Genomic DNA, 72,089 nt, shown 5'->3' on the forward strand with positions numbered 1-72,089 from the left:
TCCTCTATCTGAAGAATTCTAAGTTACTACGTCATGGGCTTTTAGAGTCACTTATAAAGAGCTCCAACTGTAAAATTTAAGGATGTACTTTATATGTTAAAAGGCATAAATCATAAGCAAACACATGTCCCTGTTGAAGGCCATGGAAGTAATGGGTGCTCTCTGCAGAGGCCCCAGTTACTGCTTGGCTCAGCTTTCAACCCCAGAACACTTTTGGCTTTTCCTGATCATTTAAGCTTTTGGTCTTCCTTCCCCTTTAAGCTGATGAGAGGGAAGATTTCCTGGCTCAGTTTCATGATTTCAACCGGTTTGAAGCTTGGTGACTTCTTGCACTTCACTGAAGGGCTGAGGACTCAGGGTAGGAACCTTGGGAAGGATGCCAGGACTATAACCCACTGGAGCATGCAGAATTGAGGTAGGAGCCTCCAGGGAGCCCGGGAAACACAAAGAGAAAGAGGCAGGGAGTGAAGAAGAGAAGTGAGAGAAGATAATAAGGTAACAGAAATATCTCAGGGCTCCTGGGTGGCTCAGTCAGTTAGGCGTCCAGCTTTGGCTCAGGTCATGATCTCACCGTCAGCACAGAGCCCACTTCGGATCCTCTGTGCCCCTCTCTCTCTGCCCCTCCCCCACTCATTCTCTCTTCCCTTCTCTCTCTCTTTTAAAATAAAAAACTGAAAAAAAAAAAGTGACAGGGGCACATGGGTAGCTCAGTCAGTTGAGCATCCGACTTTGGCTCAGGTCATGATCTTGTGGTTCGAATTTGAGCCCCACGTGAGGCTCTGTGCTGACGGCTTAGAACCTGGAGCCTGCTTCTGATTATGTGTTCCCTCTCTCTGCCCTCTCCTGCTCATTCTCTCTCTCTCAAAAATAAATAAACATAAAAAATAAGGTGACAGAAATATCTAAAGCTAATAATGCGTACAGTATTTTTTAGTGTTTACTTTTCCCATTGAATTTTTCTTTTTTAAATGCTAGCTTCTCCCAGATTCTACAGATCTATTTCCCTAGAGATCTGAATTCCTTCTCTATCAAAAAGCACTTCTGTGGACCAAATAAAACCATGCTACATTGTTGGAATTTGAGAATTAGCGTTTGAGAAGGCGTTATTCCCCCTTCCCCCCTTACAAACCAAGTTGCAGCGATATATTCAGAAGGTCTACAATTCAGGAATACGGTATTTGTGCTCAGTATTTAAAAATACTTCCTATTCTTTTTCCTCCAATTTCTTCTCCATCCTTCTCTCTTCACTCTTTTGCACCTCCCTCCACACCCTCCTTGCCCACACACCCCACTCCTTACATGCGTGTCCGTGGTCATGAATAAAGCACATTGACAAGCTTCAACAGAAAGTGACTGAAGGTGCCATTTGCCACTTGGAAAGGCTGGGGGCCAAAGGAATGTCAGTAACACAAGAAGCTTATTTTTTTAAGGATTCCATTTCTCTTCCCATCTCTGGATTTTATTTCTCTACCCTATGCGTGTATGTGTGGGGGAGGGGTGGGGGGGACGCAGTCTACTGGCACAGACAGGGGAGAAAGGTTTTCTTTGTTGTAGAGAGTGTTTTATTTTGGCATGTGTCCCTTGCCACTGTGGAGCATTCCAGTTTATACAAGTCAAGCAGAACAGTGGGTCACTCTGGCCACCATGCTTTAGTGAGTGCCCTTGGCTGGGAGGAGGTTAAAGTTCAGGAAAGGCAGTGGACAGGTGGCTGTTTTTCTGGGATGGCATTTTTCCAGTTCTCTCAGGTGCCCACAGTTGCTGCCTGGGGAAGAGGATGTGGAGGCAGGGGAAGGATGGGCAAGGGAGACGGAGGTCACAAGGACTGTCACATATGCTCAACAGCTGAGTCAGGCAGGCTCAGGCGGTAACAAGGACATCACTGTGAGTTTAGGTCACTGGGTAGAACTCTTCTGACGAGTAGTCTTTCTCTGCAAAACCTAAAACATAAAGGAAAAAAAAAAACTGTGCAAATTCTCTTCAAGGACCCACTATGCAGACTTCAGCTGCTGCCAGACAACACTGGGACTTCCCCCTTCAGGTACCTTCTGGGGCCCTGGGCCCTAATCCCACTATTGGGTGTGTTGACTGAAGGAATATTTTTAAGAAGCATTGTGATATGGCCACTGATCTATTCCTATGAGAAGAGAAAAAGGAGCCATGAACATTTACCTTTTATTTTTTAACATAAAAAATAAGTTACCAAGTAACATGCCTACATCACCTACATTGCATCATCCCCCTTCCCTGAATGACTCCATGCGGTGAACAGAGGCCTGGAATTGGAGAAAGTTTGGGCATGGGATGGGATCTGGGGTGGGATAAGGCTCCGGGAGAGGTGAGTCTTATACATGTATATGTATAGTCATATACATGTGTATGGCTATACAGGTAACTTGGAAATAAGGAAAAGTTGAATGTATTGTTTTTAAAGAGTTAGAAAATAGAGATTAAGTATCCAAACACGACTGGGATCAAAACAGCTGCTCCAAAATGACCATAGTAAAATATGAGGAAGTCAGGCTAACATGAGAAATTTAAAAAAATTTTTTAATGTTTATTTTTAAGGGAGAGAGACAGAGTGTGAGGGGAGTGGGGGTGAGGGGGGGCAGAGAGAGAGGGAGACACAGAATCCAAAGTAGGCTCTGGGTTCTGAGCTGTCAGCACAGAAACCAATGCAGAACTGGGAGATGATGGCCTGAGCTTAAGTTGGATGCCTATCCAGGTAGCCCTTAAAGGCAACATTCAAGATATATAAAGTTATTTCCCTCATATTGATCTTTTGTTTTTTCAAGAATTATAAGAAAACAGAAATTACTTTGCATCTTTACTAACTGAAAGAAAAAGGCTATAGAAGGATTTAAATCCCTGGGTGAAGAAACTACTTGTGCATGGCCCCCTGAGACAAGCCATGGAATATCAGGAAAGGTACACAAATGCTTTTGTATTTTTATAAGTGTGCTTTCATTAGTAAACTCTTTATATGCTTTTCTATGATGAGAACAAGAACTTCTGATATTTTAGTTGAAAATTATGTAAGTATGTGAGACCTACTTATAGCCGTCTATGAAGAAAGAACTTAGGGATGCCTGGGTGCCTCGGTTGAGCGTCTGACTCTTGGTTTTGGCTCAGGTTGTGATCTCATGGTTTGTGGGATCAAGCCCTGCATCAGCCTCTATGCTGAAGATTCTCTCTTCTCTCTCTGCCTTTCCCCCTGCTCATGCTGTAAATAAATAAATAAATAAATAAATAAATAAATAAATAAATAAAAGAACTGAAAATTTTGGTGGTGTAGACTAGATGAAAATGCAGCTATTATTGGTTTCCCTTGAGGAAAACTAAAGAGAAAATGGGTTTACATAGTAGAGGGGATTTATGTGGGGCATGAAGAAGAGTTTTCAGCCGCAATTTTCTGTGAAGAATGTGTATGAAGCTTCTTTCCTTGGGATGTAGGATGGTCACAGCAGAGTCCATACTGGTCCTTGGACAGAGAGGCCTCTTCAATGCCCCCAACCACCCTTCTGTAGTTCCCTCTGCCTACAGAGATTCAAGGGGTACCTCACAGGGGTGGAGTCAATGTCTGAATTCAGCCCTATGTTTTGAGGAGCCATCAGGTTTTACCCTAAGTGATGGTTATGTTCAGAGCAAGGATGGCCTCATCTGACTCACAGAACATCCCCAAACTTCATTTCCAAACCTACATTTTTCTCCAAACAATATGTTTTATTGTTCATAGATGTAGATGCCAATGTTGGAGTAGAAACTGGGGATGGGATAGAGGACTATTTTTCATTAAAAGCTTTAAATATCTAAACTCTGCACATATGTACATTTGAGAAAAATGTAAAAATCTATAAAAATCTAAATCTGTGCTTTTCACTTTTTGTTATACAAGTAAACGTGCTCATTGGGCAAAATTTAGAAAATTCAGAGAACTGTTCCTGAAATGGGCCATCTAGACATAGTTACTATTGAAATTTCATTCTAGATGGTTTTACATTTTTCTCAATCCATACATAGAGTATGTTTTTAAAATAAAATTGAATCATGGTACTTTGCTTTTGTCACTAAACAGTCTGTTTTGTTTCTAGTGACAGCATTTCAGTAGTAAGTGCATTAAAAGGGGTATAGGATATTGGAACTGGGTCTTGGGAATAAGTGGGTCCAGGACATAAATGCCCCCAGGACTCTGTATCTCTTCTCATTTGTTGTTGCTGTTGTTGTTGTCATTGTTGACTTTTGTTTCTTTGTTTTGTTTTTGTTTTGATGTAATTGGCTTATTCTTCTCTCTTAGTGAACACTGGGGCACATCCTAGGATTAGTTGTGGAGCTTTTCATCCTTGCAGTTAGCTCTCCAAGGAAATATATCCCTTTTTTAATAGACTGCAGCACAAATTCCCACAGGAGGGCTCACTGGGATTACTTAGTAGTGTGTGGTCACGAAAGGTTTTCGCAGAAACCTGGTAAGTGGAGTGGAAGAAGAATGTAAAGGAGAGGGAAGAATGTTCATGGAAGAGGGACAGAGCTGGTAGCAGAGGAGGCGAGGATTCAGGACAGAGAAAACAATAGCATCCTCAATAGGCATGTGTTGCTAGATTGTGCTCCAGAGAGTAAATACCAAGACTCTTTCTCTACAGCAGTGTAAGAGCTGCCGGCTCGGAGCAGTCTTGCAGCACTGGGAATTCCCATCTGAAAAAAACCCTTGATGAACCTCCTCTAATGGGATCTTCCTGTTTGTTCTGAACTTCTGTGAGATCGATCACCCCAGCACTTTATTTTCCATCACCTCCTGTGGGAAAGAGCTCCTTCAGCACATCTTGTGATATCATTTTTTCCCTCTTAGAGACCATGCCTGCCGGATGTGGGGGTGGGATCCACGTTGAAGGTGACCCAGAGTTGTTAGTTTTGACCACCATGATGTCATGTGCTGCCTCTTCCTGGCACAGGAATGATGATTATACAGGAACATTCATGAAGGGACACAGCAGCGGCAGCAAAACCACATGCCCCGCTGGGTGGCCTAACCTAGATTTCTGCCCTGAAAAGGGGCTGTGGCAAGATGAGCAGGAACGAGCCTAGGGCACGATGCCCCAGCTCACGCTGAGCTGGGTCCCTTACTGAAATGCAGTTTGGTCTTGTGGGGCCTTTAGAAAAAGTTACCAGGAACCTCCACACTTAGCAGAAAATACACATTTTCTTAAAGGGTCTGCCTTCTCTTTGGCAGAGGCTGGCAGAAGCAGAGGAACATTTGCTCCTCTTCTAGTTTTATGAAGACCAGACAGGAACTTGCATTGCAGTTGTATTCTTGGGGCTGGCGTTTGAATGCAGGCTGCGGCCAGGGCTGCTATCATCCCGTGGCCCTCAAAGATGGGGCGGTCCAGAGCCAGGAGGTGGGAACTTGGATGATAATATTTACCCTGAGTTCTCTGACCCTTGTCATAAGTCCTCTGACCTGTCACAGGTACTGAGTTTCTTCTAAAATCACCCAGAGTTGATGGGGTTGCCTAGGGGTTTTTCAAGTCAAACTTCCTAACATAGAGGAAGGCATTATTTATCTTAGACTTACAGGGTCCTGTCCAGGTTCATCAGGCATTTTAGCCATAACATCCCTGATTTGAAAGTGTTTGTTCTCTTATACCTGCACCTGTCATGGTTCCTCTATCTAATCATTACCTACGTGACCTCTGCTCTCCCACAGGGAAAGGCTCATTTCTTGTTAAGTACGTCTGGTCTTTGACTATGTCATACTTGCTTTCATGTCATTGAACCCTCTGTTCTTCGGGTGTCTGCTTCAGAGCTCCATCACTGAGTTTTAGGGGCCGCCGCTGCTGCCCCCAGAGGATGCGTCTAGCCCTTGGGGAGGGAAGCTCCCTCACACTGCGGAACTGGGGAGACAGAGCTGGCCAGTAACCCACCCCTCCCTACTGGTTTGCACCAGTGTGCTATGTTTATCTCTTTATTTTTAAAAGTTTATTTATTTTGAGAGAGAGAGAGAAAGAGAAGGAGCTAGAGCATGTGAGAGTGAGCAGGAGAGAGGGGCAGAGAGAGAGAGGAGAGAGAGTCCCAAGCAGGCTTCACACTGTCAGCACAGAGCCTGACTTGAGGTTTGATCTCACAAATCGTGAAATCATGAACTAAGCCCAAATCAAGAGTTGGATGCTCAACCGGCTGAGTCCCCAGGTGACCCCAGTGTGCTACGCTTAAAGAATTAAGCAGAAATAGTTGAATCGGAAATTACATGATCCTATAGTTTGTGATGAGAATTTTAAAAAAAAGGTGATTTATTAAATAAGTGTTTATTGAACACCAATTTAGTTTCGGGAACATTTCAGGTACATTGTCAAAGATAAAAACCCTTAAGAGCTTATTATGTACCAAGCACTAGTTTTATACACTTGCATGTATTTTTATTTCATTCTCACAAAAACCCTGTGAGATTGATACTATTTTTATCTCCATTCTACATATGAGGCAATGGAGGTCCAGAGAGGTCAAGAAACTTTCCCAAAGTGGCACAGCTGGTGGGGGGTAGGAATGCTGGGATTTGAGCCTGGGCACTCTGGCTCCTGTGCTTATGTCTGAACTGCGCACCTTTGGAATGCATGCTCTGTGGACTTCATGTACTCAGGAAGACAGGTGGTTACAGACTAGCATCTCAGCACGACCCACAAAGGAAGGCTTTCCAGGGGATATTTCTTTAAGACGATACTATCAGTCTCATGTAGGAAGCTTTTTTTTTTTTTTTTAAGTAAAACTTACTACATCCTAGTAACTCATGTAAGGATGGGTGCATGCTACATGATAGTAGAATTAATAGTTGGAAAAGAAAAAGATCCTATAATGAGGTTTTATTTATTTTCTGAGTTATTTTTTATCATATTTTCTAAAATCTCATCTTCCTCTTGTCGGGCCTATGAACACGAGATTGTCCTTGAGCTGTTGCCACTTAAAATAGCAAAACAACAACAGCTGCCATTTCATGAGGCCTTAGATTAGGCTCTTTGTAAACATTACCCTTTTGCTTTATTTATTTTATTAAATTAAAAAAAATAAATTTATTTATTTTTGAGAGAGAGAGTCAGAGCATGCACGGGGGAGGGGCAGAGAAAGAGGGAGACACAGAATCTGAAGCAGGCTCCAGGCTCTGAGCTGTCAGCACAGAGCCTGACGTGGGGCTTCAACTCAAGAACTGTGGGATCCTGACCTGAGCTGAAGTCAGCCACTTAACCAGCTGAGCCCCACAAGAGTCCCAACATTACCATTTTAAATCCTTAAATCAGTTCGAAGTTAAGTATCATTGTCCCCATTTTACAGATGAGGAAACTGAGGTTTATGTAGTGTTAACTAAAGTTCAGAGAGGCTATAGCAGAGCAAATAAATGAGAGGGCAAGATTCAAACCCAGGGGTCTTGGATCCAAGGTACGTGCAGAAAAGCCCCACGTCCCCCAATAGAAGACGTGGTGGGTTCCGGGCATCATGAGCCTGCCCTGTGTGAGAGTGCAGCATATGAATCACACATGTTTCTGGAATTCAAACAACAAATGTTACTGAGCTCTAGCTAAGTTCTGGCCACACTCCTAGGTGCACAGTCAGAGATACACATTTTGAAATTTCTAACTCCTTTACACGTATTCTCACTTCATTCCACATAAAACCATGTGTGGTAGGTGTTATGATTATTATCTCCATTCTACAGATGAGGAAACTGAGTCATGTGTATATTGCTTAGTAAACAAGTATCTTGGGCTGAATGGGTGGAGATTTGACGGTATACCATGCGCTGTGGGCTTTGTAAGAATTGTGTCTTAGAACTAGCCATGCATTGACTTGCAATTCAATTAAATCATGCCATGTTCATATTTCTGATTTATTTACTCAGACTGTTAGCCCCATGTGAACAGGAGCCCTGTCTTCTAGGGTCCATGCTTTTCTCCTGGCTAGTACAAATTCCATCCTCAAAATCGTTACTGACTTTGTGTGTATCAAGAGCCTGTGAGTAGGTCTAGTTGTAGTTGTAAATCACAGAGCTCTTTGTGTTGAGCATGAAAATCTTGTCCATTTTTGAACGCAGGGCTCCTCTCTTCTCCTTTCACGGGAGCATGAGAGTATATGACAAAATCCGAGTCATTTCCTTAAGGGAAGCATTAGTAGGTAATTTTAGCTTCAGGTGAATCTCTTCCGTTTCTCCGAGAACTGGTCATGGCCAGCCCTGCTGTAGCTGGTTGAAGGGGACCAAACCTCTCAGGAAGACGGACTTGGTTCCGTTTGACCAGCCAGAGCAGGGGGCAGCTCCCTTGGGAGGTGACTGTGGCCTCTAGGGTGAGGATTCCTTGGTATAGCCAAGCATCGCTTTGCCACGCCTGCAACACAGAGAGAACCATCATTAGCATGAATCACATCCCACTAACTTGCCCAGGGCGCCCTCTCACAGGGCTTGTGAAAGCTACACGTCACTTGTCCTTTGCATTGCATGACTCTATCTTCTTTCTTCGATCTTTATTCTATTTTCAAATACAAACACTGTGAGGAGCTAAAATGATAATGAATTGTACAATAAGGAAAACGAAAGTCTTCCATAATTTTCTCTCCTTCCGTCTTCCAAAATCAGTTAACATTTTGGTCTTTATTCCTTGAATGCCTTACATTTTAATTTTTAAAATAAATTAAAAGTTTTAATTTTTAATTCAAATATGTACTTACAAAAGAATACATGTAATACATATTTAAGCTATGACACATGATAAAACCAATACCCACAAATAGCCATGTACCTTAGGAAGAGAACTTTACCAATACTGTTGAGGCTTCCTGAATGCATTTCCCAATTAATCTCCTTAGTTTCCCTTCAGAGGCAACTATTATTCTGGATTCCTTTTTAAAAAAGAATTCAAATGTTATTTTTTATAGTTTTTATCATTTATGCATTTATTCCTAAACAATATATTGCTTAGTTTTTTTTATATAATGGTGCCATACCATAAGTATCCCTCTATAATTTGGTATTTTCACTTAAAATGATATTTGTAAAATTCATCCATATTGATGTGGTAGCTGTAGTTTATTAATTTTCATTGTTTATGGTTTTCTACCATGTGACTATATTAGAATTTATCTAGTCATTCTCCTAGTGATAGACACTGAGATTGTTTTTTTGTTTTTTTTTTGACAAATGAATAGAATTGACTAACCAGTTTCTCAAGGGAGGTGAGGATTTTTTTTTTTTTTTTTTTTTTTTTTTTTTTTTACAAATAGTTTATTGTCAAATTAGTTTCCACATAACACTCAGTGCTCATCCCCACAAGTGTGGTGAGGATATCTTTGATCTTTGCAGTTTCTAAAGGAGAAGTCTGGATTCCAGTGTGTAAGTACTTGTAGGCTGACTTTGACTTTGCAGAGGAAGGTCAACTTACCAGCCCAAAGCACTGGGGGTGGGCCCAGGCATTTGCGTAACCTGCCAGACAGGTGATGCTGATGCGGCTGAAGTTTGAGAAGTACTGGATAAGCAGAGGGACCCACTAGTTTTTACCTATCTCTAGGGAAGTGGGATCAAGGGAGCAAGAAGCTAATCAAGGAGACATGTCCCAGACATGCAGCCTGGCTATCGTCATGATGTATTTGAGCAGGTAGAAGAAGAGGCAGGCAGAAAGGAGAGTTTGAAGAATGCCAGAAGGCTGTCTTCTTCCCTTGAGGAGTATTCTGGCGTGTTCTTTTAATTTCTGCTTCCCGATGAAGAGAAGTGTCATCGAGTGGAAAGCATGTGGCCATGGAGTCACACTTATCTGGGTTCCAATCCCACTGATGCTTCCTGGCTCTTTTGCTTTGGGGAAGTGACACAAATTCTATAAACTTCAGTGTCCACATCTGTACAGCGGGGGAACATACCTACCTTATCTCCTCAGTGTCAGACCTAATGATAACAAAGGAAAGGTGCTCAACACTAAGTCCCTAGTGGGCGAAGCAGCCACGTTCAAGTATGGAGGGAAAATCCAGGAGACAATTGTGTCTGCTTTTGAGGCCAAAGATTTCATGCTCAGCTTCAGCCTATTCTTCACCCCTCCCCTTGGCTGCAAGTATTTTCATTTCGTCTCTGAAGTTGTGAAAACCACTGATCAGGAAAAGGAGAGTTGGTTTACCCTGTTGAGCAGACTTCTGCCAAATGGACTGACTGAAATAAGTCAGATATTCCAGAAGCCCGTGCAGGTAACAGGGCACTGTAGATGTGCTAGGAAAAGCACACTGTGATGGTGGATGGGGTGGGAGCAAGGGACAGATCACCTAGATGGTTTGCGTGAGGCCATGTTGAAGCTTCCTTCTTGTACTGCGTCCCCTTTGCCTTGGCATGCATCCTCCTGGCTCCGCAGTTAGGCATCTTACCTTCTCTCCCCACTTCCTATCAGTGACATAGGGGTCTTGGGGCTGCTGCCCACCACCCTTCCTCTGGCTAACCTTGTCCTCAGCTCCTCCAGGGGAACAAGGGAGGAGGCAGCAGTGGGGGCAGAGGTCAGTCAGGCAGTGAAATCACAATGGAAAAAGTATATGCGTCCTGCTCATCAAGTCAGAACAAATCTCTCACAGGGCGATTTCTTCAACTCTGGACAGTAGTCTTCATTACCTCTCTCCTTTCTTAACTCATATCCTGCCCCACCTGTACGGTGCGCCCCCCCCCCTCCCCGACCCCATGTCTGAGTAGACAACATGAAACCAACCTCAGGACAGGAAAAGGAGAACTATCTTTGGAGCATGTATGATTTAGAAAAAAAAAAAGCACTGTCACTGGGAAGAAGTACAACTGTGAGTTATCTGCCTATTTCACAGATGTGAAGACTGACCACCGTCTGTGTAAAAGAAGGGCAGTACATTTCTTTGGGAGATTGAGTGTGCCGTAATATGCCCACATCAGAGAGCTTATTCATTCAAAGCACCACTGTCTAGACCAGGGTCTCTCAATCTCAGCATATGGACATTTGGGGCCAGGTAAGCCTTTGCTCAGAAGGGCTCTTCTGCACATCGTAGGGTATTTAGCAGCATCTCCGGGATGGACCCGCTAAATGCCGGTAGAATTCTAGTTGTGACAACTGGGAATGATCCCAGGCATCACCCAATGTTCTCTGAGGGGTACCCTTTCCTGCAGCTGATCTAAAACTGTAAGTCTCTGCGTTCAGTCCTGCAGCTGCCCCATTTCCAGTAATTCCCCCATGTTCTCCTAAATTCCTTTCAAACTCCAAGGTGTACAGGTTGGCATCCCCTTGAAGGCCATTAACCCATTGCCTGGTGTCTGGAATAAGTAGTGCAGCGGCAGCGCTTGGAGGGGCATGGCCCGGTGCACTCTGGCGTAGTCCCTCTGAGGGGTGGTCCCCTTCACCTCCAGCCACTCTGCATTCCCCTTCCCTTTCCTCCTCTTCCCATGCACTCCTTTTTGCTGCTTCTGAGTTCTCTTTTGCATCTCGGCTCGTGTCTGTCAAATCCTGTGGTTCTGCTTCAGAACTTACAGTAGAAACTGAGTGGGCACAGCTGTCATCTCAAACACATGTACTCTGACAGCAGGAAGCAGAGCTGTGGAACCCACAGGGCCATCCGCAGTGGGGGTTTAAGCGAGGGAGGGAGATTCTTTCAGCCTCTTCTCTCATTCTGAAATGGGGGGGAGGGGTGATGGCTGTCTAAGTGCAACTCCTTAGGGACACAGGAGTTCAGGGAAGAGTGGAGAAAGGAACTTCGCTGGGATGCCTGAGTGGCTCAGTTGGTTGAGCATCTGACCCACTCAGGTCATGAGCTCATGGTTCCTGGGTTCAAGCCCCAGGTGGAGCTCTGTGCTGACAGCTCAGAGCCTGGAGCCTGCTTCAGATTCGGTATCTCCCTCTCTCTATGCCCCTCCCCTGCTTGAGCTCGCTCTCTCTCTCTCTCAAAAATAAACAATAAAATTTTTTTTCATAAAAAGGAACTTAGCCAATTAGGTGAGTGGATCACTATTTGAGTATTCAGACCTCTTCAGCAAGCAGCTTCACACAGCACTGCTTTGCCACCTGGCTGTGATTTGATGTGGAAAAAGTGGCAGAGCAGGGCCAGGGGACATCCAAGGACCCAGACTGTAGTCTCTCGGGCCTCACGGCTCCTGCCTGCCTGCAGGGAAAGCCCTTGAATTGCGCCAAGTGCCATAGATGGTTCTACAGGAAAGTGATACAGGTGGATATGAAGGAATCACAATTCCTTTCGTTAGTAGAAACTTCCCATTTCAGAAGCAGAATGACTGGAGGGAAGAACTTGGAGGGTGAGGGCCTACGGTGTGAAAAATCTTTAGGTGTCGTGGCCTCTCTCTGCTGGTGGGCACGGGGAGTGGGGTCTGCGAGGCTGGGGACCGCCCTCAGCATGCCTGAAACTGGGCTGAGCCACACAGCCTCAGGAGGGAGAGAAGGGCGCGTGGGAGAGGGGCCCAGCAGAATTCAGAGGCTCCTGCTTGGTTGAGGGGGAAACACCCGGGGGTTGGGGGGGGCACAAAGCCGTGGTGAGGAAGGGGGTCAAACCTCCGCTGGGGGTGGTGTGGGCCTGCGAAGAGGCACTTGCCGAAACCACACACTTCCTTACATTCCATAGCCACGTAATCCGTATGGGGATATAAAGAAGCATGTGGCCTCGGGAAGCAGTCTTGGCCCTGACCTGGCCTCTCCCTTTGTCTAGCCGGGCACTTTCCTCCCCCGCGAAGTGCAAACGCTTAGAAGCAAGACTTCTCTCCACCATCCTATCCTTGCCCTCAGACCATACTGGAACCGTGTGGTATGGAATGGCAGCGCTTTGGAGGCCCGATTTCTTCCCGTACTGTTTGCTCAGAAATAAACAGCTTGCAAGTTTCACTGGCTCATTTTGGTGCGGTTATAATCTTTGTTATTACTGGTAATTATTTTAATAGCTGCTGCTTTATATATCTCAATATGACTTTTATAGTATTTGAAATCCCACGAAAGAGTTTTTTAATTAAAAAAATTATTTTTTTTAATTAAAAAAATTATTTTTTTAATTAAAAAAATTAATTTTTTTTTTAAAGAGAGAATTCAGCGGTGGACTGCTCTGCGTGTGCGCAGAGAGCGTCTCCCACATGGAAACACACCCGCGACCCCTGCGTTTCCTACTGTACATTTGTTGTGGGCACGTGTTGATGGGCCGCAGCTGCCGGCACAGCATTCCAGGCGCGATTGTTCCTTGTGGGAAGGATCTTTTTGTTTGGCTTCTGCTCCTCCTAGCCCTTCACCTGCCCTGCAGTCTGTGAGGCCTGAGTCACAGAGCAGTGAGGGACCCTCGCAGCTGTCTTGCCACTCTGGGCCTGGACAGGCCACCCTGGCTGGAAGGAGATAGGGTTTTCAGCTTTATATCATCTGATTTTCTGCTAGGAAGGGGAGCATGCCAAAAGAAGAATTGTATCCCAAAGAAGTTGTGAAGCTCAAGGCACTGACAAGAACAGTTAATGAAATCTACTAATAAAAGTTCTAAAACTAAGAACAGTTTCTTTTTCAAGCATACTCTATGATGGGGATAATTTTCTGTGGTTTGCAAATATGATCTCTTAAATCCTCACTACTCTATGAAGTGGCTATTATTTTTATCTGGTTTTATAAATAAGGGTCAGGGGCGCCTGGGTGGCTCAGTTAGTTAAGCATCCGACTTCAGGTCAGGTCATGATCTCACAGTCCATGGGTTCTAGCCCTGTATCGCGCACTGTGCTGACAGCTCAGAGCCTGGATCTTGCTTCAGATTCTGTGTCTCCCTTGCTCTCTGCCCCTCCCCCTCTCACACTCTGTCTCTCTCAAAAATAAACATTAGAAAATTTTTTTAAAAAACTATAAATAAGGGTCATAGAAACAAGTGGGTTTGCATATATGTACATGATAATCCTCTAAAATAAACTGATTGGGTTGGAGGGTCAGTCTTGATCAACCCATGGAGACAGGCTGGGAAGGCAGGAGTTGAGAAGGAAGGGAGGGCACACTATGGGTTCGCTCTGAGCACACCTATTCCTCTTCAGCTGTCTACCTGGGATGCTGCGCCTGCTGGTGGCAGCTTAGAAACCATAATATTTCAGGAAAAGAGGAAAATGTCCTAGGCAACCCAGTCAAAATCTTTACTGGTTGGTCTTGGGAATCATCCATTTAATTCAACCCAGTGGCTTCACAGAAGAATAAGCTTCTTCTGTGAAAACATGGCTCTCCCCTATAGTCAAATGCAAGCATCACATGAGTGAAAATGTGGGGCTGCCCTTCCTCCACCAGGTCTGGGGGTGGTGGTCAGTCAACAGCGGGGGCTGATGGGAAGGGAGACCGTGGGAATGGAGGAGAAGATGTGTCTGTACCTCTGAGGAGAGGAGAATGTCTCATCTCTTCCAGTGAACCCGGGAACTTACGAGCGGAGTAAAGTTTCAGTTTAACTGGTGAAATCTGTCAGATCGAGATCCTACAAAGCATGTCAGTTGGAGGAGTGAGGGTTTGCACAGGAGATAAAGACCACTGTGTTTTTTGGTCCAAAGCACTAGAAAGATTCAGGTTTAAAAGACTTGCCATTCCTTGATCCATTCGTCTGTTGATGGACACTTATCATAGAATACTACATGGCAATGAGAAACAATGACATCTGGCCATGTGTAGCAACATGGATGGACCTTGAGGGTGTTATGCTGAGCGAAATAAGTCAGGCAGAGAAGGACAGCTACCGTATGTTTGCACATATAGGAGGATTAGGAGGAACTTAACGGAGGAACAAGGGGGAGAAGAAGGGGGAAATGGTGGGGGAAAGGGAGAGAGGCAAACCATGAGAGACTCTTGAATGCTGACAAAAACTGAGGACTGATGGATGTGGGGGGGAGGGGGGGATGGGCATGGAGGAGGGCACTTGTGGGGATGAGCACTGGGTGTTATGTGGAAACTAATTTGACAATAAACTATTGGTAAAAAAAAAAAAAAAGAAGAATTTAAAACAAAAAACAAAAAAAATAAAAGACTTGCCATTCCTGAGTAAAGTGACATCCGGAAGGTGATTAATTCATGTAACAATACAAAAGAAATAGATTTCCAGGGAAATGATGGGAGATAACAAAGATAGTGATAGGTGTGAATATCTGTCTTTAACAAGCCCAACCTTATGTGGTCAAATGGTTACTTAAAAGTTCACTTTAGGGGTGTGTGGGTGGTGCAGTCAGTTAAGTGTCCAACTTTGGCTCAGGTCATGATCTCACGGTTAGTGAGTTTGAGCCCTTGGTTGGGCCCTATGCTGACAGCTCAGAGACTGGATCCTGCCTTGGATTCTGTGTCTCCCTCTCTTTCTGCCCCTCTCCCACTGTACTCTGTCTCTTTCTCTCCCTCAAAAGTAAATGAACATGAAAATTTTTTTAAAATTCACTTCAAAATCCGCAGGAAAAATGACAAAGCTTTTAATAACCAATTACTCAATTGTACTTGAGTCCAGGAAACTACATTCTTTTTTAAAATTCTTTTTTATTTTTTATTTTAGAAAGAGAAAGAGAGCACAAGCAGGAGAGCCACAACCCTGGGATCATGACCTGAGCCAAAATCAGGAGCTGGATGCTTGACCAATGGAGCCACCCAGGTGCCCCCTACATTCTTTTAACTTAGAACCTACAGAGAATTTTGAACCTGAAGGGAAAGTGTGAAATGGGAACATCTACAAAACACGAAAGTGTTGTCTAAACCCTCATGACACTGTCCTTGATCACCTGACTTAACATGCAAGGGAAGAAATTCGTGGAACAGATTAGAAAATGGCACACAAGGTAGACTGTAAAGACAAAACGAAGCAAAGAACTGCAACCAACAGAATTAAAATATTTCAGACCAGGCTCAACCAGAAGGAAGAAATCTGGGATGGGGATTAGTAGGACATTGTTTCTCTGAATTTTGCCCCCGGCAAAGGGCATGGACATGGCAATTGGGTGGATGTTTCTTCCCACATTATTTATTTGGTGTCCTACCTGCCCAAATCTTCTGACTTTGGTAGATAACATTAGTAGGAAGAATGTGGAGGGTCGATGTGTCACCAGGCCACTTGTGTGATGGGTTATATTGGTGACCTTTCTGTCCCTCATCCCTGTACCAGATCCCATGCCACTTGTCTGCAAATAGCTATGTAACCCCATCTGCCCACCACAGGATGGGTTGAAGATTAGTGAGATAGCATATGTGAAAGGTCTTGAGTTTCTTAGGAGAACAGGCTGATGGCAATAGAAAATGTCACTCAGCATGTTATTGAAAACAAGATTTATTTCTCCTTGCTTCTGCCCTGTAATCAGACAATTGTTCAAAGCCTTAAATTAGAAAACAGTCCTTTCCCCAGTTCCTGGGAAACAAGTACCATTACAAAGCTTCCAGAACTTAAGTAACAGTAAAAGCAGCATAGAAAGCATGAGCAGCAATCACAGGTTTTGGGGTTTTTTTTTTCCCCCCTATTTCTTTCTCTGAGCTGGGCAGCATTTGAACATAAATGACTCAGCCACAACATTACGGAGAAGTGAGAACGGGGATTTCCCATTAATGGTCAGCAGAAAGACTCTTGGATTTGGGACACATCCAGGCCGGGTTAAGACAGGGAGAACACAGTGTAACTAACTAATGTAAGTAACATGATGTAATCTTTATTGGAGGCAGTAGGGAGAAAGAGCATGGCATGGGCATCTCTGCATTCTAGCTCTGTGACCTTGAGCAAGCTGCTTAACCTCTCTGAGCCTCAGTCTCCTCATCTGTAAAGTGAGTATAATACTGCTTACTCAACAGGAGGCTTCCATGAGATAGACTTACATAAGGTGCTGTGAACACAGATTAAGAAGTGGCCTCTTATTCTGATTACTGTTATTTCATATATACTTAATATGAATACAGCAAAACTACTCATTGCATGGGAAGTCCCTATATTTGATCTACTTTAAAGAGTTTCAGTAACATGACAATTGTTATTGTGAAAGGGGTGGTTGTAAGATACTTGAGAAAGCTTATATTTTCAAAAATATTTCTCCTTGCAGTTTTGGTTTGCCTATAAAAAACAATTTTTGATGTTTTCATACGTGCAGAAAGGATTTGGTCACTCCCAAAACCCGAGCACTTGTGACCTTGTGCACGCTATCGCTATGGGTGTTCTTGGTAGCTGTCCATGAAACAGAAGCTATTCTGGAGTTCTCCAAGGTACAAGCCAAGTTATTCGGAGCTTACCGTCATCTGGCTGAGGAGGTAGGAAATAAAGCAGAGGACCCTCCTTTTAAGGCAAGCATGGGGTAGTATGTTGGGATAGGACCTCATTTTTCCTAAGGCTCAGCCAGAATGTCTAGCTATTTTTAGAGGACTGGCCAGTTCTGAATGTTGATTCAATGACGGGCATGAGTCCCATTACAGCTTCCGAGGGCGGCCAAGAACAAGGCTAGCTCGAGGAGCCAATCTTCTCTCCCGTGGGCAACCGGCCACCACTCTCTGCAGAGGTAAGTATTGGTGGCATTTCACCATCACTGTTGTCCTTGCCCTGCTTCTCATCAGAGCTGGAAAGCCGGAGCTGGGACTTCAGATGAGATGGAACGGGGGGAGAGAGGGAGCCAACGCTATACTAAGGCAGTTACTTACACTTCCAGCAGTTCCGTGAAGTACATTTTATTACATAGGATAAGATTGTCTCCAGCAGTTTAAGTAACTTGGAAGCACGGAGTGGTTAAGAAACTCGCCCAAATCACATGGCTAGTAAATGGCTGACCTCTGACTTGGGAGTTCCTCTCTAAGCCAAAGCATTCATTCTAACACACAGCATTTCCCAACCTGATCTTTGGTACCACAGAGAAGCATGTTAAAGCTCCTTTCCCTCCACATCACTCCGCAGCCATGGAGTCAGAATCTCCATGGGAATAGCCAGGGGTCCATATTGTTAATGAACACTCCCAGGTGATGCTCGGCAAATTTGGCAAAGGGCAGCTCTGGAAGCATCGCTTTCAAACTTGAGTGAACATTAGGATCGCAAGCGTGCTTGTTAAAATGTAGATGCTTCTCAGTTGCTCTCTAAGATACTGAAATAAGCCATCTGAGCCAGGGCCCAGGAATCTGCATTTTTGCAGCCACTTCTAATTTATTCTGTTGCAAGTGGGCTGAGGATTTTGAAAAACATTGACCTAATGATATAGGAGAGAGGGGGAGGGAGGGAGGGAGAGAGATGGATGCTAAAGTAACAAAATTGTGTATAGTGGAAAGGACTCATTTTACAGTAAAGAAACATTACATAGTTTGTATTCCAGGAAGAATTTTTGCAAACTTGGTGGCAAATGGTTAGACCCAGAAATGAGGTGATGCCTCCCCATAACACCAACAGCTAACCTATTAGTGACAGAAAGGGAAGCAGGCACTATTGTCCATACTAGTTCACTAGAGTCTTATCTTTCCAATGTTCCCTATGCTCGGCTTCCCCTTGGAATGTTCCTTTTCCCTGCCATCTGCACTAGTTAAAATTATTCTTTCTTTAAGCCTCAGTTCAAAAGACACATTCTTGGGGCACCCAGGTTGCTCAATCAGTTAAACATCTGACTTTGGCTCAGGTCACGATCTTGCAGCTTGAGTGTTTGAGCCCAGCATGAGGCTCTGAGATGTCAGCTGGGAACCTGGAGCCTGCTTCTGATTCTGTGTCTCCCTCTCTCTCTGCTGCACCTCCACTCATGCTCTGTCTCTTTCAAAAATAGAATAAACATTAAAACATTTTTTTCTTTCAATTTCAAAAGACACGTTCTCCAGAAAGTTTTCTCTTGTTCTCTTCTTAGTTGCTATTGTTTGGACCTGTACTGGGACACATATCCCGTCTCACTTTGCTGTTGGATTCCCTGTGTACCTCTAACTTATCTGTACATCTCCCCTCAAAGGGCCAGGATCCTGACTTCTTCCTTTGTGATTTCCCTTTCACACAGGAAGGGCAGAACAGACAAAACCCACCACCTCACTCAGTGCTGCAACAGGTGGCTTCTATTAGAAATATTCCTATTTTCTAGATGAAGGACACGAGGCACTGACTGACAGGTGGTTGTTTGTAGAAGGGTCTCTTTTACCTTATAGAGGTCACCATACTTCCATAGGTGACTAGAGTCACACCTGTAAGGAGAGCTGAGCTCTGTGTGTTAAAGGGAAATGGCACTTTAAAACATCACAATCTCCTGGGGTGCCTGGGTGGCTCAGTGGGCTAAGTGTCTGACTTTGGTTCAGGTCATGACCTCACGATTCGTGGGTTTGAGCCCTGCGTCAGGCTCTGTGCTGACAGCTTGGAGCCTGAAGCCTGCTTCAGATTCGGGGTGTGTGTGTGTGTGTGTGTGTGTGTGTGTGTGTGTGTGTGTGTGTATGTATCTGCCCCTCCCTTGCTCACACTCTATCTCTCTCTTTCAAAAACAAACATTAAAAAACAAGCAAACATTGTAACCTCCTGATTTAATGTGTCAGAGTCATCCGGAGGGCTTGCTCAAGCACCGAATGCTTGGCCCCTGTCCCCAAAGTTTCTGATTCTGGAGGTCTGGAGTACAATCTAAGATCTAAGAATCTGCATTCCTAACATTCTCAGGTGATTCTGATGCTGCTTGTCTGGGGACCACACTTTCAGAACCACTGCTCTAGTTCCATGTTTCTGATGCTTGAACAATTTAAGGGCAAGGAATTGGCCCTTATGTTCTGAGATTCCTAAAAATGGTAGCGGGAGGGGTGGGGGGTAAGGAAAAAGAATAAAGCCACACAGAAGCCAGGAAGGTGGAGGTCCTCTTCAGGGGTGTGGTTGTACCCCTATGGGGGTGTAGACAGACAGCACTCCAAAAAGAGGGGAACCCCTGTCTTTGAAATTAGGAAGTTGCAGGTGCCTGGGTGGCTCAGTTGGTTAAGCATCCAACTTTGGCTCAGGTCATGATGTCATGGTTCGTGGGTTTGAGCCCCACGTTGGGCTCTGTGCTGGCAGCCAGCTCAGAGCCTGGAGCCTGCTTCAGATTCTATATCTCCCTCTCTCTCTGCCCCTCCCTTGCTCATGCGCTCTCTCTCTCTCTCTCTCTCTCTCTCTCTCAGAAATAAATAAAACATAAAAAAAAAGAAACTATGAAGTTGCTAAATTACTAAGTCCTTAGGAGTTTTCAGTTTGAGGGCTTCTATACTACTTGGGAATCAGGAATTCCTCTTGCTCCCAAATCTTACCGGCAAACCTTAAGAATGGATATAAAATAGGGTGAATATTTTTCTTGGGGAGGACAGCCCATCAGGGGATCCACTGACTCACATGACCTCATATTTGGGGAGGGATCATCCTGATTATATAACATAACATAATGTAATAATCCAGAATAATTATAAAGCTCTTTAGCTCCCAAAACTCTTACTTCTTAAAAAAGTACACCTATTATACTAAGCGGGTATTAAGAATTGCTTAAGGTCCAGGGGACACATCAGAGAGTCTGGTTCTTGTCCTAGTTTTCCAAAGAAAACATTGCTTGGGGACCTAGCTTCTTTGTTTTCTAAAGAGATACAACACTTCACACTGTGATAGTGGGGATGTCTGTGGGGTTGTCCAAAGAAACTACTCTCATTCAGTGATGGGATATTTGCGATGAATTACCTATTAGAAATGAAGTCCTTTGAGTTGTTTTAAGGAAATTTCAACCTACATTCAAAGTATTTTACCAAGACACTGAAAGGGTAAGCCGAAAGTTCAAGGTCATGTGCTGTCAAATTTCCACACATTTCTCCTAAGACCCTAGCTCCTCTTTAGGTAACTGATTAGCTCCTAGGCCATTTCCACCAGATCTCTGCCCTCCAAGCTGAGCCGTGTTTCATTGTCCCTCAATCTCCACGCCTACCCTCCTTCCTTTGCTTCAAACCCGGGCACACAGAAAACAGTCCACCGTCAGCATAGCCAGCAAATCATCCCCCTGCACCGAAGATATGGGCAGGGGTGATTTCTCTCCTTTATTTCCCCTCGCCCAGCTCTCTGCCTCCTGGACTTGGATTCCAGGGGTCCTCCCCCGCCCAGGTGATAAGCAGAATGTGGGGCTTCACCTGCTTGCATAGACACTGCCACTGAGCTGGCTTCAGATGACAGGAGCAGATCGCCTGCGGTGCTTCCCGAAAATTCACAAAGAAAGCAAGACAGATGGGCAAGGCGAGAACGGCCAGAGGACAATTAGAGGAGAAAGCAGACCGGGAACAGCTCAGTACATACCTGGGGGAAAGTTGCAGGCGGGTCTCTCGTGGTGCGCCTTCTTCCCCGGCAGGCTTCGGCCCCATTGAGGTGTTTAGAGCAGGGGTTGTTATTATTTGTGTGTGTTTTTTTTTTCAGAGCTGGCAGTGTTGGCTTGCATTTCTATGCCTTCCTGTCAGAATTCTCTCAAGGAAACAGCAGCTGGTGAGCTCAGAAATGTCAGTCAGAATCTTGGCCTAGTTTGGGGCCTTGAAGATTCTTACAGAAAGTTAAAAAGGTTTCTGGGCCAGTATCTCCTTTGGGTTTTCCCTCTCCTGCTTCTCACCTTTTCCATCTTCTATTTTTTTCTTTTTTTCATTTTTACCTCAGTAGCTAGCTACTTAAATCTGTCTTACTGAGGGTCCCCTCCTGGGTATGACTGTGGGACTTCCTCCAGCTCAGCCTAACAGCCTGGTGATTTTCGAAGCATTTAATTAGTATCTGTGCACTTATTACTTACTTTGTCTCCTCACTTGTACCCCGTTTCCTTTCCTTTTCCTCTTTTTGTAACCACTGTCCTTCTAGTCACACACAGAGGAGCCATCTTGGTCTTTCTGCACGTGAGCCCCGGCCCCAATGGTCTGTCACCTCTCCCCTGTGCTCCCTCCACCCAGCTGCCTGTCGTTCTCTTAGGTTTGTCCTTTATTGTTACTTAACCTTCTCTTGTGTCTTGTTTAGACGCAGCCTTGCGGCCCATGTCCCCTCCCCTCCTCCTGCTCCTTGCCAGCCTCACTCTCTGCCTCCTCTCTTCCCTGCTCTCCAGGCGAGCCTCCTCCTTTTGTAGAGTCCCCAGCCCTCTGCCCACCCCCAGCACACTCTCCACCTGTTTGTGTCTTTTAAGGGCCTTGGTCATGTCCATGCCTTCTGTCCACCTCAATCACCGCAGTGACGGGCCTCTGAAAGCTGTTAAATTACACCTCTTCAGCTGTCCCATGGCAAGGAGAAATGCCCTTTGCTAAATCTGTTTTCAGATAGGCAAAGCTATATTAATGCTTCTGTTAATGAAATATACTGAAATGAGGCACATATTAAAGAGTAAAAACAGTAATTTTTTTCAAGTGAATGAATTCCCATCTTTTGATATTGGGTTTCTTTTAAGCTATGTCAACATATACTGCTTCAGACACAGGCATGTTAGTTTGTCTCTGACTTGTTTTGGCCATTTTTCAAACGGGCGGGTGGCTGTGGTGGAGTTACAGAAAATATGGCTAGTTTAGGGCTTGACTAGATGCAGTAATATATATTTAGTGAATGCCTGTTAATCTTGATGTTCCAAGCACTGGAAATGCAAAGACATGTCCACGATGTCTTCCATAAGAGACTTAAACAGGTTCTTTTGGAGATAGAACCTCTATCTAGAGAAATATACCAAAAAAAAAAAAAAAAGAACATGATAATTGCAAAGTGGTAATATAGATGATAAGAACTATTGGCATTCAGAAGCAGATATTGTTAAGTGGTGTGTCAGCTTAATGGTGGATGGGTTTCAGCTGTGTCCTAAAGTTAGGAAGGTCTTCCATACCTGGAAGGGTGAGGGAAGACCTTCCTAGATGGGAGAACAGCTAGGGCAAAGGCATGAAAGCTGGAATGTCCAGAGTGTTCAGGAAATACTAATTAACCTATGGCTGGATCCGGTGCTTTGTAGATGGGCGATCCTGGGAAGGTCTTGGGCACAAAGCAGCCATTTTGAGAAAATATACTCATAGTAGGAAATCTCAACTTTTTGAAAAAGAGTTTTTAGACCACCCATTGATAGGTAACCTAATTTAAAAAGAATAATGCTATACTAGTATGATTTCTACAAATTTAATAAATATAAATTTGGATTCTATGATAATTATCATTAGTAAAACCATGGTCTGAAATCGGTTGCTATTGAATATAGGGAGAAGTAAGCATTTCTCTCCAATATGAAAGTTCTTTTTCTTATTTAATTCTGGCATTTGTTATGAAGGTCTGCTATGATAAACTGCTCATCCAGCATCCAACTCATTCATAGTCTGTCTCCAGCTCTGTCTTTGTCATGTAGCTTGCCCCAAATGCTAGTCAATGCCATCTTTCCTCTTGCTGAAGACTCAGTCCCAATGTGGCTGGATTAAGTATTTGTTAAGGTCTATATACACTTTACCATACCATTATACTGTTTTAAAATTTGTTTTACAAATTTTCTGCGTGTGTGTGTGTGTGTGTGTGTGTGTAAGTCTTGAATATAAACTTCTGGAGTCAGATTTATGTTCATTTTAATTTCTTTCCTTGTCTTTAGTATAAGGCACACAGTGAGCACCTAATAAATGTTTGTTAAGTAAACCACGTAAAGGAGTTTCCTTAAACTCTACAACAAAATATAAACACACCGGCCACCCCACTAATAGGAAGACATGCATCTTTTTAATGTTGTATCCATCTTTTAGCTCTGAGATTTATCTAGGGTCAAAAGAGGGAAATTATCTTACTTTGGTGACTTATCTGTATACAGAGTTATATTTTACATTTTCGAGTCACAGTTTCATGAGCCTCAGAGATTGTGGTGGGTCAGTCAGAGAGGTATTGATATTCAAATTTGGGAGATGAGCCACCAGAAGTTCAGAGCAGTGAGGGGTTTTGCTGAGGGCTAAACGGCTAATTATTGAAAAAAATTGGGATGAAACCAAAGTCTTCAAACTCCTATTCAGTGCCACCCCCCATCCACCCCCTGCTTTAAAACCTTAGTGCCTTTGAAGAGAAAATTCTGATTTCTGTGATAAAGAGATATTTTTGTTTTCTCTAAAGTCTGGGGTAAACCAGGTCTTTTTTTTTAATGTTTATTTTTGAGAGAGGGAGAGAAAGAGAGGGAGAGAGAGTGTGTGAGTGGGAGGGGGCAGAGAGAGAGGGAGACAGAGGATCCTAGGGGAACTGTTGAGCACAGAGCCCAATGTGGGGCTCAAACCCAAGAACTGCGTCAGACGCCCCATCTACTGAAGCCACCCAGGTGCCCCAAAACCAGGTTTTTAATGAGGAAAAATGATGAGTGAAGTAGAGGTGGACGTGAAGGGTGGGGAAGGTTTTTTCTTGAGATCTTTCCTAATGAGGTGCTCTTCCCTGTGGAAATCTCCAGAAGTGAGGAAAAGGGTAAAATTAGAGCTGGTCTGAGCAAGAATGTATTCAAGATTAATCTTCAAAATAATCTCACTTGGTTAGCTCATTTAATATATGAGGAAATCAATGCACAATTAACAAAGAGACTTCCTCTTGGTCACAGAAGGGGTACCTCCTGACCCCCAAGGTCAGTGCTTTTTGTATGGCATTTTTTTTTTAAGTTTATTTATTTTTGAGAGAGCGAGAGCGTGAGAGTGGGGGAGGGGCAGAGAGACAGAGAATCCCAAGCAAGCTCCACCTGCCAGCACTGAGCCTGATGTGGGGCTTGAACTCACAAACTGTGAGTTAATGACCTGAAAGGAACCAAGAGATGGACACTTAACTGACTGAGCCACTGAGGTGCCCCATTTTGTATCATATTCTAATTGCCTCCTGTTTGTTAAAGAGCCCTCGAAGAATTCCCCATCCCCCCACCCCAAACATAAGGTGACACTGGCACACAGCAGTGGTGGTGGAGGGGACACTCAGACTGACCTCTTTATGATTGCAGGTTACCTCTTAGAGCCCTTTGACAGTGAGCAAAAAGTGAGGGGGAAATCCCACAACTGTGGGGTGAATGCAGAAAACATACTGTTTCATGTTCAACATGGGTCTAATGCTTTGTAGTGGGCTAAGCTACTGAATTTCATAAGGATGATAATAATAATAATGAAATCATGGATGATAATAATAAATCCTTTGAGATGCTGCCAGAACTACATATCGCAAGCTTTAGATGCCAGTGGGCAGCTGCTTGGCTAAATGTGGTCCCCAGTTGTCAAGGAGAGACCCACCCTGATACGGAAGAAACAAGTCAACAAGGGTGTGCAGGGCACGCATAGGGCAGAGCCACTTAGAGGTGAACGTTTCAGTTTAGGCACCATCTCTGCCCTTAAGGAATTAGCAGTTTGAAAATGTGCTCAAAATGTCAAGTTTGACCTAGAGGCACTTGTGGCCCCATGAACTGGCTTGCATAGACCAGAGAGCAAATAAAGTATCAGGTGCCCCAGTTGATTATCCTCTTTTCTACCAACCAGTTGACAATTGTCAGCCTTGAGGAGGCTGGATGCCCATGAGGTGGTGTTAGCAGTAAAGTCATGTTAACTTTTTCATTGCCAAAATGGTTTCATTGCGTTTCCTCCAAAGTGGAAAGCAGGACTTTGCTACTTTCTGTATGATTGCCAGAAATCCCTGGTTCTCCCCTCAATTTCTTCATCTAAAAACAAGATGTGATAATATCTGAACTTCATCCCTCATTAGGTTTGTTGGGAGGATTAAATGAAGTAGCTTATTTGCTATGAGATATCCCAACATGGTTTCTGGTTGGTTGGCTTTTGTCATGTTGGAGAGGGTAAACAGGAAGCAGTGTGATAAAGGTCAGAGGCCAGTTTGAATTTCATCCAGCGGTGGATGGAATTGACTGGGGGGTGGGGGCGGGGGGAGGTTGCTTTGAGGCATTTGTCCATAAATGTTTATTTTAAGAGGAGGTCATCTAGTATAGCCTACTCCTTTTGTACTAAGGGAATAAAGTCGTGAGTCTTAGATTTTCCTCCCCCTCAATGTCACTCATGGAGTAAGCATCAGAACTGGGGTCGGAACCTGGGATCAGAGCCCCGGCCCAGGCCATGGGCACCTGATTCATAATGTCACCGAGTCTGCCAGGTTTGTTCAAGTGAGACCGAAAGAGATAAATGCTGACGAGAGTTATCTGTCAGTGAAATAATACTACATAATGGGAAGTGTTAATGAAATGTGTCCCCCAGATACCTTGATTGCAGACAACTTCTCTTCACCCTGGCAGAAATGTGGGGCCTGGGATACCAGCTGTTCCCCAGGAGGTTTTCCCAGCTGCTGCTAGCGCCAAGGCCGTGGTGGAGGAGCTCAGGGCTGGAGATTCCAAGAGTACAGATCCCATATAGGATTGAGCCAAAGCAGGTCAAAGGCAGAACAGTTGAAGCTGTTTGGAAAACAGGTGGGAACAATGGAACATTCATTTGGTTAGATGTGAGCTTAAATCAACACAAAGGTTATCCCAGTTGCTTGGTTTGGGATGACAGTGCATGTAGTGTTTAAAAGCTGTGTCTTTCTTTGATCATATCCTTCCTTCCTTTCTCCTTTTCTCCCTCCTTTTCTTCCTTCTTTGCCTGCCTGCCTTCCTTTTCTGCCTCCTTTCTCTCTCTCCTCTCCTTTTCCTGTTCTTTATAAATTTAACATTTGAGGCTTGTTCAGAACTAAAAAAAAAACCTAGAAAGGTAATTTAACTGTCTTTAACTTACAAAGAGATATGAAATGAAAGTTGATTACCAGTGATGTGACCCCCATTTTATAACAAGAGGTCATGTGATTTCAATGCAGAAGAAAAAAATTTTTTATTAAAAAATTTTTAATGTTTGTTTATTTTTGCGAGAGAGACAGAGAGACAGACAGAGAGACAGACAGAGAGAGACAGAGTGCAGGCTGGGGAGGAGCAGAAAGAGATGGAGACACAGAATGGGAAGCAGACTCCAGGCTCTGAGCTGTCAGAGCAGAGCCTTCGTAGGGTTTGGACTCACAAACCATGAGATCATGACCTGAGTTGAAGTGGGCCGCCCAACCAACTGAGGCACCCAGGCGCCCCAAGAAAAAAAAATTTTTCGTTATATGTGAAGGAAGCTAAATTCTATCAGGCCCCTGGCCTGGGACAGAGAACTCCATGCCTTCACATACTTTTTCTCACTTAATCCTCTCAAATCTGTCTACCCCAAAGAGATGCTAAACTCCTTACTGGCTGGGTTGTCTTCTTTTTTTTTTTTAATTTTTATTTTATTTCTAGGAGAGAGAGAGAGACAGCATGAGCAGGGGAGGGTCAGAGAGAGAGAGGGAGACACAGACTCTGAAATAGGCTCCAGGCTCTGAGCTGGCAGTCAGCACAGAGCCCGACGCGGGGCTCAAACCCATGAACCGCGAGATCATGACCTAAGCGAAAGTCGGACGCTCAACCGACTAAGCCACCCAGGCGCCCCTGGGTTGTCTTCTTTGTCTTTCACATTCTGTCCTGGCTTTCTGCATTTAGATAATTCTTTTAAAGTAAGTAAGCAATGTCTTTTTTGTCTGTGTACCAGTTAAAACAGTTTTAAAAAGGACATATTTGCAAACACATTTTAAAATTTATATTTGGGGTTTTAAATTATAATTATTTATAAGACTTAATACCTGGTACGTTATAAATATTTACATTTTAAATTCAAATATTGTATCATTATTTAAAATTTTTAAAAATGTTTGTTTATTTTTGAGAGAGAGAGAGAGAGACAGAGCACAAGCAGGGGAGGGGCAGAGAGAGACACACACAAAATCCAAAGCAGGCTCCAGACTCTGAGCTGTCGGCATAGAGCCGCATCTCACGAGCTGCAAGATCATGACCTGAGCTGAAGTTGGACACTTAACTGACTAAGCCACCCAGGCACTCCTTTTGTATCCTTATTTTAAATGTATCCATTGAAACCTAATCCATAGCAATTTGGCATTTCCATTCATCATCTTTCATTAAAGGAATACAAAAGTGAGCTCTTCTAGGCATTTGGAATTCTGTAATGTTCTTTTCCTGAAAACCTGGTTACCCCATTTCTTTTTCTTCCTTCTTTTCTTCCTTCCTCCCTCCCTCCCTTCCTTTCTTCCTTCCTTGACAAAGAGCAAACTGGAGTGGGGGCTGGGGATGTGCAGAGGGAGGGAGAGAGAGGGAGAGGGAAAGAGAGAGAGAGAGAGAGAGAGAATCTTAAGCAGGCTCCACACTCAGTGTGAAGCCCCACTTGGGGGTCGATCTCACCACCCTGGTATCATGACCTCAGCCAAAATCAAGAGTTGAGCTGAAATCAAGAGTTGAGCAACAGCTCAACCAAGCCACCCAGGTGCCCCTCCATTTTATTTCTTACAACAAATTTTATTCTAATATTGTCAGATTTTGCTAAAGCAAATATATGTATAGAAAATTAAGATGACATAAAAATTAAGATGAAATAAAACAAAAATTAAGAAGAAAACTTTCTAATTAAAAATTAGAATAAAAATTGTTATATTTCCTGTGACTGCAGAGTATTAAATATTTTTCTTTTGTATTGGCTTATCATTATAATGCTTACTGGTATACAGTTACTCTAATAGCATAATTATGTTTCACATAATAATTACTAAGCATAAAAATGAATATTTATTGGAAATATATTCCCTGAGATCAATAGGGCTTTAAAACCTTTTCCATGAGTTCTTGCATCCATGGTAGATATTACTAATTGTTAAGGGGGACATTTAGCATTGACTCTTCTTTTTTCCACTTATAGATATGCATACTAAGAGCACTTCTTTGCATAAATAAGAAAATGCGAGGGTAGGGAGTTTTATGATGGAAATTTCTCAAACTTCTTCTATCCACATTTGAGTTTTAGGCCAGAAATTATATAGTATTCTGTTATAAAAATTATTATTAATGATCTATTGCTCACAACTTGCTGAGGTTCTTCTAATTTTTTGAAAGCTAAGAAAAGGACTTAGAAAATTTGCAAGAAGGACCCATTACCCAGCTATGGGTGTGTTCTGTTGGGAGAGGCAGTTCCCATGGACCCTGAGTGTCCCTACACACTTTGGCTGAGTCTGGCAAGAATGCATGGCTCTGGCTGCTTTTTATCTGCATCATTTCTCAGGGCAGTGAGCAATCTTGAGATGAGGTAACATCTCTCCCCAGACAAAGAGCAGATGTTCTTCTGCTTGCTATGAAAATGTAGAATCTCTCAGGCTCAGTGTGATACAAGCCCACAGTGTACAAAGCATGGGCCTAATTCCATCCATTGACTTGCGCTGCCTCCATGGGACTTGGAGGCCACAGGAAACCAATGCAAACCAACTGCACGCTCATGCTTCTTGATGTGCTGAGAGTAATAAAGGTTTTAGACTCTGACCCACAAGTTTTGTGTCTTTTGTCTGCGTCCATGAAACCTTCACAGACTGGTTCACTGATTTTTTTTTTAACTTTTCTTTAAATGTTTATTTATTTTTGAGAGAGAAAGACAGACTGTGAGCATGGGAGAGGCAAAGAGAGAGGAAGACACAGAATCTGAAGCAGGACTCAGACTCTGAGCTGTCAGCACAGAGCCCAAAGTGGGGCTTGAACTCACCAACCTCCAGATTATGACCCGAGCCGAGGTCGGATGCTTAACGGACTGAGCCACCTAGTTTCCCCTTCATTAAATTTTACGTGGGGTAAAATCCCAGATCCTTCACAGACACGGACATATTTATGTTTTTTAATAATTTAAAAATATGTTTATCTATTTGAGAGAGAGAGAGAGAGAGAGAAGGGGGTGGGGCAGATAGAGAGGGAGACAGAGGATCTGAAGTGGGCTCTGTGCTGACAGCAGATATCCCGATATGGGGCTTGAACTCATAAACCGAGCCCGACATGCAACTGACTGAGCCACCCTGGTGCCCCTATTTGTGTTTTTAATTTCTGGGAAGACTACCAAAAAGGTATTACCATGGCTCATTGAATGACTGTTAATTATAGCACTTACTGTTTCACAGGGAGATATCCTGATTACTATAAGGCAATCCGAGTGTTGGAAAATCTAAATATTTTAGATTTTAATAAAATTAAATATTTTACTTTTAATACACCCTTGTCAATATCATCTATATTTTTAATATAGTTTATTGTCAAATTGGTTTCCATACAACACCCAGTTCTCATCCCAACAAGTGCCTTCCTCAATGCCCATCACCCACTTTCTCCTCTCCCCTCTCGCCCTCAACCCTCAGTTTGTTCTCAGTATTTAAGAGTCTCTTATGGTTTGCCTCCCTCCCTCTCTGTAACTTTTTTTTCCCGTTCCCCTTCCTCATGGTCTTCTGTTAAGTTTCTCCAGATCACTCATGTGTGGACATGAGTGAAAACATAAGGTATCTGTCTTTCTCTGCCTGACTTATTTCACTTAGCATAATACCCTCAAGTTTTATCCACAGTGCTACAAATGGCCAGATTACATTCTTTCTCATTGTCATGTAGTATTCATTGTATATATGAACCATATCTTCTTGATCCATTTGTCAGTTGTTGGACATTTAGCCTCTTTCCATGATTGGGCTATTGTTGAAAGTGCTGCTATAAACATTGGGGTACATGTGCCCCTATGCATCAGCACCCCTGTATCCCTTGGGTAAATTTCTGGCAGGGATATTGCTGGGTCATAGGGGAGTTCTATTATTAATTTTTTGAGGAACCCCCACACTGTTTTCCAGAGGGGCTTCACCGGTTTGCATTCCCACCAACAGTGTAAGAGGGTGCCCATTTATCCACATCCTCACCAGCGTCTATAGCCTCCTGATTTGTTGATTTTAGCCACTCTGACCGGTGTGAGGTGGTATCTCAGTGTCATTTTGATTTGTATTTCGCTGATGATGAGTGACATTGAGCATCGTTTCATGTGTCTGTTGGCCATCCGGATGTCCTCTTTGGAGAAGTGTCTGCTCATGTCTTTTGCCCATTTCTTCACTGGATTATTTGCTTTTCAGGTGTGGAGTTTGGTGAGTTCCTTACAGATTTTGGATACTAGCCCTTTATCCAATATGTCATCTGCAACTATCTTTTGCCATTCCATCGGTTGTCTATTAGTTTTATTGATTGTTTCCTTTGCAGGGCAGAAGCCTTTTTATCTTGATGAGGTCCCAATAGTTCACTTTTGCTTTTGATTTCCTTGCCTTTGGAGATGTGACGAGTAAGAAATTGCTGTGGCTGAGGTCAAGGAGGTTATCTTCCTGCTTTTTTCTCTAGGGTTTTGATAGTTTCCTGTCTTACATTTAGGTCCTTTATCCATTTTGAGTTTATTTTTGTGTATGGTGTAAGAAAGTGGTCTAGTTTCACCTTTCTGCATGTTGCTGTCCAGTTCTCCCAGCACCATCTGTTAAAGAGGCTGTTTTTTTCCCCCCGTTGGATACTCTTTCCCGCTGTGTCAAAGATTAGTTGGCCATACATTTGTGGGTCCAATTCTGGGTTCTCTATTCTATTCCATTGGTCTATGTGTCTGTTTTTGTACCAATACCATATTATCTTGATAATTACAGTTTCGTAGTAGAGGCTAAGGTCTGGGATTGTGATGCCTCCCGTTTTGGTTTCCTTCTTCAATATTACTTTGGTTATTCAGGTCTTTTGTGGTTCCATACAAATTTTAGGATTGTTTGTTTTAGCTTTGAGAAGAATGCTGGTGCAATTTTGATTGGAATTACATTGAATGTGTAGAGTGCTTTGGGTAGTATTGACATTTTAACAACATTTATTCTTCTGATCCATGAGCATGGAATGTTTTTCCATTTCTTTGAGTCTTCTTCAATTTCCTTCATAAGTTTTCTATAGTTTTTATCATACAGATCTTTTATATATTTGGTTAGGTTTATTCCTAGGTATTTTATGTTTTTTTTGTGCAGTTGTGAAAGGGATCAATTTCTTGATTTCTCTTTCTGTTGCTTCATTATTGGTGTACCAAAATGCAACCAATTTCTGTATGTTGATTTTATACCCTGTGACTTTGCTGAATTCATGGATCAGTTCTAATGGACTTTTGGTGGAGTTTCTCGGGTTTTCCATGTAGAGTATCATGTCGTCTGTGAAAAGTGAAAGTTGGACTTCATCTTTGCCAATTCTGATGAATTGTTTTTGCTTTCTGATTGCTGATGTTAGGACTTCCAGCACTATGTGAAACAACAGTGGTGAGAGTGGACATCCCTGTCGTATTCCTGATCTCAGGGGGATAGCTCTCAGTTTTTCCCCATTGAGGATAATACTAGCTGTGGGCTTTTCATAGATGGCTTTTATGATGTTTAAGTAAGTTTCTTCTATCCTGACTTTCTTGAGGTCTTTATTAAGAAAGGATGCTGTATTCTGCCAGATGCTTTTTCTGCATCTATTGACAGGATCAAACGCTTCTGGTCTTTTTTTTTATTAATACGATGTATCACATTGATTGATTTGCAAATATTGAACCAGCCATGTAACCCAGCAATGAATACCACATGACCATGGTGGATAATTCTTTTTATATGCTGTTGAATTTGATTTGCTAGTATCTTGTTGAGAATTTTTGCATCCATATTCATCAGGGATATTGGCCTGTAGTTCTTTTTATTGCTGGATCTCTGTCTGATTTGGGAATCAAAGTGATGTTGGCTTTGTAGAATAAGTCTGCAAGTTTTCCTTCCATTTCTTTTTTTTTTTTTTTTTTTTTTTGAACCACTTGAGAAGGATAGGTATTATCTTTCTTTTTAAATGTCTGGTAGAATTCCCCAGGGAAGCCATCTGGTCCAGGGCTCTTATTTGTTCGGAGATTTTTGATAACTGATTCAATTTTTTCACTAGTTATGGGTCTGTTCACATTTTCTAATTCTTCCCATTTGAGTTTTGGTAGTGTGTGGGTATTTAGGAATATGTCCATTTCTTCTAGGTGTCCAGTTTGTTGGCATATAATTTTTCATTGTATTCCCTGATAATTGCTTGTATTTTTGAGGGATTGGCTGTAAAAACTCCATTTTCATTTGTCATTTTATATATTTGGGTCCTCTCTGTTTTCCTTTTGAGAAGCCTGGCCTGAGGTTTATCAATTTTATTTTTTGAAAAAACCAACTCTTAGTTTCATTGATCTGTTCAACTGCTTTTTGGATTATATATTGTTTTTTTCTGCTCTCATCTTTATTATTTCTCTTCTTCTAGGTTTGGGGTTTGTTTGCTGTTCTGCTTCTAGTTCCTTCAGGTGTGCTGTTAGATTTTGTATTTGGGATTTTCCTTGTTTCTTGAGATAGGCCTGTATTGCAATCTGTTTTTCTTTTAGGGCTGCCTTTGCTGCATCCCAAAGGATTTGGATTGTTGTATTTTCATTTTCTTTAATTTAAAGAAATTAAAATTTAAAATTTCTTCTCTAATTGCCTGGTTGACCTATTTGTTCTTTTTTTTAATTTTTTAAGTTTTAATTTTTTTATTTAATGTTTTTTTAAATTTATTTTTGAGAGAGAGAGAGAGAGAGACAGTGTGAGCAGTGGAGGGTCAGAGAGAGGGGGAGATACAGAATCCGAAACAGGCTCCAGGCTCTGAGCTAGCTGTCAGCACAGAGTCTGATGCGGGGCTCAAACCACAATGGTGAGATCATGACCTTAGCCAAAGTCAGACGCCTAACCGCCTGAGCCACCCAGGCACACCCCTATTTGTTCTTTAGTAGGATGTTATTTCATCTCCATGCTTTTGGAGGTTTTCCAGACTTTTTCCTATGGTTGATTTCAAGTTTCATAGCATTGTGATCTGAAATTGTGCACGGTATAATCTCAATTCTTTTATATTTATTGAGAGCTGCTTTGTGACCCAGTATGTGATCTATCTTGCGGATGTACCATGTGCACTCGAGAAGACAGTGAATTCTACTGCTTTGGGATGTAGAATTCTAAATATATCTGTCAAGTCCATCTGGTCCAATGTGTTGTTCAGGGCCATTATTTCTTTAGTGATTCTCTGTCTAGTTGATCTGTCCATTGCCGTAATTGGAGTATTAAAGTCCCCTGCAATTAGCACATTCTCATTAATAAGATTGCTTATGTTACTGATTAATTGTTTTATATATTTGGGTGCTTCTGAATTCAGTGCATAGATATTTATAATTGTGAGCTCTTCCCGATGAACAGACTCTGTGATTTTTATAAAATGCCCTTCTTGCCCTTCTTTATCTCTTGTGATAGCCTTTACTTTAAAATCCAGTTTGTCCGATATAAGTATGGCTACTCCAGCTTTCTTTAGACTTCCAGTAGCATGATAGATATTTCTCTATCACCTCACTTTCAATCTAAAGGTGTCCTCAGGTCTAAAATGAGTCTCTTGTAGACAGAAAATAGATGGGTCTTGTTTTTTTGTTTTTACCCATTCTAATACCCTGTTTCTTTTGATTGGAGCATTTAGCCCATTTACATTCAGTTTTACTGAAAAATATTGGTTTAGAGACTTTGTGTTCTCTGTAGGATTCATGCTTATAGTAATGTCTCTGGTACTTTGTGTTCCTTGCAAAATTTTCCTCATAGAGGGCCCCTTAGGATTTCTTGTAGGGCTGGTTTAGTAGTGATAAATTCCTTCAATTTTTGTTTGTTTGGGAAAACCTTTATCTCTCCTTCTATTCTGAACGACAGGCTTGCTGGATAAAGGATTGATGGCTGCATATTTTTCCTGTTGATCACATTGAAGATTTCCTGCCATTCCTCTCTGGCCTGCCAAATTTGAGTAGATAGGTCTGCTACTACCCTTATGTCTCTACCTTTGTATTTTAAGGCCTGTTTGTCCCTAGCTGTATTCAGAATTCTCTCTTTATCCTTATATTTTGACAGTTTCACTATGATATGTGGTGCAGAAGATCGATTCAAGTTACATCTGAAGGGAGTTTTCTGTGCCTCTTGGATTTCAATGTCTATTTCTGTCTCCAGGTTTGGGAATTTCTCAGCTGTGATTCTTTCAAGTACCCTTTCAGCCCCTTTCTCTGTCCCTTCTTCTTCTAGAATTCCTATGATATGGATATTGTTCCATTTGATTGCATCACTCAGTTCTTGAATTCTCCTTTCTTGCTCCTGGATCAATTTCTTTCTCTTTTTCTCAGGTTCCTCATTTTCCATAATTTATCTTCTAATATACCTATTCTCCCCTCTGCCTCTTCAGTCCTCACCGTGGATACCTCCATTTTATTTTTTGACCTCATTTATAGCATTTTTAAATTCGTCATGACTATTTTTAAGATCCTTGATCTCTGCAGCAATGGAGTCCTTGATGTCTTCTATGCTTTTTTTTTCAAGCCTAGCGATTAATTTTATCACTATTATTCTGAATTTTTGTTCAGTTATGTTGCTTATATATGTTTTGATCAATTCTTTAGCTGTCACTTCTTCCTGCAATTTCTTTTGAGGAGAATTATTCCGTTTCATCATTTTAGCTAGTTCTCTGTCCCTTGTAAGTTTTAAAAGCTTGTTACGTGCCCTGTACCTGTGAGCACTGCTAAAGGGAGCACATACACTGTTCAGGAGGCATTTTTTGGAGAGTGTCATTTGCTCTCTGTTGTTGTGACTGGTTGTTTTATTTCTCTACTTGTAGTGATGTTTTGGACCCTCCACCAGGTGTGCCTTGGTTTGTTCCTTGAAGTAACCCTGGAAAGGAAAATCGACAAACAGGAAACAAAAACAAGTAAATGTACAAAAAAACCCCAACCCAAAACAAACAAGCAGACAAAAACAAATAAAAAAATAAAAGAAATTCTAAAAGCACAAAACCAGAAACACCAGCTACAAGTAAAGAACAGGGTGGAGCTATAAGTAAAGAACAAGTAAAAGCATATACAAAGAGAGAAATGACAGGGGCAGGAAGAAAAGAGAAAATAAACGTTGACTAGGCAGAGAGACTAAAAGGCTTAATTCAGAAAGAGAGAGGAAGGAGAATAAGGAAAAGGTGAGGAAAAAGAAACAAAAGACAATGTTACTCAGAGAAACTACATGGCCTATTCCAGATAGGGAGAGAGGAAAGAAGGAGGTGTAGAACATGCATCAAGAGAATGGATTAATTATGTCTGTTTAAGGAGCGCCTGGGTGGCTCAGTTGGTTAAGCGTCAGACCTCGCTCAGGTCATGATTTTGCGGTTGGTGGGTTCCAGCCGCCAGTGGGGCTCTGTGCTGACAGCTAGCTCAGAGCCTGGAGCCTGCTGCAGATTCTGTATTTTCCTCTCTCTCTGACCCTTCCCTGCTCACACTGTCTCTCTCTCTCTCTCTCAGAAATAAATAAAACATTAAAAAAAATTAAAAAATTAAATTAAATTAAAAAAAAAAATGTCTGTTTAAGCAAATCAATAACCAGAGTAACCAGCCTAGAGGAGGGAAGAGATAAGAAGGAGAAAAGGGAGAATGTATTTGAATAGTAAGAAATGACCTAGTAAGAAATGCCGCAGTGCTGCTCTGGAGGGGGCTGTCTGGTTCCACAGCCTCTATCCAGCTCCAGTAGATAAGCAGCTACCCAGCCTGGATGGTTGTGGTTTGGCATAGGCGGGTCCACCTCCACTGTGGGCACTGTGGACTGATCCCTGAAGCCTCGCCTTGGTGATTGTGGGGAGAAAAATGGTGACCCCTCAGTCCCTTCTTCATGGACCAGGTGTCCCAAATCACTCCTTTGGTTCCGACTGCACTGTGCCGCAGGCGCAGACTAGGCGGGCGGTCTCACTCCACCCACTTAGTTGGATTTTAAACCCCCACTCTGTGTGCGTTAATGATGCCACCTGAAACGTAACCCGCGGCTGTGCTGCAGCACTTCAAGGCAGAGGACCTGACTCTCCTGCTGCAGCCTGCACCCTTGACTTAACCACTGAAGCGGAACCCGGAGGGGACTCCCCTCCTCCCCAGGTGTGCGAACAGGGCATCTGGCCCCAGTCTGAAGAAGCCCTGCAGTTAGAGATGGGATCCCTCTCCAAAAGCTGTGTAGTTAGAGAAAGGATGATAGGATCCCTCTCCGTCGTGGGCCGAGGTTTTTCTCTTGTCAAGATACAGTCCTATGGTTGCCCAGCCATTCTTTCTCTTCCCTTTGTCTCTTCGCAGGAGATCCCTCCCCTCCGTGCCTCCGCACTCCATTTTATCTGCCCCAGTTCGAAATCATGCATCTATGGGGCCGCCGGTTTTCCCGTTTTCTTCCTCGTAGACTCCATCTCCTTTCCTCCCAGACTCTTGGGGTTTAGCGTCCTTTGGCTTCAAGCCTTGTTTGAGGGACACAGAAAGTATGGATCCCCCTACGTCTCCGCCATGTTGACCCCCTCCTTTGTCAATATATTTTTGAAAAACTCTTAAAAATCTTATGTACTGTGAATTCATCAAAAATTTGGAGTCATAGATTTAATTTATTCAAGTTTTGGGAGTCTCTGCCATTTAACCTAGTTGACAAAACCTGTTTTTTTTTCTAGTCAAACCAATTAGCCAAGATAAACGTACTCAATGTCACTTATCTGTACTTTTTCAATATGAATAAACATGTTCATGTGACTTTCTGGGATGCCTATTTTATTTCTGAATGCAATAATAAATCATTTTGAGCATCTCAAATTGGTATTATCTCAAACATCTCAAAATGATGGAATTCAGTGCCGCTAACTTCATAACATTTGCTGTCTTAAAGGCAAATATCCAATGTTCTGGGGGAATTCAGATTCAACCATTTGGCAAGCCAAGCTTGTTCATGAATTAAGGGGTTTCATTAAGGTGTAAAGCAGGGATCTTTTTTTTTTTTTTTTTTACAAATGGTTTATTGTCAAATTAGTTTCCACATAACACTCAGTGCTCATCCCCAAAGTGCCCTCCTCCATGCCCATCCCCCCCTACCCCCCACACCCATCAGTCCTCAGTTTTTGTCAGCATTCAAGAGTCTCTCATGGTTTGCCTCTCTCCCTTTCCCCCACCATTTCCCCCCTTCTTCTCCCCCTTGGTCCTCCATCAAGTTCCTCCTAATCCTCCTATACGTGCAAACATATGATATTTGTCCTTCTCTGCCTGACTTATTTCGCTCAGCATAACACCCTCAAGGTCCATCCATGTTGCTACACATGGCCACATTTCATTGTTTCTCATTGCCATGTAGTATTCCATGGTATAGATAAACCACATCTTCTTGATCCATTCATCTGTTGATGGACACTTAGGCTCTTTCCATGTTTTAGCTATTGTGGAGAGTGCTGCTATGAACATTGAGGTACACGTGCTCCTATGCCTCAGCATTTCTGTATCCCTTGGGTAAATTCCTAGCAGTGCTATTGCTGGGTCATAAGGGAGTTCTATTGTTAGTTTCCTGAGGAACCTCCACACTGTTTTCCAGAGGGGCTGTACCAGTTTACATTCCCACCAACAGTGTAGGAGGGTGCCCGTTTCTCCACATCCTCGCCAGCATCTAGAGTTCTCTGATTTGCTCATTTTAGCCACTCTGACTGGCGTGAGGTGGTATCTCAGTGTGGTTTTGATTTGTATTTCCCTGATGAGGAGGGATGCTGAGCATCGTTTCATGTGTCTGTTGGCCATCTGGATGTCCTCTTTGGAGAAGTGTCTGTTCATGTCTTCTGCCCATTTCTTCACTGGGTTGTTTGTTTTTCGGGCGTGTAGTTTGGTGAGTTCCTTATAGATTCTGGATATTAACCCTTTATCTGATATGTCATTTGCAACTATCTTTTCCCATTCCGTTGGTTGCCTATTAATTTTCTGGGTTGTTTCCTTGGCTGTGCAGAAGCTTTTAATCTTGATGAGGTCCCAACAGTTTATTTTTGCTCTTGATTCCCTTGCTTTTGGGGATGTGTCAAGTAAGAAGTTGCTGCGGTGGAGGTCAAGGAGGTTGTTTCCTGCTTTCTCCTCTAGGGTGTTGATAGTTTCCTGTCTCACGTTCAGGTCCTTTATCCATTTTGAGTTGATTTTTGTGCATGGTGTGAGAAAATGATCTAGTTTCATTCTTCTGCATGTTGCTGTCCAGTTCTCCCAACACCATCTGTTAAAAAGGCTGTCTTTTTTCCATTGGATATTCTTTCCTGCTTTGTCAAAGATCAGTTGGCTGTATACTTTTGGGTCCACTTCTGAGTTCTCAATTCTGTTCCATTGGTCTATGTGTCTGTTTTTGTGCCAATACCATACTGTCTTGAGGATGACAGCTTTGTAGTAGAGGCTGAAGTCTGGGATGGTGATACCTCCCGTTTTGGTTTTATTTTTCAGTATTACTTTGGCTATTCGGGGTCTTTTGTGGTTCCATACAAATTTTTGGATAGTTTGTTCTAGTTTTGAGAAGTATGCTGGTGCAATTTTGATTGGAATTGCATTGAATGTGTAGAGTGCTTTAGGTAGTAATGACATCTTAACTATATTTATTCTTCCTATCCATGAGCATGGAATGTTTTTCCATTTCTTTGTGTCTTCTTCAATTTCCTTCATAAGTTTTCTATAGTTTTCATCATACAGATCTCTTGTATCCTTGGTTAGGTTTATTCCGAGGTATTTTATGGTTTTTTGTGCAATTGTGAATGGGATCAGTTTCTTGATTTCTCTTTCTGTTGCTTCATTGTTGGTGTATAAAAATGCAACCGATTTCTGTACGTTGATTTTGTACCCTGCAACTTGGCTGAATTCTTGGATCAGTTCTAGTAGGCTTCTGGTGGAGTCTGTCGGGTTTTCTATGTAGAGTATCATGTCATCTGCGAAGAGTGAAAGTTTGACTTCCTCTTTGCCAATTCTGATGCCTTTGATTTCCTTTTGTTGTCTGATGGCTGATGCTAGGACTTCCAGCACTATGTTAAACAACAGTGGTGAGAGTGGACATCCCTGTCGTGTTCCTGATCTCAGGGGGAAAGCTCTCAGTTTTTCCCCGTTGAGGATGATGTTAGCTGAAGGCTTCTCATAGATGGCTTTGATGATGTTTAAGTAGGTTCCTTCTATCCCAACTTTCTCGAGAGTCTTTATTAAGAAGGGATGCTGTATTTTGTCAAATGCTTTTTCTGCATGTAAAGCAGGGATCTTAACAATGAAGCCCCGCCTGTGCCTGGGCATTGTGGTAGCTCCATAGATTGGTATTCTTATCCACTCTCTCCAAAATCAACACAAATAAAAGTAGGAAAATTTGAAAATCACATCTTTAGTTATGAATCTAGAAAAGCCTTTTCATGCTGTAATATTTAATAGTAATGTTGTTTTGCTGTAATGGTGGATATATATTATTAATTGGAAATGGTTGGAAATAGCCCTGGATTTACCAATCTGTAAGGCAAGTATTTTTATCTACTGCAATTTTCACCACAATCTGCAAAATAAATGGCTTTTTAGTGATGTGCAAGGATATCTGAATACAGAATCAGTTTAATTGAAGGAATGCAGTTTCTTGAATTCCTAAACCACATGTTCACCTGCCTGCTAAATATCTCCCTCCCTATTTCCAACAGACATCACAAACTTGAGATTTTTAGAACTATACTAATTTTCAGTTCTAAGCTCATTTTTCATCTTCAGCCTTTCTGATCTCTGTGGATGGCAACCCCATCCTTCCAGGTTGCTTGGGCCAAAATCCATCTTGGGAGTCATCCTAGAATCCTGTTCTTTTGTTTTGTTTTGTTTTGTTTTTTTGCTTTAATTTTTAAATTTATTTTTGAGAGAGAGACAGTGTATAAGCGAGGGAGTGTGCAGAGAAAGAGGGAGACACAGAATCCAAAACAGGCTCCAGGCTCTGAGCTGTCAGCACAGAGCCTGATGTGACATTTGAACCCAGAAATCATGAGATCATAACCTGAGCTGAAGTCGGACGTTCAACCGACTGAGCCACCCAGGTGCCCCTAGAATCCTGTTTGTATCTTCACTCCAAATCCAAATGATCAGGAAACCCTGTAGGCTGGTCTTCAAAATATATCCAGAATCTGGTTATTTCTCATCACTTCCACAATCTCTGCCCTGTTCTGAGACTGTCTTCTTTTGTCTGAATTATTGGAGTAGGCTCTTAACCATTCTCCCTGTGCCCTTCAACAGTTTATTCTTAACATGGCAGCCCAAGGCATCATTTAAAGACATATGTCATATTATGTCCATCTTCTGTCTAATACCCTGCCATGGTACCCTTCCACCCAGAATAAAAGTCATTCTCTCTATAACGGCCCACAAGTTCCTACATGATCTCCACTCCCTACCCCCAAACCCCTGACCTCATCCCCCACTACTCTTCCTTTTTGCTCTCTTCCCTCACCACACTGACAGGCCTCCTTGATATTTCTTCTGCATCCCAGGGATACTCCCACTTGGGAGGTCTTCATTCTTACTTCTTCTGTCTGAACTGGTTTCCACAAATATTCATATGGCTGACATATTTACCTCCTTCAAGCCTTTGTTCAATTGTCACTTCCATGAGGCCTACCCCGATAGAGTTATTAAAAATTGCTACTCATATTCCTTAGCTTAGCATTCCCAATTCCCTTTTATGTCCTGAAGCAGGCAGCCTCTAAGATGGCCCCTGCAGTCCTTACCAACAGGTATTCAGGGCCTTGGATAACCCCTTTCCTTTGAGTAACTTATTTCTAACTAAGAGAATATGACAAAGTGGTGGAAATATAGTTTCCATGGTTAGATTACATACAATTTTGACTTCCATCTTGCTAGCAGATTTTCTTGATTTTCTTTTTGATTTGCACACTTTGACAAAGGAAGCTGCTGTGCAGGAGAGGCATGTGTGACAAGCAACTGAGGGGCCTCTATCAGTAGCCAGATAGTAACTGAGGATTGCAATCCAACAACCTGCAAGGAGCTGAGGGCTGTCAGCAACTGCTGAGGTATCTCAAAATTGTATCCTTCCCTGTTCAAGCCTTCAGATGAGACCACAGACCCTATACTGACTTTTTGATTGCAACCTCACAACAGAATGTGAAGCAAAGGATCCAACTAAGTTGTGCCTGGATTTCTGACCCACAGAAACTGTGAGACTAAAAAATGTGCTCTTTTGGGGTGCCTGGGTGGCTCAGTTGGTTGGGTGTCTGAGTTCGGTTCAAGTCATGATCTCCGAGTTCGCAAGTTCAAGCCCTGTGTCAGGTTCTGTGCTGACAGTTCAAAGGCTGGAGCTTGCTTCAGATAATGTGCCTCTGTCTCTCTGTCCCTTCCCCACTCAAACTGTCTCACTCTCTTTCTAAAAAAAATGAATAAATATTAAAAAATAAATTAAGAAAAAAATTTAATTGTGCTTTTCTAAGATACTAAATTTGGGGAGTAATTTGTTACTTAAATAACTAATATATCCTCTGTACTTTTCCCTGCTAGAATATAAGCTCCAGGGCAGAAATCTTTGTTTTATGACTAATGTATCCTGATTACCCTGAATAGTGCTTGGAACATTGTAGGTTCTTATATTTTTTGGATGAATAAATAAATGAATGAATCATTGAGTTAATGAATGATGCTCTTGGCATCTAGCTATCAACAGTTACTCTGTAGTTACTCAACTTTGTAGCTATCATCAGTGTACCAAGAATTAGAACTTTTTCAACAATCAGGTAACGCTTCCAATATTTTGCAATGAACAGTGCTAATTTGTAGTAGGTTATCCAAAGTCAACTTTGATGACTACTTGAAAATGTTAAAGTAGGTTACATTTCTTGCCAATACCGTCAGTTTTCATCAACAAAAAGTAGTGGTTTTATTTTTCAAATCTGGCTGTTTGTAGAAAAGTGATTGCAAGATAGTTTCATCCTATTGTTAGTTTCTAGTCTCACAAATTCTCCACAAAGAGCAATAATGTATTTTTTGATAATAGGGGGTCAGAGAAGTGAGGATATTAAGTTAAAATTGGCATCATCATCCTACTTTACATCTAAATTCAGCACATTCTGATATTGGCCCAAATGCCCATTTCTTTTTCTTTTTTTGACAAGCTCACTTTTTAAATTTATTTATTTTTAGAGAAACAGAGACAGAGAGAGACACAGAAAAAGAGAGAGAGCCAAGCAGCCTCCGTGCTATCAGTGCAGAACTCAATGCCAGATTCAATCTCACAAACTGTGAGATCATGACCTCAGCCAAAATCAAGAGTTTGATGCTTAAATGACTGAGCTATAGCCATCCAGGAGCCCCCAAAATGCCCATTTCTAATGCCATATGTTGTAGTAATAGAAATATATCAAGAAGAGAAAGAGAGGGAGCTCTACTGCTGTTTCATAGTGTCTTGATTGAAACAGATTTTGCAAACTCTACCATTATATATTGCCCCCTTTTTTCATCACCTCTGAAGTATTTTTTGTACCTTAGGAAGATTCATACTAGGAAGAATCAGGTAGAGTTAAAGGCATCATATATTTTTGTCGAGTGCAAGAAATAGGGCTCTGAAAGGAGAACTGGATTGAGGTAGTAAGAAGAGATGAGATTTGGAAGGAGATGAGATTTTCCAGGCAAAGGTCTGAAATTGGTTTCCTTAGAACTTTCTATGTCCATGTACTTGTTTGAAGATCTTTGTTTACTTTCATTTTCAGACCCCTGGTCTAACCAACAGAAGAGGATTTGTTTGGGGTTGGCATGGGGGCAAGAAGGATTGAGGAACCAAGTGGCCATTTTTATAGTATTCTAGGTTGATTTCCTTCAGGTTAAAGGCTTACACTATTATGGAGCTAAGTAAAGAAGGTGTTAGTCATCCTCAGAGCCCATGAAATTTGAGAGTCACAGATTTTATAGAATTAAATGTACATACATATAGAAATGGAGAAATAAGTTCACTCCAGTAGAAAAAATGTCTAAGAGTACAAAAGTAGGCAGAAATCCAAACAGGAGGGAGAGTCCAAGTAATTCCCTTTTACATTTTTCAATCACAATGAAAAATCTACTTTATTCATAACGTCAGATTGGATTCTACTGTTTTACATTTTATTTTTTCTTTCAGTAATGGGATGATAGTTTCACATAATACTTATTATATCTAAGAGACTAGCCACATGAGTATAATAAACCACATTTCCATCTTTCTAATTTTATTAATATTTATGTATGATGAATAAAAATTAAGTTTGGAAAATGGTTTGCTCCAAGGGGGTATTTAATTATATTGTATACAAGGCAGCGTGGTATCCGTTTTTAAATCTGTATTCTAGGAACTGTTAGTGGTACCTAGTAGAGGCCTTTGGTAGATGATGCACTTATCTGTGAATAAATTAAAAAATAAAAACCTTCCTGAGGAGTCTCAGAGATTTTGACATACTTGGGGGAGAACTGTTTGGAAGGTAAAGTCCTGATGAGCACATTGGTAAGGACGAGGCCCATGACATTTGGGTTAATGACACCCCATTTGCCACATTCCAATGTAGGTGGCTGTCCAGTGGAAACTCAAGTTAGAGATAAAAACCTTAGTTCCTGTTGAGCAGCAAATGGTGAAATCCCTTCCTTCTTCCCTGTCACTGCCCCTGAATTTGCACCTCTCATTCCCTTCCCCTTTCCACAAAAGGCTAGGGATGAGAGGTATCCTTTTTGCAATGATTTGGGGTGAAGTAAGCCTTTTTCTTATTGATTTTTTCCTAACACAAAAACTGGAATCTCCTGTCCCAGCCCTCTGATAAACCTAGTCAAGATGGATCCCCAGTCCTCCTGGGAATCATTTCAAGGAGGAATGAGGGGGTGGTCCTTACAAGGGCAGCAGGAAAATCACTAGTACAGACTGCCTGGCCTTGCTCCATCAACAGAAACCAGCACTCCCACCTGTTTCCGGGCTCAGCTCTGCCCTTAAAGCCCAAGATCAGCAAGTTGCCTAGTTAATGTTTAAAACAAAAACCTGTTGAACAGAAAGAAATTCTCCCAAAGGACAAAAGACCTTGCTGAAACCTCCTCCAAAATCTCTCCTGGGCAGAGAACACTAGATGTATAATCTCAAATAATGTTTAGTGAGATGGCATTTTAGCTTCTCAGGGAAGAATACTATTAGTGTTTAGGTCAAGAAAAATAAGGTTCTGAGGAAGAGCCTATAATTTTAGGGCAAGGGGAGAAGACGTTGAGATTAGTGGACCCCAGACACCAGTGTGTTCAGAAGAGGGTCTTGGGTTCTTTGAAAACAAAACCACCGGGCTGGCCATGAGGTGGGTCTGTAGAGCAGTTGGATGTCCAAAGGAGAAGTCAGTCAGAGTGGTTTCTGAGAAAGGTTCCCCCTCAGCTCTTTTGTGATCTGGTAATCATTAATTAGCTCCAGCTACACTAGAACGATGTTTGGGAATTTTTATTAAATGTGGTTAATGTGGGCAACAGGAGGAAAAAACCTAAGTAAATGTTTGATATTCAGCCTGTGATCTGAGGAGAGGAGGCAATGGAGTATTCTACCAAAATAAATGGTATTTTATTTTGAATTGTTTGATAAGAATGAAAAAAAAAACATAGCCTGGGTGGTTCAGTCAGTTAAGTGTCAGACTCTTGGTTTTGGCTCAGGTCATGATCTCATGCTGTTGTTAGTTCAAACCCTGCATCAGGCTCTGTGCTGGCAGTATGGAGCCTGCTTGGGATTCTTTCTTTCCCTCTCTCTCTGCCTCTCCTCTACTCACACTCTCTGTCTCTCTTAAATATGTAAACTTTTTAACAACTTAAAGAAGAAAAAAATAAAAGAACATGTAATAGGAGTGTCCATATCTCTTCACCCCCAGCTTGGGGTACCTTAACAGACCCTCATGGGCATCCTTCCTTCCCTATTCTGCTAGATGTTAGATGTAGCCCTTCTAGGGATTACAAATATCTGGGGGCACATCAGGGGTCAACCCCAAAGGTGAACAAATGAATAGTTATTTGAAATTGTTTTTCCTGTAGGATCATGCTCCCAAATATGCCATATCTAGAGAGTGGATAGGTAGGACTTCTGTTCAGAGAAAGAATGATAGCTAAAATATAAATTTCATATTTTGTTCATGGATGTATCCTAAATGATTAGAATGAATGGTATGTTAAACGAACGGCTCTACTCATATGATGGGATGGACAGCCTGCTAAGGCCAGCACAACTTCTGATGTGTGGGTGCTTCTCATGATAGTTGCTTTCCTGGTGCACTGCTTCTGTACCTTTCAGGTCATGGCTCTCCTGCCTCTCATCTTCACCTTCCCCCACCTAAAAATCAAAGTTGATTCTATCCCCTTTTCTAACTGGTTGCTGTCTTAGGGAAGCTGCCCCGATCCCTACATATACCCAACACAAAAGGTAGCTGCCTTTATAGTTTTAACATGAAGAATAGGAAAAAAACAAAAAACCAAAAACACAAAAAACCAAACAACCTGCATCTCTATCAGGATATTTGTACCAGGGCAAATAAATTATCTGCTATGAAGTCTGACTATGCCTCTCTGTGTGCTCTTCCCCTGCACTGCATTTCTAAAGGTTCTTAGGAAACATAGATGATACTTATGGGGCATTTTATAGGAAAGAAGGAGGAAAAAACGCTTTATTCTTAAGAAATATACTTGGCCCAGGATCAGTTATGTTGATATGTCATGGATAAATCACACAATGGTACAGAATTCAGCAGCAGGAAAGCAGAGAGAAAATGTTATTCCTTCTTCTGTGACATTCATTCATTCATCTGACAAATATTTATTGTGGTAAACACACATTGTTAGAAGATGGGGATGGCATGGTAAAATAGAGACAAAATCCCTGTCTTTCTGGAGTTTATAGTCGTTTAGGGAAGTTATATCTTTCCTACCTTATGCCAGTGGACAACTAAAGGGAGAGAAGTTATAAATGGCTGGAAGTCCTATGGCAATCTGAATTCTTTCTACATAATCTACGAATAGGAGACTGGTGGAATTTTGGTGCTAAATTAGCCTTATGTAATCAAGGTTATAGTAGCTCCTGGAGAGATCTAACCTGGCCACAGGAAAATAGTTAAGAATAATATATAAAGAAGTTTTCTAGTTAAATATGGGAGTGAGGGTGCATTTTAATCTCAGGTTTAGTGTTGCAACTATTAGTCTAAACTAAGGGGGTAAGAAAGAAAAAGAATCTTATGTATGGTGGAGAAATACAAAGATAACTGTCATAATGGATCATAATGTTCTTATCTTTATCTGTAAATAAAGATAAATTAGGCTTTATCAAAATTAAAATCAGCTGTGTTTTTAGAACCCACCATAAGAGAATGAAAAGATAAGACACTAACAGGGAAAAATAATTGCAAAATTTTATATCTCATAAAGAAATATATTCAGAATATGTAAAGAGTTCTCAAAATTCAACAATAAGAAAACAATGCCTTCTACCCCCTCCCAAAAGTGGGCAAAAGATTTGAACAAACACTTTATTGAAGCAGATATATGGATGATAAACACACAAAAAGATGTTCATCTTAACAGTTATTTGGGACATGTGAACTAAAACCATAACAAGATACCTACTAGAATGTCTAAAATAAAAGACTTACCATATGAAGTATTGACAAATATGTGGAGGAAATAGAACTCACACATCGCTGGTATAGTACAACCACTTTGGGAAACAGTTTGGCAATTTCTTAGGAAAGTTAGATATACACCTACCTGCTGATCCAGCCATTCCACTCTTAGGCTAAGAGAAAAGAAAGCATATGTCCCTGTAAAGACTTGCATACGAATGTTCACAGCCGCAGCTTGTTTTGTAAAACTGAAAGTTGGAAACCATCAGTTGTTCATCAACAAGTGACTGGATAAACAAACTATGGCATAGACACATGATGGAATACTCCGCAGTCATAAAAAGGAACAACTATTGATACACATGACAACATGGAGGCATATCAAAATATTTATGCTGTCTGACCAGATTCAATGGAGTGGTGAGAGCAGATGTTGGGTTGGGAAGAAAAAGGAAAGAGTGCTGGCTAGCATAAAATACTCTTCCAGAAAATTTGAATGAGAAGAGAAGCAAAGATGTATCAGTGGCTACAGAAAAGCACAGGAACAAGGAAAGAGTTTTGTTTTGCTCAGGATGATATCTGAGCTCTAAGTGAAGTAGAATCAGTCTGCAGAAAGAGGCGAACTTACTGGAAGGGAAAGCCAAATTCAAGGTTCATATCCCTTAATGTGTCATTACACATTAACGTGTCATACTTCCAGAGATGCTGGCTTAATGGATCTGCTGTGGGTTCTGGCACTTGGCATTTTCTCAAAAACTCCACAGTTAACTATAAGACACAGTTTGGTAATTGATAGAACACACTTTTTGAAGAAGTGGGGACCTATGGGATTTAGAACATAGGTCAAGGATATGTCACTTTGGGCTTTAGAAAGTTGTTTTCAAGCTCTACGATATTCCTGTGATTATTTACTCTTTTTTTTCTTGCCAGTGGTGGATGGCTGGGATGAATGTGTCTTTTTGTCTCTGGTTTGGGGGAATGTGGAGAATAGGTAGACTAGTTAATTTGTTCATTCATTTAAGAAATACTGTCCATTTTTCTTTCTGCTGGTTGGGGATATAGACAGGTAAGTGGAAAATTATGATAGAGTCTGATAAGTGCAGAGACTAGAGGAGTGGAGAGCATGAGGGGTGAACATAGCAGACTGTTAGACCTCAGTGGGACAGGGAAATTATGTTAAAGCAGAGAACCAGGTAAGTAGCAACCAGCCAGTGACAGAGAAGAAGATGGTCAGGCAAAGTGCTAATGCAGAATGCACAGGTACCATTTTGGGGAAATTGGACTTCAACCAGAAGGCCCTGGGAGAGCTGTTGAAGGGTTGGAGCTGGGGGAACCCCAATATCTTACGTGTGCTTGAGAAAGAACACACTGCTCTCACTTTGACAAGGGTTGAAAGGTGACAAAGCTTGGGGAGTGAGGCTAGTTAGGACATGGTGAGGATCATTCATGCAGAAAGTGATGGTGCCTGAGGGAGGGAATGGCCGTGGGAAGGTGAGTTGTGGCTGGGTTTGAGAAAAGACTTTAAGACTTGGCTACTGTAAGGGGGTCGGAGGGAAGGAAGGAATTCAGGAAGACACCCATTTGGTGGAGGTGGGGTTATGAGGGAGGATTATGGGTTCTGTTCCAGCATGGTGTGATGATATCCAGCAGGATGCATGATAAATAGTTTGAAGCATAAGAGAAAGAGAACTTTGTTGAAGATGATTTAGGGATCAGTAACATCTTCACTTTACTGTAAGGCAAGGAAGTTGACTGGTTCCCTCTTCCACTTCCATGCATTTGTGTCAAAAAGTGTGAGCAGCTCTATATATGCCACTGAGTGGTACAGTCCATCTTCTTAGCTTCTTCCTGATCATGCCTGCAGAAAGCCAAGTTCATATTCCACGCTCTTTGGATGTGAGGGTGTAGAGGGAGAGGCCCATTAATCTCACCCCTCCCCATATGTAGAACATCTGCTGTCCTTTTGATGGGGGTGGCTGAGAGCACACCTCCTAAGCCCCCACAGATAGAGGAGGGCAGCACGGGGCTGAGCTGATGGCTGAAACCAAAGAAGCCCCAAACCTGTTGTCAAAGCAGCTGCATGAGCCATAAATTGCTTGCAGAGGCAGATCCAGTGGCTTTCTAAGGGGAGGGAGTGAAACAGGAGCAGTTACGCTTGAGATAGATTTCCCTTTGGTTTTCTAATCCAGCTCAGAGCTGCAATATTCCGGGTTCTTTCTTGGAGACAAAAAAAAAAAAAAAAAAAAAAAAAAAATCCATGGGCTGTATTTTCCTCTAGATTTTCTTAGTCAGGCTTGTCTGCCCTACCACCTGGTGGCTCTACCACTGGATTGACTCCTATTTTCAAGAGACCATTGAAGTGCCTCCCCATTGTGAGGTCAATAACAAAACATCCTTTCTCTGGGTCTCCCAGGGGTTCCTTATCATGTTATCTTCACGGCATCATACATGGCTTTTTACAGATGAATAAGAGCAATCCTGTAAATTTGTCTCTACTTCAGTTTCTTCCCTTGCAAATAAAACCTGGAGTCCTCAAGTGGGGTCCCATGCCTGTCTCTGAGAGAGGGCCCTACCCCATACATAAATTGTGTGTTTTTATGTAAGGTGTGTATGTGTGTGTGTGTGTGTGTGTGTGTGAGAGAGAGAGAGAGAGAGAGAGAGAGAGAGAAGGGATGATTTATTAATACAGCTGAATTTTAACATGTGCTTTAGTTTACTTCCTGTTACTAAAGAGTTTTAAAGAAAGGAAACATATAGAAACTTACACTGGTCATTAGAATTCTAAGGGCAGCAATCTTGCATCTTCATAATTCCTTGCCCTCCTTTCCTTCATCCTTTCATTTTTCTTTCCCATTTTACTCCAACAAACTTTACTGAGTGGTTTCCATGTGCCTATTATTATACTAGGTGCCATGGATATTGAAATGAATTAAGAGCCCTTCCTGTCCTTGAGGAGTTAGTTGTCTACACTTGTGTATTGAGAACATTCCCTAAATCCAGAAGCAGGCTTGATTTGTGTGGCAGTGAACCATAACCAGCTGCATACTATGTTGGTGCTGCTGCTGAGCCACCCTCTTGATGCCTGTATATGGAGTTCTTTTCCAGTTGAGCTAATGGGTGTGAGTTGATCCATCCATATTCTAGCATCCAGTTCCTCAGTGACTAAGGACAACCTTCTCTCAGTGACTGGCCACAGCTGGAGACACAATCTGTGGTTCTGGAGGCAGGAAATTACCTGGAATGCAACCTGGGAATGAGAAATTAATTAGGACAAGGCCTGAACACAGCACGATGCCCCTTATTGAGAATCCATTTCTTTTTCTCCTGATTCATTTCCATTGTTGTCGTACGAGTGTGCTCCACGATCACCATCAGCAACAACAAAAACCTGCTATGGCAAAACTTCTTGAAAAAGATGTCTGTTGTCTCCTTATCCATATTTTCACTTAATCTCTTCTCTCCTTAACTGTTGGACTTTTTTCTTCTCTGCGGTGAAATTGCTATTGCAAGGTCACTAATAACTTTCGCATTGACAAATTCAACTATTGTTTTTCTAGTCCCATTTTGGCATCTGTGTAGCCACCATTTCCTTGTTCACTTGCTGCATCTTCTCAGTTACTACATTTGCTCTTTCTCTTTCACTTGACCTGTAAAAATTAGGGTCCTCTGGTGACCCCCAACTCTTCTCTAGTTGTATTCTTTCCTGAGGTGGTCCTATTCATCTCTGTGGCTTCACCTCCATATATACTATGCAGACAAGCCCAGATGTACCTCTCCCCAAACTCTACCTCACTTATCTCATTTCTCACTTGACTTGTCTGTCCATTTGGAAGTCTAAGATGCACCTCAGATTTAACATGGCCAAATTATAACACTTAATGCTCTCCTCCACATTATATTCTTCCCTTTCTCTTCTCCACCTCACAAGATAATATTCAGTAGCTCAGGCTCCAAATCTAGGTTGGTGCCATCTTTGATCTCTCTTTTTCTTTACTCTTCAGATCCAGTCTTTCAGCAAGCCCTCCCAAATATCTTCCATGTCTGTCTTTTCTGGTGCATCACCAACCATATTCCAAGCCATCAGTATGTCTTACCTGGGCTATGTCCACCCGTGCTTCTCTTTGATCAATTTGTGCCCAATTGGCCATGAGGGTTTTCAAAACACAAATCAGAATGTTTTATGGTTTAAACTCTTCTACAGTTTCATTTTATTTAAAATAAAATTAGGGTGCCTGGGTGGCTCAGTCAGTTAAACATCTGACTTCGGCTCAGGTCATGATCTCACGGTTTGTGAATTCTAGCCCCATGTTGGGCTCTGTGTTGACAGCTTGGAGCCTGGAGCTTTGAATTCTGTATCTCCCTCTCTCTGCCCCTCCCCTGCTCACACTCTGTCTCTCGCACTCTCTCAAAAATAAATAAACTTTGAAAAACAATTTAAAATAAAATCTATTTTTTTAAATGTTTTATTTATTTTTGGGAGAGAGAGAGAGAGACAGAGTGAGCAGGGGAGGGTCAGAGAGAGAGGGAGTCACAGGCTGAAACAGGCTCCAGGCTCCGAGCTGGCAGTCAGCACAGAGCCCGACGCGGGGCTCGAACCCACGAACTGCGAGATCATGACCTAAGCGAAAGTCGGACGCTTAACCCACTAAGCCACCCAGGCGCCCCAATTTAAAATAAAATCTAAAATATTACCATGACCTCTTCCATAACTTATGTGACCCCCACCACCTTCTCTCACCTTCTCTATTCTCCAGCTACCCTGACCTCCCTTCCATTTCTTAGACATTCCTGCTTGTGTTCACTTCAGGCCCTCTGAATTTGTTGTTCCTTCATGTGGAATCCTCTGCCCCCACACCAACTCCTTCTGGACATTTTGGTCTTTATTGATACATCATTGCCTCAGAATATTCCCTGGATATCTAGAGCTTCTCGGCAGCCTTATCACCCCCATTCCATCATCTTGTTTTATTTTTTATTATTCAGGTTTCTCACTATCTGAAATCATCTTGTTCTTTTATTTATTTTTGTACTTCTCATGTCTTTCTCCAAAGGAATGTAACCCTCATGGGAATGTGAACATTATCTCATTTAATTCTCAGGCTCCCACACCTATAAGGGTGTCGGGTATAGAGTGGGTGCTCATAAGTCACTCCTCTGCTTATGACCCTTTATTTCTTCCCATCTTAGGAGAAGTCCAGGTCTTGTGCTTTGGATGACCTACAAGGTCCTTTACAGTCTGGAGTGCCCCCCTGTACCCCAACCACCAACTCCCCTGAGCTCATCTCTCCTACTCTACTCTGGTCTCACCAGCCCACTCACTAAACATTGAACAGACCAAGTAGGGACTCCACACTTGCTGTCCCTCTGCTGGGAGCTCTCTCAACTGAGGCATCTGTGGGCTCCCTCTTCATTCTTCCATGTCTTTATCTGGGAATTCCTTTCCCTTCCTTACCACCAATTTTAGTCCCTGCCCTGAAATTTCCTTTCTTCCTTCCTTAACTTTCCTCCTTGGCACTTAACACAGTCTAACCTGTTATGTATTTTACTCACTTATTTATTTTTACTCTCTCCCACTAGACTGTAGTTTCTAAGAGGGTAAGAAGTTTTACATGTTTTGTTCATTCTTACAGCTGATGCTTGGGTAGTGCTTGGCACAGTCATTCAGTAAACATTTGTTGAATGAATGAAAAAAGGAAGAGCCTGGTAGTTTCCATTACAAATTCTAGACTTTATTGGGGAGACACTGAATGATTTTAAGAGATGAATATCTGATTTCCATAGCAAAAAAGATTGATTTGAAGATTTGTGACAGATGGAGAGTAAGTGTAGCAATTGGGTGACAGGGTAGGGGGAATTTGCAATCGTTTGGGGAGAGACAGTGGTATTCTGGATTAGGACTGTGGCAGTGGGGATGTCAAAAGGGGGTGAATATGATACAGTTAAGAGGCTGAATGTGTAGGAACTGGTGATTGACTAGAAGTGGGAAGCTGAGCTGTGTCGAGAACGAATCTAAGGTTTCTAGTGTGAGTACCTGTGTGATTGGTCGTTCTATTCCTGGAAACAGAAAACACTGGATAAGGAAGAGGTCAAGGGCTCAAAGTTTCGGGACTTGCTGAGTTTCACATGTCTGGGAGATAGAGGAGTGGAAACACTGTGTTGGATATTTAGGTCAGGAGCTCAGAATAGTTGAGTCATCAGCACATAGATAGTACATGAAGCCATGGTAGTAGATTATAAACAAAAACCAGTATCGGGCTGCACCTGTGAGTCCAGAAATTCATTGAACATTTTCATGGTTCTAGCATTTATGGTTGTTTCTCTCTGGGAAGACTTGTTTGCTAAGTCACTCCTGTATTGAATGTCAGAGTGCTCTCAGTCTCCAACTGGAGACTTAAACTTTCCTACCTGTGACCCTCCTAACCGGGTAATCCTGGACATTCTTGCAACTCTGTCTTGACAGAGTTCTGTTTTCAGGTTTCCCTGATGCATCAGCTCTGAGTCTTCCCCAAAAAGCCACCCCGACCTGGCTGTGAAGAAGGTGTGAGAGGATGGTGACAGTCACTTAACCCAGCTGCAAGTGGACGAAATTTTTTCTTCAAGCTTTTGGGCCTGTGCTCAGACCACAGTCATTTAGTGCTGCATGGTGCAGGGGACACATAGCCCAAGAAAAGAATGAGGAGCACAAGGCTAATGGAAATACCTTAAATTGAACACAGATAGATCTTGGTATAGTTACCTGAACATTTTGAGATCATCATATCTATGTTTCAGTCTGAATTAATAGTTGTAGGAAGCTATGCATTTATTTTTGGCTTGTTTTTGTTTTTCCTTTTTCTATTTAAATTACTTTAAAAATGATATATTTATTGTAAAAAGTTAGTGTAGAAGGGTGTACATGGAAAATACAAGTCCTTTTTCCCCCCTCCACTTTTGTCTCCTTTCTGAACTTGTTCAATTGACTGTTCTGTTAAATTTTGTTTTAAATTCAAATTTGGTTGCATTCAATGACTTAGCATGATTCACTCTGGTTCCACTCAGCTTTCTCTGTAGCAGCTGTTTGCCATGAATGAATATCTTGCTTGTGCTGGGGTCTCCTATGTGCCTTCTCTAGGCAGCTTTTGACCAAAAAGCACCTGGGAGTACAATCAGATCTTAATTCCTGGGCAGGAGATGGTGAGCTCTGAGAACAGGCAGCTGCCTCCCTTTGGGAGGAGTGGGAGCAGGTGGGGGCAAGCGGGCTACATGCCACCAAATCTCTTGCACATTCCCCCCCTTCGTCAGCAGAGGCTGCCAATTGGACTGAATGCCACAGGGAGATTTTTTCCACTGTGAACAACTGTCCCAGGACAGCAAGCTGGGATCACGTTTCAGGAATCTCGTGTTGCCCTTGAGAAGCCATGAGGATGGCTGTCAAGTGTGCATAGGGGATAAGGCTCCAAAGAGAAGTGATGAGTCACGAGGCCCCAGGGTGAAAGGGTGTCTTTTGGCGGCATGGGGGGTGGAGAACAGTCAGATACCTCCAACGGTCACTTCAACTTTTCATGGAAGTGAATTATCAAAATAGTAACAATGCACTCTTTAAAAAATTAATTATTTGGGGGCATCTGCGTGGCTCAGTCAGTTGAGCCTCTGACTTCAGCTCAGCTCACGATCTCACGGTGCGTGACTTCCAGCCCCACATTGGGCTCACTGGTGTCAGTGCAGAGCCCTCTTCGGATCCTCTCCCTCTCTCTCTGCCCCTTCCCTGCTTTCTCTCTCTCTGAAAAATAAGTAAACATTAAAATAAATAAATAATAAAAACATTAAAAACATAAAAAATTATTTGTTTCATCTAATCTTATTTTTTCTTTCCTTGAAAATTTTATTTCATTCCAATTAATTTCCAATCCAGTTTGAAACATGAAAGTTTAGGGACACCTGGGTGGCTCAGTCAGTTAAGCATCTGACTCTTGGTTTCGGCTCAGGTCATGATCTCACAGTTTCATGAGTCTGAGCCCTGCGTTGGGCTCTGTGCTGGCAGTGTGGAGCCTGTTTAGGATTCTCTCTTCTCTCTCTGTCCCTTCCCCACTTGCACTGTCTCTCTCAAATAAAAAGAATGAGCTTAAAAAATATATATGAAAAAATATATTTAAAAAATACATATAAAGTTTATTTAAACTTGAATTATGAAATACCTCATAAACATTATTTCAAAATATGGAATAATTAGGAAATATTTCCTAATTTAAATTATGAAATCTATTTACATTTTATAGTTTTTTTTTTTAAATGTTTTATTTATTTCTAGGAGAGAGAGAGAGAGACAGCGTGAGCAGGGGAGGGTCAGAGAGAGAGAGGGAGTCACAGACTGAAACAGGCTCCAGGCTCTGAGCTGGCAGTCAGCACAGAGCCCGACGCGGGGCTCGAACCCACGAACCGCGAGATCATGACCTAAGCGAAAGTCGGACGCTTAACCGACTAAGCCACCCAGGCACCCCTACATTTTATAGTTTATTAAAATTAATTTAACACATAGTAGTATCACTGTCCTCATTTTCTTTTTAATCATCCTTTGGTCCTGAAACATACCATTAATATCTTCATTCCCAAGGCCATCTCTCTCTTTTAAAACAAAATTAAAAAAATTTTTTAACATTTATTCATTTTTTGAGAGAAAGATAGACTGTGAGTGGGGGAGGGGCAGAGAGAGAGAGGGAGACATAGCATCTAAAGCAGCTCCAGGTTCTGAGCTGTCAACACAGAGCCCCACATGGGGCTCAAACTTACAAACTGTGAGATCATGATCTGGGCTGAAATCGGACTCTTAACCAATTGAGCCATCCAAGTGCCCCTCTCTCTCTCTTCTTTAAAATCACAAATATTATACATGAATCCATCATAGTAAAATATTCAAATAACACAAATTCTTGGCATTGGAGGACACTTTACAGTTTGCAAACTGTATCACAGTTATTCTCTAATCTAATCTTTGAAAGAAATAAATGACCTTCTTCAGCTGGTAGAGGAAGAACCTGAAAGACAGACAGATTGAGGGATGTGCCTATGTTCATGCTGAAGCAGGAGTCAAAGTAGGATCTTCAGTCTTCTTTACAGTAGCTTCCCTGCCTCAGTGTGTACAGTGTGGACCAGACCCCAAGAGGGTCCCACAGATAGAGGGATACAGACAAAAAAGGTTGTTTACTAGAAGGTGTTCTCAGCTGATGGTGCACATCTGTGTGTCTTTTGAAAGACCCTGGGGAGAAGGGCCCTGGCTGATAGACTTTTCTAGAGCAAATGTGGGGCAAAGGGTTTGGAGAAAGAGAGAGAGGACAAAGGTGGGAGGTCAGAAGGTGAACCTCATCTAATTCCTAATTTAGGTCAGTGACGTTCAGTCACTGCCCAGGAGGCTGTGTGTGGCTTTTTCCTCTGGACCAACCCCTTTTAACAGTCACTTTCCTCAACTCGGGTGACTGTCTTAGATCCCATACCTGTACAGGGGACTGCATAGATTTGGTGATCCAGGGGTTGGACAGGGATTCAAGGAGGCAGCCAGCCAGAGCTAAACAGCAAAACACAGAAACGGCAACCCATGTGGAATGCTATCAATATTCCAGACCCTCCTCCTCCCTCCCTCCCCCTGTGCAGCCCATAATCATCAAGCCAACCAGCCAGGTGGGATGGTTTCTCTCCATTCCCACCCATTCCCCCTTGAGCACTGTTTCATGTGTCTTTGAGTTATTTAACTCAGTACTTGGATGTCATTTTATCTATATTTTACCTGCATACATATGTTGCTAGGGGGAATTTGGGACAGTGAAGGGGAAATCGAGAGGATGAATTGTCCTGGGCCTTACACTCTACTACAGGGGGCCAACATTGTCTGGGCCCCATCCTTTGGCGTTCAGCGGGGCTTGAGTTAAGGGGCCTTGGTTTCAGTATGGTCTGCTCTATGTCCTGATATTTCAGCCATTAGAATTAACTCTCATTGCCCCTGTGATAGAGGACTGGGACAGATGGCTCCTCCTTAGAGTATGGTGGCAAACTGAGGCTCAGGCTTATGAAAGAGGCCTGAGAAAAATCACACACTGTCCCTCAGAGTTTCCATCTGTCAAGTGACTCTGACGAGAAAGGGGCCCATTTAAGGTTAAGTGAAGGTACAATGGGAAAGCCTTGGGACCAGTCCTGGCTCTGGCCCTAGTCAGCTATGTGATCTTAGGCAAGTCATTTGCTATCTCCGGGCCTCAGTTATAATAAGTGGCTTGGACTAGGTGATAGACATTAATAATATTGATATTGATTATTGATAGATTGATGATTCAAATATCCTCTGACCTCCCAGCCCGAGGAGATCAGCAAGGACATGGTTAAATGAATGTCACTTCTCTGATTTTAAAGACCTTTGACTATGTTTTGCTTTAAAACCTCCCTTTTCCCCACCTCCCCTTCCCACCCCAGGCTCCTTTTCCCTCCCACACACTGTTTCTCTTCTAGCCCTGTCATTCTGGTGCTCCATATCTTCCGGGGATGGATATGGGCTACCCAGTGATGGTAACTTTGTTGAGCTGCCTCAATTTCCCCGAGTGACGGAGAAGGACTGTGTGTAGAGACACATTAGAGCCAGCATACCTTTCAGGCACCTCTTTGTAGAAATGTACTTAAACATGTGGGGTGCCCCTGGCTTGGAGTTCCATAAGAAGACTCCTATTTGTAGAAAACAATGGTGCTGTTGACTACTTCCCAGAATGTCTATAAGCTCTTGCATTGGTCCTATATGCCAGGACTTTTAAGATCAAATCTCTCTGCTTCTAGCCCATCTCATAAGTTCTTTGGTAAATAAAGGATACATCATAGTCAGGAGGGTGGCTGTGGGCCAGTCACCTAGTCCTGGAAATGATCAAACTCTACCAAACTACAAAAAAATCATTTTCTGAAATCCCAACTGGTGTTTGTGACATACGTTGCTTCTCTCATTTTGTGTTCGACTCTCTAAACCAGATAAATGAGAAAACATTCTCTTAAGACTTCACTAAGACCCTACTTCATTTTGATGTCAGATGTGTGGATTTTCCACACATCAAGCAATTCTATCGCACCAGCTGGGTGTCCTACAATTTAACTCAATTCTGATACTGTGTACCTGGAGATAGTGTCAGATCCTACATGTTAAGGATTCAGTCCCACAGGACTACCCCAAGGTTAGATGCTAATTGCAAATCCAGGTTATTACCTATGGTTCTGACCAACTGGCTATAAATCAGAATTTCCCATGATCCCTTCCTTGGATCCAATTAATTTACTAGAGTGGCTCACAGAACTCAAGAGAAACATTTCACTTACTAGATTACCAATTCATTATAAAGCGACATAACTCAGAAGCAGTCGGGTGGAAGAGATGCATAGGGCAAGCATGTGGGAATGGTCAGGGAGATTCCACGTCCTCTCTGAGGGCACCACTTTCCCCCACATCTCCATCAACACGGAAGCTATCTGGACTCTGTTCTTTTGGGTTTTTATGGATGCTTAAGCATCCATTACTTAGGCATGTTTGATTAACTCAATGGCCATTGTGATTGAACTCAATCTCCAGCCCCTCTCCCCTTCCTGGACATCAGGAGAATGTTAGAAGTGCTAGAAGTTCCAACCCTCTAATCACATGGTTGGTTGCCTTGGCATCCAGCTCCCACCCTCAGGTGCTTTCCAAAAGTTACCTCATTAACATAAAGTCAGATGTAGTTGAAAGAGGTTTTGTTATTAATATCAAATGACATTTATTGCTTTTATTACTAAGCAAATTCCAAGGATTTTAGGAGTTCTGTGCCAGAAATGGGAAGAAGACCAAATATATATGTTCCTTGATACAAATCACAGTATTATACCAGAAATTCCTAAGAATGTTCAGAAATACTGGTTGCAAGCAAAATGAAGTATTTGTGATGAAGTATTTGTAGGTTACTTGGACAACTTAAAAAAATTGTTTTAATGTTCATTTACTTTTGAAGGAGAGAGGGACAGAGCATAAGCAGGGGAGGAGTAGAGAGACAGGGAGACACAATCTGAAACAGTCTCCAGATTCAGAGCTGTCAGTACAGAGCCCGGACTTGGGGCTTGAACTCAGGAGCCATGAGATCATGACCTGAGCCAAAGTTGGACTCTTAACCAACTGAGCCACCCAGGCACCCCATTTTAAATAGGATTCCTTTCCACTGGACTTTTCAGAGGTTTTAGTAACTAAATCTACTTTGTAAATCTTTTTTTTTTTTTTTAATTTTATTTAGTTTTGAAGGAGAGAGAGAGAGAGGGAGACACAGAATCTGAAGCAGGCTCCAGGCTCTGAGCTGTCAACACAAAGCCTGATGGGGGGTTCAAACTCACGATTTGTGAGATCATGACCTGAGCTAAAGTCAGATGCTTAGCCGACTGAGGCACCCAGGCACCTCTACTTTGTAAATCTTTAAGGAGGGGGACAGCTCTTAGTATTTTCCAAACATATTTGTCCACTGAACTTGTGTTTTCATGGACTCCTTTTCTAAATTATTCAGTTGCACAAAATACACTTTTTGAGTATCTCTTAAATGAAAGAAGTTGCTCTAATGCTGATCTGTGAAGTTGATTGGTATGAAGATATTTTGGGCCAGGTTGGGCACTGAGATGCCTGAAATTTTACATAATGAATGGCTGTCTTTTCCTAACTGGTATTTGCTCACAACAGCCTCATTCTTTTCATCTTCAAGGGCTCAATATTGCCCCCCAGTGGGTTCAGTTAGATGCTGAATTTTCCTTACACTTGTCCTAAACTTGGGATATGACCTTGGCAGCTTCTACAAAACAAAATCTTTTAGAGTCACAAAAAAAGATAGTACTGTTATCATATGTGATATCACTTAAAAATTTTGATGACACAGTAACATGCACTTGTTTTAGAATAAGAAGATTGTCAGCAAAATGAAAAAAATAAAAGTAACCCATAATCATACTGCTCAAACATTAACTATTACCCTTTATATCATTCCATTTTTTTTTATTTATGCATGTACAGAAAAGGTCATACTTCCCCTGCTCCTAAGCGAAAAATAAATTTTCTGGGGTACCTAGATGGCTCAGTCATTTAAGCATCCAAGGACTCTTGATTTTGGCTCATCACAGTTTATGAGATGGAGTCCCACATCAGACTTTGCCCTGACAGTGTGGATCCTGCTTGGGATTTTCTGTTCTTTCACTGTCCCTCCTTCATCTGCTCTCTGTTTCTCAAAATAAACAAACATTTAAAAAAATTTCAAGCTTCTGTGTGTGTGTGTTTGTGTGTGTGTGTGTGTGTGTGTGTGTGTGTATTCATTTCATTTAAATGTCATTTGAGAACTTGCTCCTTGAATATTTTTCGCCCTTCTAAAGAAGACAGGAGGAGAGAGAGGGTGAAGTATTGAAGGGGTAACTCTGGAGCCAAGTAGCCTAATATGTTTTATGGATAATTGCATCAATGTCACCCAAAGACAACTTTCCTGGCTGTGATAGTTTCCTGTGGCTTCTCTAGTAGTAGCACAAACCTTAGAGCTTAAAACAATATGGATTTATTATCCTACAGCTCTGAGAGTCAGAAATCCAAAATCAGTCTCACGGACCAAAGTCAAGGTATTAGTAGTGCTAGTCCCTTCTGGAAGTTCTGAGGGGTAAATCTGTGTCCTTGCCTTTTGCAGTTTCTTTTTTTTCTTAATGTTTATTTATTTATTTTGAGAGAGAGTGTGTACAAGTGGGGGAGAAGCAGAGAGAGAAAGAGAGAGAGAGAGAGAGAGAGAGAGAATCCTAAGCAGCCTCCAAGCTGTCAGCACAGAACCCAACATGGGACTGAAGTCATGAACTGTGAGATGATGACCTGAGCCAAAATCAAGAGTTGGACGCTTAACCAACTGAGACACCCGGGCTCAGCTTCTAAAGGCCGCCTGCATGCCTTGGCTCATGGCCCCTTTCTTGTGTCACATCACCTTGGCTTCCATTGTCACCATTGTCATACTACTGACTATGATCCTCCTGCCCCCCTCTTAAGAAGACCTTATGATTACATTTGGCCCACATAGGAAATCCATGATAGCCTCCCCATCTCTGGATTCTTTTTTTTTTTTTTTAATGTTTTATTTATTTCTAGGAGAGAGAGAGAGACAGCGTGAGCAGGGGAGGGTCAGAGAGAGAGGGAGTCACAGACTGAAACAGGCCTCAGGCTCTGAGCTGGCAGTCAGCACAGAGCCCGACATGGGGCTCAAACCCACGAACCGCGAGATCATGACCTAAGCGAAAGTCGGACGCTTAACCAACTAAGCCACCCAGGTGCTCCATAGCCTCCCCATCTCTGGATTCTTAACCACATCTTCAAAGTCCCTTTTGCTGTGTAGGGTACTGGGGATGAGAATGTGGTTATCTTTGGGAGAGGTATTTATTCAGTTAATTCAGTCTACCATACTGGATTTTTCTTTCTTCTGCGGGTTTTTACTTTATGTGCTTTGGAATTAAAGGTAAGAATTGGATATGCTTTATTTTCTGGAAGTCATGGTCTCTAAAGGCCATGGATTAATCTGGTAAATATGAGAGTTTGTCAGAGGGTGTTAGAAAGTCAAATAAAGCCCTTTTGCAGCATCTGCCTTGGCTGAAAGCCACACTTCTGGGGTTGACATAAAGGGTTTGGCCATCTATGCACAGGGTCAGGGGGAGCTGACAATTGGGCATTCTTGGCATGGTTCAGAGCTGGATCCCAGAAGCCCTGTTGTGTACCATCTCTTCCACGCTGCACTCGAGCACTTAGCATTTCAGAGTGGTCCCGCCACATCTCTGGCTTGGCTGCGTGCTTCCTTTGAAGTTTTGTATCAGTTGTCTACAAATAAGACATGCCAGGGTGCCTGGGTGGCTCAGTCGGTTAAGCGTCCAACTTTGGCTTAGGTCATGATCTCATGGTTTGTGGGTTTGAGCCCCGCGTTGGGACTCTGTGTTGACAGCTCAGAGCCTGGAGCCTGTTTAGGATTCTGTGTCTCCCTCTCCCTCTCTACGCCTCCCCTGCTTTTATTCTGTCTCTATCTCAAAAATAAACGTTAAAATAAAATAAGTCATGCCTAGTGCCATCAAAGTTCCGAGATGAAGGACGTGATTCACTTATAAGAACACTGGAAGTTCAGGGCAATGTTAGGAAGAGATTCTGGTTTCATTTGTCTTCCTCCCACCTCTCCTTGATCCTCCTACCTCCAAATTCATGTAAAAAATACATGAAGGCCCCAGAGAGAATAATCAAAGTTCTGTCACACTTGGCACACTCTTTTCTGCTTTCCTTTAACAAGGAGGAAGAGGAAAGAAAGAAGCATTTGGATAAGAGCCCAGTAACCAACATCAGTTCAGACTTTCCTAGAGCGGTGGTACCTCCTGGATGTCCCTCTGGGTGGCAACACTAATACTAAGTATATTCATTGGAGCTTACTCTTGACTCTGCTATGCTGGGTTTTCTCATCTTGCCCTCATGAGTACTCCCTGGAGTTAGGGTATAAGAATTTCCATTTCACAGATGGGGAGAGCAGGGATGTTAAATGGTGCTTTCCCCAATTTTTCACCTCTAGGCACACATAGAAAGTGATAACACTTGAACTTCATCCTGAGGTAAGATGATAGAGCTGCTCAAGGTGAAGGTGATGGGCCTTAGTCTCCAGCTGTTGATGTACCGCCCAGCAGTGTGCTGAAGTGAGCAAGACCTCAGTACACCTCAACTTTTCCAAGACTGCAAGACTAGGAAGTCACAGATTGGAAGCCATGTTTGTCTGATTCTTGATTCCAGATTCCCTTTTACTTCCAAGTACTAGGTTCTCTGGAAGCATCTCAAACTAAAATAATTGTAACTTATTTTCTCCTTCCAGTTATCTTGCTGCCTGTCTCAGGTCAGGTTCCCAAGAAGCAGAGCCTATGACATCCTTGGGCAAGGTGGTTATTGAAGAATGACGTCAGGAGATGATGTGTAAAGGAATGGAGTTGAGGATCCTGGAAGGGAGGCAAAGATGTGGTTGAGCCTGATCACTGGGGGAGCTCTGGAGTATCACAGTGCCACAGAGCCCTTTGTGATCCAAGGACTCACCTTTTGAGTTCTATATCCAATAATCAATGGCTTTGATCTGCTTTGGGGTGAGAGTGTAATTTCCTGGCAAGGTGGCTCCCAGGGCTGAAGGGGATTTTCCGGAAATGGGCAGAGCTACAAGGGAAACTGCACTCATAGCAGCTGGAAGATAGGTGCACCACCCTGGTGAAGGGGATCTGAGCTGGGCACCAAGAGCCTCCATGACACGTCTCAGTCATCATACCGCCATTTGTCCAGCTGCCAATTGGCCCAGCAGCCCAAACTAGCAACCCAGACTCATCTGTGATACCTTTTTCTGTTACATTATGTCATTGCTCAAGTTCTCCTGAATCTGTATCAGAAATTCCTTTCAAACTTGTTCTCCTCTGGATGCTGCTGGAGTTTAGGCAACCACGATTTTCCTATTCATCCATTTTCCTTGAATCATTCCCAAGGGCTCATCACATCTCTTCCAGCATCCATTTTGTGCTCTGGCAATTTACCCAGCTGCCAGTTATCCTTTGTGTCTACTGATGTCATTTGGTGCCCTGGAAAGCATCGGCATCTTTCCAAAGCCCACAAGGGTAAAATGATTGTTTTTGTAGCATGACCAAAAATGCTTTTCACAAGTTGGCTCGATCTTACCCATCTATCTGTATCTCTCTCAATCTCCTAGGGCATTTCTGAGTCACACAGAGGTGCTCATCTCCCCCCAGACACGTGCTAAATTTTGTTGGATGAATTAATGAATAAAGAGTGATGGTTTTGTACAAAGGTTCACATTTCAGGTTAATATGGATAACTTGTCTATTTCTGAGGCCTGTCTGCAAACAGGAAACCACTCCTGGAATCTCTACTTTTATTCCAGTTTTGAAACATGTTACCATCAAATGGACTGCACTTTCCCATATGTTCCATTTCTTTTAACTTAAACTAATCCATGAGTGTCTTATCAGATTAAGGTTTATTTATGTGCTTGCTTTTAAAATACGAAACCGTTAGAGATTGTTCTATAATGGTCAGAATCTGGCCTATTTTGCAAATATTAAAAAAAATTTTGATGTTTATGTTCAAGAGTTGGGAGAGGGGCAGAGGGAGGGGCAGACACAGAATCTGAAGCAGGCTCCAGGCTCTGAGCTGTCAGCACAGAGCCTGACTTGGGACTCAAACCCATGATCAGTGAGATCATGACCTGAGCTGAACTTGGATGCTTAATTGACTGAGCCACCTAGGCACCCGAGATTCTGGCCTATTTTCAGTCTTCCCAGGCTCTGCTTCTACCCCACAATGAACTCATTTTGCTCAACTTATTTTGGGGATCCAAACTGGGGTATCAATGTCTAAAGTGAGAAGATATGGAGAAATCATCTATTTCTCAGGAGATGCTACTGGGATAGACAGGTAATAACAAAACAAAGAGCCAGGTATAACTATTTCCCTGCAGCTTTGGCCATGAGTGGGTGGCCTAGTTGAGGGACATAGGGTGTGATGGTGAGACAAAAGTGGGAGATGCTGCCCAAAGTTAAGTGTGGGTCCAGTGGCAAATGAGCCACATAAATGCAGCATTGCTTTGGAGTGGGCTGAAGGGTGACAGGTCTGAGTTAATAAGTCTGTAACCACAGACAGATGGACAAAGAGAACAGGTTTGTGGAGACCAAGGAGGGCATACCTTCACCTTGGGTTTAGGGAGATGTACAAACCTGGATTAGGTCAAATTGCACCTTTAAAAACATGTTTATTTATTTCGAGGCAGAGAGACAGAGCAGGTGCATGAGTGGGGGGAGGGGCAGAAGAAGGGGAGAGAATCCCAAGCAGGCTCAGTGCAGATCCTGATGTGAGGCTTGATCTCACAAATTGTGAAATCATGACCTGAGCAGAAACCAAGAGTCAGATGCTCAACCGACTGAGCTACCCAGGCACCCCTCTTTTTTTCAATGATCTTTTTCTCCTTATATCAACCTACTCTTTAGAAATATAATATGTTAATTTTTTTCATAAACAAAGATCATTTGTTTCTTTTTTCTGTGCATATAGCTGTAATGTTCATGGCAGTTTGGCTGTTGAATATGACCACAGAAATGTCTGGTAAAGCACAGGGCTGTGGTTTGGAACTCCACATCATACCAATGAGCTTTAATGGCCTTACTTTTAAACCATGCCCTGCAGCCTCTCCCCAAAACCAGCGGACCGTGCCCTAGATCTGCAGCTTTATTTTGCTTTCTTTCTCAGTATGTAGCTTTCAATAGTACTTTTGTATTCCTGTTTCTTTTCCAAGAAACAGTCTTTCTCCTCTCTCCCCAGGTAGAAATCAAACCCATCCTTCCATATCCCACGTAGGTGTCAGGCTCTCCAAAGTCCTCCCTGCTTATCTCACAATAAAGTGATTATTCTGGATTTATTACTTATTCTTCTTCTATGGCACTTCCTGCCTTATGTTGTTTGTTTGTAAATGTTCAATTTTTATTTTCAAGTAGATTAAAACTTCTAGAGGGCAGAGGTTACATCATAGCCCTCACAGAATTTAGGGAAACATCACACATACTCAGTGGATATTTGCTTTTTTGCTTGATGGGGTTGAATTAGAGTCTAGTTCCGATTTTCCATCTCCTAATTTACTTTCTTCACTATGTGAGAAACCAACAAATACAATTAATGACAGCATATTTTCATTGCAGGTCAGTTCTTTAGGAATGTTGGCTGGTGTCTGTCTGCATTGGGGATATTCCTTGGGGGCCAGGGGGGAAGTTTTTTTCTAACTGCCTCTCACTTTGCCAGGTCAGCCCTAAGCCTACATTGTGGCATTGGCACCTATTCAGCCTTCACAGCAGACACAAAGCTGGGGAAACATATTAGAGTCTGTGGTCCAGGGATTTTGGTTTCTAGTTCTTATTACACATTAATTAACTGTGACTTTGGAAGAGCTTGCTTGATATTCCTGGGCATCTGAATAGGTGGGTCACAGTAACCCATAGGACTGTAATAAGGAGTATGTGAGTTTAATGTGTGTGGGGGAAATCTTGAAGAAGAAAAAAACAAGAGTAATACCAGGTATTTTTTAGGATGTGAATGTGAGACACAGCAATTTCAAGTGCCTCAGACACAGTCAACATAGCAAGTGTGTTGCTATAAATCTTATTTATGGTTTGTAATTTTATTCATCCATCCATCCATCCATCCATCCATCCATCCATCCATCCATCTGTCCATCCATCTATCCATCCATCCATTCATCCATTTTTTCCTTTGTTGAATGTCTATAGTGTATCAGATATGATGTACCAAAATAAATAGATTCACTCCACCTATGGTGAGACTGGATGTCCCACCTGTGAAAGACTGGCTGGCATTCAGACAAGTGTTCATGGGCAATAGTACCCTCCCAGGCAAGTTACCCAAGTTTAGGATGAAATATGGTTCAGAAACTCGATTGGCCAGCGTACCAAGGAAGCTCTATGTCTCAGATGAGTTTTCCTTCACCAAGTGACTTCTATGTTATCCTCCAATGCTCATTGATTTACTTGTGATGTGGCAAGTCCTGGCTGGTGTAGCTCTCTCTTTACACATGCACCTGAGAGCCACGATGCTTGCTTGGTGACATGGAATCAGATCTAGGGGCTGGTTATAGGATTTGAGTGTTTAAGGGCATCTGGTATACACCTGATGTGACCTTCTCCACACAAGGTGGAACTCATTAAGATGGACTGGATTAAAAAAATAGACATTTATTTTGAAATAGTTTAAAATGCAAGAAATTCTAAAAGTCAGGGTTCATGTGTGCCCTTCATCCAGTTTTCCCTAACTGTAACATCATACATAATTATAGAACCTTTATAAAACTAGGAAATTAACATTGATATAACTATTAACCTCAACTGCACATTTTATTCACATTTAACCTGGACTGGATTTGTTTTAACAAATAGAAATAAGCTGCAAGCTCTGAGATTTGCCTGAAGTGTTATTAAAAAACAACAACAAAAAAGATTTGATGAGCATAATTGAAAGCAGTGACTGGAAAAAAAGAAGTCCGTTTCATCTACATCAATTATGATGCATGCAGAGTTTAATACATCAGTAATAATTATTTAAGTATGATTGGATTAAGTGCTACAGTGAAGAAGTAAAGATTTAACAACTATATATAATGGGGGGACCTCATCTAATCTAGGAGGAAAGTTCACTGTGGGAAAGTCATTTAGAGATCTCAGGATGAGTGTGACTTAACAATTGGGTAAAAGGAGTGTGAGGCAGTTCTTAGTTCAGAGCTTAGAGGATCACATGACAGTTTATCCCTGGACTCACCTATTTCCAAGCTTTTAGGGCTGATTCTGGTTACCTCTGCCACATAACAAATCACCCTACCATTAGTAGCATTGGTAGCCATTTTATCATATTTGTAGATTCTGTGGGTCAAGACTTTGGAGAGGGTATAGCAGGGAAGGCTTGTTTCTAATACATGATGTTTCAGACTTCAGATAGGAAGACACGTGGTGGTGACTGGATGCCTGGGGTCTGGAATGCTGTGAAGGACCATCCACTCATGGATGTGGTGTCTGGGATTGCCAACTGGAGTACCAATGGAGGTGTCTCTGTGGGCTTGGCTTCCTCACGGCCTGGCCAAGGTAGTCTGATATCTACTGGGGTGACTCAGAGCTCTGGGCATAAGGGTTACAATACGCAGGCAAAACTGCATTGTGTTTTCTGACTTAGCCTTGTAAGTCAGGCAGCATCATTTCTGATGCTGTTAGTTTTCACTGAGTGACAAGCCCATCCAGCTTCAAGAGGAGGGAGACATGGGCTCTCCTTCCAGTGAGACAGCCGACAAAGAATTTGTGACCATTTTTTAAAAATTGCCACATCACATTATCTTCACAAATAGGCCGTCTGAATGGTTTTCTTTAGATACGCGAATAGCCTTAAGTCTTACTGAGTAATTTGACGCATTAGCTTCTTGTGAAATGTTCATTGTTTAATTCTGAAGGCAGTCTTATCTCTAGGCTTTTAGAATCCCCTCCGTTATATCACCTATATGTCCCTCATATCAGGTATCACACTCTGTGCTGTTTTATCAGCTGTGCAACATTTGCCAGAGAAGAGGCAAACACTTTTTCCATTTTTAAAACAATTTCCTCTAAGATAAAGAAGTTGACAGTATCATAATATTCTGCTAAAGCAAGCATTCAACTGGGCTGCAGAAATGTATGACTTTGCCGTCAGTCATAATTTTAAAACTAAGTGTGAGATACACTTCTGAAATCTCAGCTGGGCTTCTGGACTCAAAGAGGAACATGGTATCAAACTGGAAAAAAAATTAATTGCTTTTGTGTTGTTGCTCCCTGCTGGTATGATTTATTTTAAATTCTGCTGAGCCCAGGGAGAAGGAGCTTTACTGTAATTCAGAAACTGACATATGCTGTTTTGCCCACATCTCTCACAGATACTCCAAATTCAGGGCAAAGGATGTTTCTGCTGTCTGAAAGACATTGGATATTGCAACATCTATTTCATCTGACATGACAAGAATCCAATTACTCCATATAAGTGAGTTTTATGAGCGACTGAAGTATACCCCCCTTTGAGTGCCAATGTGTTTTATAAAATGTTTAGTTTTTTTTTAGAATAAGATCTAACATATATTATACTCATTTCCTGGTTTTGTTGGAGGATGATGAACCTCCTCCTTTTGGTTTGTCTGAGACTTGCCCTGCGTTAGCACTGGAGGTATCCTTGGAAAAATCCTTCCTAGTCAGGATAAATTGGGAGAGGTGGCCATCCTACACTTAGATATGAACTTATTTCACTACTTTTTTAATTTAATTTTTATTTTTATTTTTTTTATATTTTTATTTATTTCTAGGAGAGAGAGAGAGACAGCGTGAGCAGGGGAGGGTCAGAGAGAGAGGGAGATACAGACTCTGAAATAGGCTCCAGGCTCTGAGCCGGCAGTCAGCACAGAGCCCGACGCAGGGCTCGAACCCATGAACCACGAGATCATGACCCAAGCGAAAGTCGGACGCTTAACCGACTAAGCCACCCAGGCACCCCTTCAGTACATTTTTTTAAAAAAATGCTTATTTAATTTTGAGACAGAGTGAGAGCACGAGCTGGGTAGAGGCAGACACAGAATCTGAAGCAGGCTCCAGGCTCTGAGCTGTCAGCACAGAGCGCGACGCGGGGCTCAAACCCGTGAGTGGTGAGATCATGACCTGAGTGGCAGTCAGAAGCTTAACCGACGGAGCCCCCCAGGCACCCCCAATATGTTCTTTAAAAAATAATGTTGGGGCGCCTGGGGGGCTCCGTCAGTTAAGCGTCCGACTTCGGCTCAGGTCATGATCTCACGGTTGGTGGGTTCGTGCCCCACTCAGGCTCTGTGCTAACAGCCAGCTCAGAGCCTGGAGCCTGCTTCGGATTCTGTCTCTCTGACCCTCTCCTGCTCTAGCTGTCTCTCTCTCTCTCTCAAAAATAAATAAAACATTAAAAAAATAATGTTGAATCAGCTACGTGATTCACGAATATGATTTCCTTTACAAAAATGAAAAATTACCAATAATTTTGAAATCCCCTCTGATTATCTTGCCATACCTGGTCTGCCCTTTCCTCCCCACTTCTTATGTACCAGGCACACAAGTGTGGCTTGGATGCTGCTTGTTGACCTGCGCTGGGTGCGGGGACCCAAGTGGAAATGGAGGTTGAGCGAGCAGACAGGCAGTGTGACAGAGTGGTTGATTCTGCACCCACCCAGCCTGGCCAGGCACCCTGGTGCTACACTGCTGGCTGCAGCACTAGAAAGAGCATCTTGCTTGTTGCTGGTAGCCAGCTTTGCTATGCACCGATCTGGTATAACCTCCAGTAGTTTTTAAGAGGATAGGTTCACTATTATCATCAGAGTTGTGCTGCATCTCCATGTATTAAATCTGGTCTTATTGAGGATACTTCCTAGGTTTGCTGATAGTCCTTCGAGGTGGAGACTCAGGGCTATCAAATTGTATTGGAAAGGCTCCTCTCCCATTGGAAAGGGTGAGAAGAGATAAGCATTTCTTCTGGTCAGGAACCACTGGGCATAGACTGACATCAGGAAACCAGTGATGCAGACTGGAATGGATGTTGTGACAGAGCCAGAGAAGTCAACATGAACCAATGGAAAAGGTGTCTGGTATTGACATCCTGGGCCTGCTTGTTCTCTGATTATCAAAAGAGTCAAGCCAATGCCTGAGACCCATGGTCTGGGTCCTACTAGAAGGTGATGAGTACAAGTCAAGGGCCTCTTCTTGGTCAAGAAAGCAAGGTCAGGAGGGAGGGAGGAAAGTGAAAAAAAAACACACACACACACAAAGTCTAGTAGACCCTTTCTTAGTAAGAGTTTGAACAAGTCACTTCCTTTCTCTGCTTCTTTAGACCCACTTCTGTAGTGAGAGTTAACAGCCCAGAACTTACCAGTCATTCCTGTCAATGAAAAGACTGGGAACCAGCTCTCCAGTGGTCCTTTGTTCTGGGCTCTGTGTTTGGTCACTGACTTACTGGCAAATTCTTTCAATAATTGAATGCATATTTGTCTCACTGGGTAGACTTTTACTTAGAATTATTGTTTGGGCACATGCAGTAAGTGGAGAAAAATGTAAGACACTCTTTCTTTGGTCATTAATAAAAGACCCTGAGGAAAAAGCCTAAGTAGCTTGTGTTAATCATTAAACTTTCCCTGAGGTCAGTTCTGAACTTTTACTTTGGCACATGTTTGGCCAGGACACAAACGAGTTAGGTGACTTACAGTCCAACATGAGTGAGTTACCTGCACGGTAGCTACGGGCTGGGCTCTAACCAGATAACGCGGCCATCGATGCTTGTCAGAGAGAAACAAGATCATTTAAAAAGGAAAGATAATTTCTCCCTTGAGTCACAACGGGACAGGAACAGAAAAGGTACCATTTGATTCAGAAATGTCTCTGTCCTCTCTTTTCTAGGTATTATACCTCTTGCCAATGTTGTGGTGAATAAAAGGAAATGGGCAATCTGTATTAGCAACCTTGCCATTCTGTCTCTGAGTTCCAAGGGAGGGGAGGCTTATAGGGAAGGGAGGTAAAGAGCAAGAGGAGGAATGAGAGCAGAGAGAGACAGGAGGTGAGTGCAGGCCTGACCCAATGCACACAGCTCTCCTTTGGTTGGAAATTCTCTGGTTAAAAGAATTAAGTGGAGGCTGAGTTTATCCTTAGGAAGAATTAGTGGATTAATCATGTTAAGAAAAAGTATACTTATTGATTCAATTGCTCTATTCTAGAGGAAATGATGCAGGTCTGAGCGTAGAATTTTAAGAAAACCAGCGTGTAAGTAAATATTTACTTGTATTGTTTCAAGCTGGGAGCAAGCATTAAAATGAAATTTTAAAATCATGCAGCCAGATTGAAAGTTGACTCTCCTGTGCTGAGGATATTCTGTAGAGTATAACAGGCAAGTCAGATTCTGTTCTTCGGATGGAGTAGCAAATACTCTTGGGCACCTTTCCCTATGCAGTAGATGTATTTCAGAAAATTTAATGTTTTAAAATCGAACCTTATTCCAAATAGATGTAAAAATGTAGAGAACTTTGCAACTTACAGAAAAACATGTTGAATCTACAGAGACATGACAAATCTCCTTTCATAAATGCAAGTGACTTCCATCCCTACTTCCTCTGCCAGGGACTTTAAGGCATATACTCAGATTGTCTGTTTTCTGAGCTCCTAGCATAGGGCCCCACGTATACTAGTAATGTAATAAATGTTTGTGGAATTTAATTAAATATAGATGATTTTATATATTGGATTGTCTTATTCA

This window comes from Hyaena hyaena, unplaced genomic scaffold (genome assembly GCF_003009895.1).
Source record: "Hyaena hyaena isolate Hyena2069 unplaced genomic scaffold, ASM300989v1 scaffold_694, whole genome shotgun sequence".
NCBI classification, from domain to species: domain Eukaryota; kingdom Metazoa; phylum Chordata; class Mammalia; order Carnivora; family Hyaenidae; genus Hyaena; species Hyaena hyaena.